The 72,089-nt window shown below is 46.0% G+C and overlaps 1 protein-coding gene across 2 annotated transcripts; it reads right to left on the bottom strand.

Moving 5' to 3' along the window:
• Positions 1-12,576: 12,576 nt before the first annotated feature.
• On the bottom strand, positions 12,577-57,155 carry LOC134983595 (zinc finger protein 271-like). Of its 2 annotated transcripts, none has more exons than XM_063949261.1 (4): positions 56,948-57,155; positions 39,125-39,310; positions 38,404-38,483; positions 12,577-17,369 (listed from the first exon to the last, which is right to left on the bottom strand). In XM_063949261.1, exons 3-4 carry the CDS (start codon positions 38,435-38,437, stop codon positions 14,317-14,319), a joined length of 3,087 nt encoding a protein of 1,028 aa, XP_063805331.1. In that variant the 5' UTR covers positions 38,438-38,483; positions 39,125-39,310; positions 56,948-57,155; the 3' UTR covers positions 12,577-14,316. The 2 variants fall into 2 exon arrangements, with proteins under 2 accessions (XP_063805331.1, XP_063805332.1); XM_063949262.1 differs by having other exon boundaries at positions 39,125-39,304.
• Between the last annotated feature and the right edge of the window lie 14,934 nt (positions 57,156-72,089).

Here is a 72,089-nt window from a genome sequence, read left to right as displayed (position 1 = left end):
AAGAAAGACATTCTGCGACATTCAAAGGCAGCATCACATTGCATGGGTTCTTACGTGACTGGGCAATTGGCAATAACATGACCTGGCACACCACACCTAAAACATTTAACCACACGATTATCAACCCGCTTGGGCAGCATAGACCGTTCTAGCCCCATTGGCCTGTCTCCAGGGCCAGTGTTTACAGTCTCTCCAGCCTTGCGTTCTCTTATCCGCCCAGCAACATTTTCCCAAGGAACAGTCTTACCAGTCTTTACTGAAGGGCGCTGTCGAGGATCTATGGGTTGCTGGGTGGCCATCAGTAGTTCCTCTGCTGCCAAATACCTCTCTACCATGTCCACTAATTGGTCAGCAGTACCCGGGTTTCCATGGTTCACCCACTTGCGCAGGACCATGGGCAAAGATCTCAAGTAGCGGTCCATGACAACTCTTTCAACCATCTGGGAACCAGTTAATGTCTCTGGCTGTAACCATTTTTTTGTTAGCTGAATAAGGTCGTGCATCTGGGAGCGAGGAGGCTTCTCCATGGCGTACACCCAACGGTGTACCCGTTGTGCTCGTACTGACAGCGTGACTCCCAGGCGGGTCAGGATCTCGGTCTTTAGTTTATCATAGTCCCGAGCCTCAGCAGGGCTTAAATCAAAGTACGCTTTTTGGGGCTCACCTGACAAAAAAAGTGCCAGCAGACTGGCCCACTGTGCTTTCGGCCAGTTCTCACGCTCGGCAGTCCTTTCAAACGTGGTCAAGTAGGCCTCCACATCATCAGCCTCTGTCATTTTCTGCAGGAAGTGACTGGCCCGTATAGAACTAGAGCTGGTCGGAGCACTGACGGCCATATCTCCAATCCGGGCTGCAAGGCTCTGCATCACTTCTGTTAAGGCCTCTCGCTGTAGTCTCCAATTTTCCTCCATTGCCACCTGCTGCTGTCTGTTGGCCTCCTGCTGAGCCGCTGTAGCTTGCAGCAAGGCTTTGAGCAGTTCCTCCATGTCGACAGACTTTTCAGGCAGCTTTATAGCTGCTTTCACCCAGGACATATATCAAATCCTCAGGGCGAGTCTCAGTAACTTCACACTGGTCTGTATCTGCATAAACCACCGTTTTCTGCAGGCCTCACAAAGCTGCTGCTTTCTCTTATGCGCAGAACGGCATGCTCGCATTCTCCACCAAGTTGTAACACTGTAGGGGTGCAAGGTGCAGTTTCCTGGGGTATATGGCAGCACACAGCAGCTGAGGAACAACACAAGTCCAGTTTCTGGTACAACTGGCCGCAGCCAGTTTTATTTACAGAAAATAAAACAAACACCAAAAGAAAATACCTTGCCTGTCCGGCACTAACTAAACACAAGATATTCCTAACTGTCACTAAACAAAAACACAGAGTTCTCCAGTAAATACTGTATAGCTCACTTGTATCAGGAAGTGTGTTTCTCTCACACAGATCCTGCAGTCTTCCCAGGCAGTCTGCTCACATAATCAGGCTAGAAGCCCTATAACACTCTTGCACAGCTGAAAGCTCTGATTAGCCCTCTGTGAGGCCAAAAACCCGAACTGGGCCCAATGTCTGGAACTCGCCTTATCTCTCTCTCAGAGCCCTTATCCAGCTTTTCCAGCAAACTGAAAAGGTTCTGACAAAACAAAAGCATTTTCCTAGAAGTTTTCATTTTCTAAAACATGTAAGACAAGAACCTGGGACAAACATACCTGCCCTCAAACACTATCCCAGTGTTCTTGTCACAATATTTATATATGCATGGTTAGGATATGTGTGTTTTATTGTGTAATACATTATGTATATCCATGAATGCTAAGATAATGGTATTCTTCTCGTGCTGATCGCTCTGTTGATTAAGCTCTAGATTGGCCGTGACGAGTTGGTTTTCGATCCTCTCAAGGAGTCCGAATATTATTCTCTTCACGACGTGGCGAGAACATTACGGCAGTCAACTCCTGGTCGACGCAGAGCCCGGTCGCAAAGGATCATACACAGGAAGCTAAGTGATATTTTATTTCTATACTTTGGCCTTATTTGCATTGCATGCACATGAGGGAGGGTTGTATTCGGTTGGGTAAGCTTGCTTATGTTGATTCTACTTATAACATTGCAGCAGGCTGCCGCGTGACAGCAGGAGGTGTGGCCGGGAAAATGCTGAGGTTGTCTCCGAGAGATACCTCGGGGGAGGTATACAGCTGTTTGGTGAGCCCTCTGTTCAGTCACTCTCGACGGATACACCTGGTAAGTCTACCTTCGGGAGTTAGCCTTCTTCACAACAGTTGGTGATGCATTCTTTTGTGGGGTGCAGTCGTTTTAACCAGTTCAATACCGTTCTTTTTTCCTTTTCTGTGCAGACAAAGGAAGGTTGGAAGGTAAGAGTTCTGCAGCCTTGGTAGGTTCGCAGAATTGGATGTCGTTTTCTGTTTCCAACACATCCATCACTTGTCGCTGAGTCTATCTGGCTAGTTCCCACTCCGGTGAGCGCTAGTCTAATAATTTCAGTTAGTCCAGGAATGGACTAAGACTTGGGAGTTATTTATAGAATCAAAAGGGGGAGCTTTCTGAGTTACGGTTGTCCCCTTACTGTTTTTTTTAATGGATCTTGCCGTTCCCCTCTGGTTGGGGAGGTAGTACGCTACGTCATACAGAGGTGCGTCAGGTTCAGGACATTGTCTGGTTGTCCCTGTATAAAGGTGCAAATCGTTGTTTCTCTCTGACTGTTCTTTGACACATGGATTGGCTGTTGTTCCCACCGACACAGTTGTCGGAGGGGGGTTTCAGAGTAGACACTGCCCGGTTAATGTTCTGGGTCTGAGGATACATAGTTGGATCAGCTTTGCTGGGACACTTCATCAATATGTTCGGTTACTAAAACAGATGGGTGCGGCCTACGAGGCCTGTTTTGGTGAGCACGTCTACTGCCAGAGTGGCTTTCAAGGGGCCAGTTTAAATTGTGGTCCGCATTTCACCTGCACATGCACCGGAATATAATCCTAAAGGCCAGGACATCACTCCTGTGGTGTCTGCTCGGTTCTCTCCTTCTAGTGGGATGAAGGTTCGGGATCCAAGTTTAGATCCTGGTATCCGTGCATAACGATCTCCAAGGCTGGAGAGCAGGCCTTGCAAGGGACGTATTTCCAGAGGTTAAGGTTAAGTTGGAAAGCTTGTCTGCAATAAGCTTTCTAGATTTAAAAGATATTTTCGACGAACGTATTCTTCGTGTTCGGCTCATGTTAGTTCTGTCAGACCACGTATCAGCAATGGCGTGAGTAAGCCGCTATGACGGAACAAGGAGCAAAGCGGCAATGGCAGAAGATGCACAGTTTTGCCGTGGGGCAAAAAGTCTGGTAGTATTCGTTCCGGTGGTTGGTGAAGGAGAAATAGATTTCCTCTGCTGACGCGATCTCCATCCGGGGAAAAATTCAGTCATCGTCGAGAAGTTTTCACAGACGTGACAACTTCTGTGGAGGGTCGCAATTGCTCATGTTGGTGTCTCGCTTCAACGAGAGGCCTCAGGCAAGGGACACCCTCGTGACACCGTGGGTGTTTTTAGTCGGTCTATGTGGCCTCTCCTATTTCATTTTTTCGGAAGGTGATAAACGTAAGAAGAACATAGGTTCAGGCGATCCTCTCGGATCTGATTTAGCCAAGGAGGTTTTGCTATCCAGTTCATGATTTGCTCATGGGAGTTTCCTGCCCTCTTCCTTTACGTGAGGAACTGTTACAACTAGATCAGGGCGTGTATCAAGACTTACTGCGACTGCGTCTGACGGCGTGGCGGTTGAATGCCATATTCTAAGCCGGAAGGATGTTCTCAGTGAAGCCGTTTCCTCAATGTTTCAGGCTAGGACAGAAGTAACGGCAAAGCCTTTCCGCCGTGGTTGGCGTATTTCTGTGTCTTGGTGTGAATCCAGGATGGTTCCTACGGAAGACTTTCTGCTAGGTCGTACTTATCCATACTTACAAGCCATTGTGGATGCAGGCCTACAGTTAGGCTCCATTTCGGGGCAGTATGGCCTTATTATTTTCTAAAAAAAAAAAAAATGTCTCTCTTGGAAAGTGGTCATGCTATTGGCTTTGGCGTCCGTAAGGTGGGTGTCGGACGTGGTGGGTTTGTCTCACAAGAGCCTTGTTTGATCTTCCAGGTAGACAGAGAGGACTTGTGAACTCGGACTGTAGTTCTACCAAAGAGTGGTTTCTGGGTTTCGCAGAAAACAGTAAATTTTTGATGCCGGTGGTTCCTTCGGCATTAGCTGATTCAAAGTCTTTCGGTGTTACCGGGGATTTGAATATTTAGGTTGCCAATTTGGCTCAGTTTGGAGAAATAGAGGCTCTGTTTCTCCGGTATGCTCCCGACATGCTTGGGGCGACTGCAGTATGTTGTCTGTTACACGCTGAATCTGTGATACGATTTGGCATGTTGTTTGATGGTTGGATTGCCGTGACCGAAGTCGGTGGAAGCACATTCTAATGGAAAGATGGCCTCTTCTTGGGCGGATGCCAGAGGGGTCTAGGCGGTTCAACTTTGCCGAGCGGATTATTGGTCGGGATCAAATGCTTTTGCTATGCTCTACGAGTTTGATACCATGATTGTTGGGGGACCTTTTTGTTTGCTCATTCGGTGCTGCAGAGTCGTCCGCACTCTCTTGCCCGTTTTGGAGCTTTGGGATAAACCCCATGGTCCTTTTGGAGTCCCCAGCATCCTCTATGACGTATGAGAAAATAGGATTTTGGGAACTTTGCGGTCAGCGGTTGACCGAAAGTAACCTCACCACTGAGCGCAAAGTTCCCACCATTGGTTACAATGGAGCGCATAGGCGCTACATTGTATCACTGCTGTGTGCTGCCTGACAGATACTACAGGAGCACACAGCCAATCAGGAGGGTGCCACGACGTGGCGCTCCCTGATTGGATGAAGGGACCCTCTTAGAAAGGAGTCAGGGGGAGTCCGTGCAGACGGGGAAAGGGGTCCCATGTGAAAACATGGGTCCCCTTTCAGTGCGTGGTCGGGTGTCCGTTTTTTTTTTTTTTTGCCAAGTACGTGGATTATACAAAGAACAGAAGAGGACCGATCTACACTGGATTATGTGAGTATAATTTTTTTAACAGGTACCCCATGGATTCTACATGGAGAAGAGGACCGACCCTTGTGTGAACATAGGTAAGTATGTATGTACGGTGGTGTGCATGTATGTAATAAAATTTTACTTTCACGGTGTGTGTGTCCTGTGTTTTTTTTTTGTAGTAGTACTACAGGTACCAGCGGGCCCGGTTTTACTCCGCTTCCTGGTACTTGTGGTTCTCCAAGTACCAGCTTGTGGGGTAGGCTTGCTGGGACATGTAGTACTGCTACTAAAAACAATATTCTAATTTTTACAAAAGACTATCAGCCCACCATCCGCCGCCCTTGGATGGGGGGGACAGCCTCGGGCTTCACCCCTGGCCCTTAGGTGGCTGGAGGGGGGGGACCCCTTGATATAAGGGGTTCCCACTCCTCCAGGGTACCCCGGCCAGGGGTGACTAGTTGGGTATGTAATGTCAGGGCCGCAGGGACCAATATAAAAGTGTCCCCCAGCTGTGGCATTATGTAGCTGACTAGTGGAGCCCGGTGCTGGTTTCAAAAATACGGGGGACCCCTACGCTTTTTGTCCCCCCGTATTTTTGGAACCAGGACCAGGCGCAGAGCCCAGTGCTGGTTTATGAAATATGGGGGAACCCCTGACATTTTTCCCCCCATATTTTGTGAACCAGGACCGGCTCAAAGAGCCCGAGGCTGGTTTTGCGTAAGGAAGGGGGACCCCACGCATTTTTTTTTCTTCAAAAAATTTAACACTTTCCCACCCCTTCCCACTGATAGGCATGCACGGATCCATGAGATCCGTGCATGTTTATCAGAACACGGTAAAAAAAAGCAGGTCTGTTTTTTTTTAGCTTTTTTTTACACTTTGTATTTTTTCACGGCAGTGTTTGCCTATTGCCGGCAGTGTTTGTGAATTACACTTTTTAGTAAATTACAGAGTTCTAGCAAATAACAGGCGTATTTGACCGATGGTGTATTCATTCGTATTTTTTTCCTTTGACTTCCAAAAAAAATAAGAATTTACTCATCGGTAATTCTATTTCTCGTAGTCCGTAGTGGATGCTGGGGACTCCGTAAGGACCATGGGGAATAGACGGGCTCCGCAGGAGACTGGGCACTGTAAGAAAGATTTAGGCTACCTGGTGTGCACTGGCTCCTCCCCCTATGACCCTCCTCCAAGCCTCAGGACACTGTGCCCGGAAGAGCTGACACAATAAGGAAGGATTTTGAATCCCGGGTAAGACTCATACCAGCCACACCAATCACACCATATAACTCGTGATAGGAACCCCGGTTAACAGTATGATAACAATGGAGCCTCTGAACAGATGGCTCGCAATAACAACACGATTTTTGTAACAATAACTATTTACAAGTATTGCAGACAATCCGCACTTGGGATGGGCGCCCAGCATCCACTACGGACTACGAGAAATAGAATTACCGGTGAGTAAATTCTTATTTTCTCTGACGTCCTAGTGGATGCTGGGGACTCCGTAAGGACCATGGGGATTATACCAAAGCTCCCAAACGGGCGGGAGAGTGCGGATGACTCTGCAGCACCGAATGAGAGAACTCCAGGTCCTCCTCAGCCAGGGTATCAAATTTATAGAATTTTGCAAACGTGTTTGCCCCTGACCAAGTAGCAGCTCGGCAAAGTTGTAAAGCCGAGACCCCTCGGGCAGCCGCCCAAGATGAGCCCACCTTCCTTGTGGAATGGGCTTTTACAGATTTAGGCTGCGGTAATCCCACCGCAGAATGCGCCAGCTGAATAGTGCTACAAATCCAGCGCGCGATAGTCTGCTTAGAAGCAGGTGCACCTAACTTGTTGGGTGCATATAGAATAAACAGCGAGTCAGTTTTTCTGACTCCAGCTGTCCTGGAAACATACATTTTCAGAGCCCTGACTACGTCCAGCAACTTGGAATCCTCCAAGTCCCTAGTAGTCCTCAACTCCGCCCTATCCATATGGAAAATCAGATAGGGGCTTTTACAGGACAAAGCCGCCAATTCTGACACACGTCTGGCCGAAGCCAGAGCCAACAACATAACCACTTTCCACGTGAGATATTTTAAATCCACAGTCTTAAGTGGCTCAAACCAATGTGATTTTAGAAACTCCAAAACCACATTGAGATCCCAAGGTGCCACTGGGGGCACAAAAGGAGGCTGAATATGCAGAACTCCCTTGACAAAGGTCTGAACTTCAGGCAGTGAAGCCAGTTCTTTCTGGAAGAAAATCGACAGGGCCGAGATCTAGACTTTAATGGACCCCAATTTGAGGCCCAAAGTCACACCTGCTTGCAGGAAATGTAGGAATCGACCCAGTTGAAATTCCTCCGTAGGGGCCTTCTTGGCCTCACACCAAGCAACATATTTCCGCCAAATGCGGTGATAATGTTTTGCGGTGACATCCTTCCTGGCCTTGATCAGGGTAGGGATGACTTCCTCCGGAATGCCTTTTTTCTTTAGGATCCGGCGTTCAACCGCCATGCAGTCAAACACAGCCGTGGTAAGTCTTGGAACAGACAGGGTCCCTGCTGCAGCAGGTCTTGTCTGATCGGCAGAGGCCAAGGGTCCTCTGCAAGCATCTCTTGAAGTTCCGGGTACCAAGCTCTTCTTGGCCAATCCGGAGCCACGAGAATAGTTCTCACTCCTCGCCTTCTTATTATTCTCAGTACCTTGGGTATGAGAGGCAGAGGAGGAAACACATAAACCGACTGGTACACCCACGGTGTCACTAGAGCGTCCACAGCGATCGCCTGAGGGTCCCTTGACCTGGCGCAATACCGTTTTAGCTTTTTGTTGAGGCGGGACGCCATCATGTCCACCTGTGGTTTTTCCCAACGGTTTACCAGCATTCGGAAAACTTCTGGATGAAGTCCCCATTCTCCCGGGTGGAGGTCGTGCCTGCTGAGGAAGTCTGCTTCCCAGTTGTCCACTCCCGGAATGTAAACTGCTGTCAGTGCTAACACATGATTCTCTGCCCATCGGAGAATCCTTGTGGCTTCTGCCATTGCCCTCCTGCTTCTTGTGCCTCCCTGTCTGTTTACATGGGCGACCGCCGTGATGTTGTCTGCCTGGATCAGCTCCGGCCTGTTCTGAAGCAGGGGTCTTGCTTGGCTTAGGGCATTGTAAATGGCCCTTAGCTCCAGAATATTTATGTGAAGCGAAATCTCCTGATTTGACCACAGTCCTTGGAAATTTCTTCCCTGTGTGACTGCCCCCCAGCCCCGAAGGCTGGCATCCGTGGTCACCAGGACCCAGTCCTGTATTCCGAATCTGCAGCCCTCTAGTAGATGAGCCCTCTGCAGCCACCACAGCAGCGACACCCTTGTTCTTGCCGACAGGGTTATCCGCTGTGGCATCTGGAGATGGGACCCGGACCATTTGTCCAACAGGTCCCACTGGAACGTCCTTGCGTGGAACCTTCCGAATGGAATTGCCTCGTACGAAGCTACCATTTTTCCCAGGACTCGTGTGCATTGATGTACCGACACCTGACCCGGTTTTAGGATGTCTCTGACTAGAGATGACAACTCCTCGGCTTTTTCCACTGGAAGAAACACTCTTTTCTGGTCTGTGTCCAGAATCATTCCCAGGAACAGAAGACGTGTCGTCGGGACCAGCTGTGACTTTGGAATGTTGAGAATCCAGCCGTGCTGTTGTAGTACTTCCCGAGAAAGTGCTACCCCCACTACCAACTGTTCCCTGGACCTCGCCTTTATCAGGAGATCGTCCAAGTACGGGATAATTGAAACTCCTCTCTTGCGAAGGAGAATCATCATTTCGGCCATTACCTTGGTAAAGACCCTCGGTGCGGTGGCCAACCCAAACGGCAGCGTCTGGAACTGATAGTGACAGTCCTGTACCACAAATCTGAGGTACTCCTGGTGAGGAGGGTAAATGGGTACATGCAGGTACGCATCCTTGATGTCCAGGGAGACCATGTAATCCCCCTCGTCCAGGCTCACAATAACCGCCCTGAGCGATTCCATCTTGAACTTGAACCTTTTGATATAAGTGTTCAAGGATTTTAAATTTAAGATGGGTCTCACCGAACCGTCTGGTTTCGGTACCACAAACATTGTGGAATAGTAACCCTTTCCTTGCTGAAGGAGGGGTACCTTGACAATCACTTGTTGTGAATACAGTTTTTGAATAGCCACCAACACTGCCTCCCTGGCAGAGGGAGTTGCCGGTAAGGCAGATTTTAGGAAACGGCGGGGGGGAGACGTCTCGAATTCCAGCCTGTACCCCTGAAGTACTACCTGAAGGACCCAGGGATCCACCTGTGAGAGAGCCCACTGTGCGCTGAAATTTCTGAGACGGGCCCCCACCGTACCCGGGTCCGCCTGAGCAGCCCCAGCGTCATGCTGTGGACTTACCGGACGCAGGGGAGGACTTCTGCTCTTGGGAACTAGCTGTGTGTTGTAGCTTTTTTCCTCTACCTCTGCCTCTCGGCAGAAAGGATGAGCCTCTAGCCCTCTTTCTTTTTTGGGGGGGCCGAAAGGACTGTATCTGATAATACGGTGCTTTCTTTTGCTGTGGGGCAGCCTGTGGCAAAAAGGTCGATTTCCCAGCAGTAGCTGTGGACACAAGGTCCGAAAGACCATCCCCAAACAGTTCTACCCCCTTATAGGGTAAAACCTCCATGTGCCGCTTTGAGTCGGCATCGCCAGACCATTGCCGAGTCCATAACCCCCTTCTGGCGGCAATGGACATAGCGCTTATTCTTGATGCCAGACGGCAAATATCCCTCTGTGCATCACGCATGTATAAGACTGCATCTTTTATATGCTCAATCGTCAGCAAAATAATGTCCCTATCCATGGTATCAATATTATCCGACAGGGAATCTGACCACGCAGCAGCAGCACTGCACATCCAAGCTGATGCAATCGCTGGTCGCAATATAATGCCCGTGTGTGTGTAAATAGCTTTTAGGGTAGCTTCCTGCTTTCTATCAGCAGGTTCCTTCAGGGTGGCCGTATCCGGAGACGGTAGTGCCACCTTCTTTGATAAGCGTGTCAGCGCTTTATCTACCCTAGGGGGTGTTTCCCAACGTGACCTATCCTCTAGCGGGAAAGGGTACGCTGCCAATAACCGTTTTGAAATTATCAATTTCTTATCGGGGGAAGTCCACGCTTCCTCACACACCTAATTTAATTCATCAGATGCAGGAAAAACTACAGGTAGTTTTTTCTCACCAAACATAATACCCTTTTTTTTGTGGTACCTGGGGTATTATCAGAAATGTGTAAAACATTTTTCATTGCCTCAATCATGTAACGGGTGGACCTATTGAAGGGTACACTAGTCTCATCATCGTCGACACTGTAGTCGGTATCCGTGTCGACGTCTGTATCTGTCACCTGAGGTAGCGGGCGTTTTAAAGCCCCTGATGACATTTGAGACGCTGGAACAGGCACAAGCTGTGTAGCCGGCTGTCCTATGTCGTCAAACCTTTTGTGCAAGGAGTTGACACTTTCACGCAATTCCTTCCATAAGTCCAACCACACAGGTGTCGATCCCTCAGGGGGTGACATCACATTCACAGGCATTTGCTCCGCCTCCACATCATTTTCCTCCTCATACATGCCGACACAGCAGTACCGACACCCAGCAGACACACAGGGAATGCTCTTACAGAGGACAGGACCCCACAAAGCCCTTTGGGGAGACAGAGGGAGAGTATGCCAGCACACACCAGAGCGCTATATATCACAGGGATATCACCTATAGAAACGTGTTTCCCCTTATAGCTGCATAAATATAGTTATACTGCGCCTAATTAGTGCCCCCCCTCTCTTTTTTACCCTTTCTGTAGTGCAGGACTACAGGGGAGAGCCAGGGAGCTTCCTTCCAGCGGAGCTGTGAGGGAAAAATGGCGCCAGTGTGCTGAGGGAGATAGCCCCGTCCCTTTTTCGGCGGGCTTTCTCCCGCTATTTTAAAAGTTCTGGCAGGGGTTAAAAAGCACCTATATAGCCTCTGGGGCTATATATGGTGCCAGTTTGCCAGCCAAGGTGTCAGTATTGCTGCTCAGGGCGCCCCCCCCCCCAGCGCCCTGCACCCATCAGTGACTGCAGTGTGTGGTGTGCATGAGGAGCAATGGCGCACAGCTGCAGTGCTGTGCGTTACCTTGGAGAAGACAGAAGTCTTCAGCCGCCGATTTTCCGGACCACCTTCTTGCTTCTGGCTCTGTAAGGGGGACGGCGGCGCGGCTCCGGGAACGGACGACGAGGTCAGGTCCTGTGTTCGATCCCTCTGGAGCTAATGGTGTCCAGTAGCCTAAGAAGCCCAAGCTACCACCACTTAGGTAGGTTCGCTTCTTCTCCCCTTAGTCCCTTGATGCAGTGAGCCTGTTGCCAGCAGGTCTCACTGAAAATAAAAAACCTAACAAACACTTTCTTCCTAGGAGCTCAGGAGAGCCCCTAGTGTGCATCCAGCTCGGCCGGGCACAGAAATCTAACTGAGGCTTGGAGGAGGGTCATAGGGGGAGGAGCCAGTGCACACCAGGTAGTCCTAAATCTTTCTTAGAGTGCCCAGTCTCCTGCGGAGCCCGTCTATTCCCCATGGTCCTTACGGAGTCCCCAGCATCCACTAGGACGTCAGAGAAATAGTAAATTCCCGAGATGACACTTTGAAGAAAAAACACCATCTCGGTCAAAATCGGGAGCTTAGTAAATATACCCCAGTATCTGCATTCACCTCATCATTCCCTTGTACTCGCTGGGATGCTCAGACCGGAAAATGGAGGAAAGAGGGCATTCACCAGGCTTGATGCAAAAACACGTTTATTACTTTAGAGTCATGAGAGGAACAGGACTTGTGAACAAGTCTGGCGAGCACCCTCTTCGCTCCATTTCTCCCTCACTACCTCTTTATATAATCATGTAAACATTCAGATAGGAGTCTACAATTAGAGCAGTTTGGCCTACGAGAACCAGGTACTATTTTTTTATCCTTGCAGTTTGGCTCACTTCATACATTTGGCTCTTTTTTATTATCATTATTATCACAGCCAAAACGGCCGATTGACCTTGGACAGTTTATAATAATGCAGTTTGATGATTACTTTTGGATTTTATGTACGGTACGCGGTGCAAATCGCACATCAATCTGCATGAGGAATGCAAGCTGCACTTTGATACATTTCTTCATATGGGGGAGATGTATCAAGCCTCGGAGCTAAAGTGGACAAGTTGCCCAAAGCAGTCAATCAGCTTCTGACATTTCAAAGACTGTGCTGGATAAATATCAGGAGCTGATTGGCTGCTTTGGGCAACTGCTCCACTTTATCTCTCTCCAAGGCTTGATTCATCTCCCCCATGCGTGTCCACTACTCAGATTGTACAGACTCATAAGGTATGCTTATTAACACTGTGTCTCTTGTCCTATCCTGAGACAAGAGAGTCAAAGTTATATCATATATATACTGGTGTGTTTGTAAGTTGTTGTATTTTAACACAAGTACATTAAGAAATAAAACAGGTGAACCAATTTCAATGTAAAGTTATTTTATTCATCAGTATATGACAGACAGCAAGCTACACATCTACATTAGCTAACAAACTTTCTACTTGTGTATTTTCTCATGCATATTGCTTTTTGCTGACATCTTACAAGAGCTGTACAAGCCAAACATTTGCCATATTCTGCAAAAGAATTTGGTCTCACTCCTGTGTGAACTACATGATACCCTAAAAGATGTCGATTGCTTCGGAAACACGTGACATTAATTACAATATTAATGCTCCCCTCTATGAATTATTGGGTGCAGCGATGGGCACCAGGCAGTTCCCCTGAACCTCACTTGAAGTCCCCAGCTTCATCCTGCTTTGCTGTCACGTTTGTTTGTCAGCGCTTGTAACACTTTTTCAAATGCCTGCTGATAGGTTATCGCTTTCATTGATCGAATGTATTCATTTAACTTCCTACTGAGGTTTAGAGCAACGTGTGGCCCTTTGGAAGATTAGGAGATCACCCTATGTGGCCCCAAAATTGAATCATGTTGCCTATGACTGATCTTGTGTGCAGCAAAATGTGTGTGTAGACAAAGACCGTGGGTGGGATGTAATGAAGTTCCTAGTTCGGCGGCTGAACTCTGACTTTTTTTTAAAGGGACAATGATGTACAAGCCATGATTGCCCCTTTAAAAAAAAAAAAAAGTCAGAGTTTGGTCGGCATCCCGTGCAGCCACCGAACTTGGCCTTAGTTTCTCTCCATTGTGACTTTTCTGGTGTTCAAGTTCTGAATGATGAAATCGCACATTCCCCACAATGTAAACAAAAATTAACAGTACAAAAGGTTTTATTTTTATCGGATATAAAAAAAAAATGACAAAAAAAAAGGTGGTATGGTTCATTAGGTCGACAGTAAAAAAGGTCAACAGTGTCTAGGTCAACAGCAAAAGATTGACATGAGAAAAAGGCTGACAGGAGCAAAAGGTCGACGTGAAAATTGTCGACATATGAAAAGGTCGACGTTAGTTTTTTAAAGTTTCTGGGGTGTCAATTTTTAACTCATAACACATGGTGGCTCACTCCGCTAGGTGCCTCATTCCGCTACGGGTGCGCTTGGCACCATTCAATTTCATAGTCCATGTGGATGATAAAGGATGAAAAAGTTATACAAATGAATGACAATTTTGAAATACTCATGTCAACCATATGATGTGTCGGCCATTTGACCATGTCGACAGACCGTGCTTGACCTTTTTACTGTCAACCTAAAGACCGGATACCGGACAAGGCTATATACTCTTTTGTTCTGTGTCGCATTGAGATTTTGACAATGCCAAATTTATGCATCTGCACAGTATTCATTTTTGCGAATGCCCATCCTATTTCGAGTCGGACACAACTTGGCTGGATTTCCTTCCATAGAATAGGGCAATTTGGGGTGGAAACTGGGATAGGTGTGTGTGTGGTGGTGGTGGTGGTGGGGGGGGGGGGGGGGGTGATTCTGAGTCGTGGTACGGGGAAGGGCAGCCTGGTTCTCATGGATCTCTTGCACTGGTGTGTGGCTGGTGCAAGTGCAGGTACTAATGAAGATTATTGTTGCAGCCGGCACTTGTTTCCGCTTGCACGCACACGATCCTGCTCATTATCCAAAAGGAATCTTGCATTAGCATAAGGAAGTAGCTGTCCACGACTAAGAATTAGCCCCATAGTCTGTCTCCCATTTGAATTCTCTGATGCATAATAAAGAAATGTTTTCCTAATAAAAGTATTTCCACATTCAGAGAATGAATTTTAGTATCTCCCCAGTGTGACTTCTTTCGTGTCTGACACGTCGCAAGTTGCTCCTAAAACGTTTCCCACACTCAGAGCAAGGATACATGACTTCCCCGTGACTTCTCCGATGTGCATTAAGCTGTGATTTCTGCTTGAAGCGCTTCCCACACTTGGAGCATGAATACAACTTCTCTCCTTTGTGGATCCTCCGATGCATGAGAAATATTGATTTTCTAGCGAAACGTTTCCCACACTCTGAGCAGAGGAATGGTTTCTCCCCTGTGTGAGCTCTTTGATGCATTATATAAATCACCTTCCTTGTGAAGCATTTCCCACACTCAGCACAGGAATATGGCCTCTCTCCCATGTGACTTCTCTGGTGACTAAAGAGTTCAGAGCTACTACTAAGGCGTCTCCCACACTCTATGCACCGGTATGGCTTCTCTCCCGTGTGACTTCTCTGGTGTCCAACAAGTTCTGAGTTACTTCTGAAGCATCTCCCACACTCTAGGCACCGGTGTGGCCTCCCTCCCAAGTGACTTCTCTGGTGTCTAACAAGTTCTGAGCTACTGCTAAAGCATTTCGCACACTCTAGGCACCGGTATGGCCTCTCCCCTGTGTGAGTTCTCTGGTGACTAACAAGTTGCGAGTTACTGCTGAAGCATCTCCCACACTCTAGGCACCGGTGTGGACTCTCTCCCGTGTGACTTCTCTGGTGTCTAACAAGTTGCGCGTTACTGCTAAAGCATCTCGCACACTCTAGGCACCGGTAAGGCCTCTCTCCCGTGTGAGTTCTCTGGTGACTAACAAGTTCCCAGTTACTGCTGAAGCATCTCCCACACTCTAGGCACGGGTACGGCCTCTCTCCCGTGTGACTTCTCTGGTGCACAGTAAGCTGTGACTTATGCCTAAAGCACCTACCGCATTCAGCGCACGGATGTGGCTTCTCACCCGTGTGTCTTCTCTGATGTGAAAGTAAATTTGCCCGACTGGTAAAACATTTCTCACAATCGGGACAAGAAAACGGTTTCTCGCCAGCGTGAATTCTCTGGTGTGTAATGAAATTAGTTCTCCTAGTAAAGCTCTTCCCGCACTCAGAGCAGGAATATGGCTTCACTCCCGTGTGGGATCTCTGGTGCGTGGAAAGGTTGGCCTTCCTGGTAAAATACTTGCCACACTCTTCGCAACCGTAGAGCTTCTCTCCGGTGTGAGTCCTTTGATGCATAAGCACATTGGCTCGGCTAGTAAAACATTTCCCGCATTCGGAGCAGGAATACGGTCGATCTCCCCTGTGCATTCTGAGGTGCGTATTAAGCTGCGATTTTTGGTAAAAACACTTGCCGCATTCGGGGCAGGAGTACGTCTTCTCTCCAGTGTGAATTCTCCGGTGTATAAGAAGGTTTCCACTGCTAGTAAAAGTCTTCCCGCACTCGGAGCAGGAATACGGCCTCTCCCCCGTGTGGCTTCTAATGTGCCTGTTGAGTTGCGATTTCTGTTTGAAACATTTCCCACACTCAGTACAAGGATACGGCCTCTCTCCGGTGTGGATTTTCTGATGGGCAACGAAGACTGACTTTTTGGCAAAACATTTCCCACATTCAGAACAAGCATAAGGACTTTCTACTGCATGGACTTTCCGATGTCTAGCAAGCTCTGAATTACTGCTGAAACACTTCCCACACTCTGGGCAGGGATACGGCCTCTCTCCCGTGTGACGTCTCTGGTGTAAGTCAAGCTGAGATTTGCGGCCAAAACCTTTGCCACATTCAGAGCAAGAAAAGGGTCTGTCTCCGGTGTGAGTCCTCTGGTGAGAAACAAAGTTTGCTCTGCTGGTAAAACATTTCCCACATTCAGCGCAAAAAAAGGGCTTTTCTCCTGCGTGAATTCTCTGATGTATAAGAAAGTTTGCTTTTCTGGTAAAGCCTTTCCCACATTCTAAGCAGGTAAAGGGTTTATCTCCTGTGTGAGTTTTCTGGTGTGAATGGAAGTTTGATTTCCGGGAAAAACTTTTCCCACAGTCGGGGCACAAATACGGCTTCTCTCCTGTGTGAGTTCTCTGATGTGTAAGAAAGTCTGGTTTTCTAGCAAAACATTTCCCGCAATCTGAGCAAGAATATGGCTTCTCTGCTTTATGGGTTCTCTGGTGTACAAGATATGATTTAAAGTTAAAATACTCCCCACATACGGAGCAGCACCAACATTTGTCTTCAGTGCGATTGCTCGTTTTCTTACTTTGGGGACTAACACAGCTGAAGAGGTTCTCACCATTGGAACAAGATCCCATTTCCTCCTCATAATGACTAATTGTATATTGTGCGTAATCTGTGGGCATATAAATGTTAGTGTGTGCCAGTTGTCCTTCTCCACATGAAACTGATCCTTCTCTAATTTGATGAGCTGTATACTGTGTATGATCTGTGGGAGAATAATTGTCAGTCTCTGTGTGGTCTTCTCCATCACATGAGACCAGAACCACCTTAATATCAGTAGATGTAAACCGTGTATGATCTGGGGGTGTATACATGTCAGTGTGCGTGAGGTCTCCTCTATCACATGGGACTGACTCCTCCTTAATATGAGTAGCTCTATACTGTGTATGTTCTGTGGGTGTACAGTTGTCAGGGTCTGCGAGGTCTTCCCCATCACATGAGACCAGCACCACTTTAATATCAGTAGATGTACCCAGTGTATGATCTGGGGATGTATAATTATCAGTCTGTGTGAGGTCTTCTCCACCACATGAGGCCGGTTCCTCCTTAATATGAGTAGATGTATTCTGTGTATGATCTGTGGGTTTATAATTATCAGTGTGTGTGAGGTCTTCTCCATCACATGAGACTGATTCCTCCTTAATATCAGTAGATGTATACTGTGCATGATCTGGGGGTGTACAAATGTCAGTGCCTGAGAGGTCTCCTCCATCACAGGAGACTGATTCCCCCTTAATATGAGTAGATGTACTATCTGTAGCTGTAGAACTGTCAATTTGCGGCAAAATCTCCTCTTCACAGGACACCAATTCTTCTGTAATATGAGCAGGTGGATCTTTAGATAGTTCTGTTGGGAAAAACATACCGTAGTTAGACTTCTTACATTTTATTTTATTTTATCGCTACTGCCCTGAAAACGCACATGTTCAGTAAAACTTACCAACCCTTCCATACCCTTAATACATATCTGCTGTCCTTCCTCTACGCCTCCTCCCAGTTCACCTACAAGTTAACCCCCCAATCCTTAAGGCTGTAAACTCTAACGAGCAAGGCCCTCCACCCTTTTGGGTCTCATCTTGGACTTTCCTGGTCTCCTCTGCGACCCCACTTAGAGTTACTGTTAGCTTCATCCCTTGTAACGTCTGCTTGATCTTCTTTATATTTATTTAGCATTTCTATTTATTATTTTATGTTACTATGGACGCTTAGTAGCACCCTATACACAGATTATAATAATAAATACAGTTGAATTAGTGCATTAGGAGAGAGAGAATCCCAGGAAAATCCCAAGGGATTCCACTAGCAAGCTGTCACTCTCAGACTCTAATATCACTGCAATCAGCGGTGAAAATGAAACACTAAAGGCACGTAGTCAATTAGATGGGGTAATGTTAGCGCAGGGAGGCGTGCGTCCTGGCCGTTGCTTAGGAGCCAGAACGCCACGTGTCCCGCTGACCCCCAGCCGGTGAAAGGTCCCCGCCCGGCGCCTAGCAACAGGTTGACGCCGGATGCTTGGGGCCGCCATACTCCTTGGCAACGGGGACGCTGGAAGCAGAAGGCGTTCCCCGTTGCTTAAGCTGTTTTGTACGTGCAGCAGGGCAGCTGCACTTAGTGATTAAGGTGCTTAGTAGTGATTGGTGCAGTACCATTTATATTCACTTCCTGGTCACTTTCAAGACGCTGGTGATAGTTCCTGCTTCAGTGTGAACCTGTCAGCTCGTAGGTTATCCTGTCAGCCTGTGTTGTGCCCGTGACCAGGAGACCGTGCTCGATTGATTACCTGACCAGATCCAGCCAACCTTGTGCTCAGGTTTTTGTGGAGTTTCCACACAAACATTGCTTTGCCTGCATTTCTGTATATGACATCTCTGAGCATTGTTGCTCATGCTGTTTATTTAGTTGCTTATTACATCTTAATGCATTGTTGCCTTCCCAATCACTCGTCTATTTAGGGTCATTGCTTTCAGCATTCTGTGCAATTTGATACATGTATTTGTTTGTATATTTCACTCTTTCCGCAGTCCGTGCCTTGATTCCTACGTTGAGATTTCGGCGGCCACGCCACACATAATCTGCTCCTTGTCCTTCTGTATTCTCTCCCGTTGTAGTCTCGCAGGTTTTAGTTAGCTTTCCCCTTACTCACTCGCAGTCTAGGTTGGTGCCTTGTTACCACGTAAGACCTGGGGGCATTGGAGTCTGGACGGACCTAATTCGCCCATTCAAACGTAGCTGCTAAAGGAGAAGACTAGCTCTGCAGGCACCAACCAACTGCTGGGAGGAAAAACGGAGTCAGGGGTAGAGTAGGAGTTGCTGCGGTCATTCATACTAGCAGCAGCCTCACCCGTGAGTACTGGAACTCCCCGGTTGCTACCCACTCCCTTGAGTTCCAGGTACTCCGTTCATAGCAGTATCACCAGCCACAAACCGTAGCTCTGTGGGTCGTTTGTCTCCGGATGGATCCAGCACAAAATTCAGGCCAGATTCTGGCGGGCCAGATCCAGGGTTTGACCCAGCAGCTACAGGATCTTACTTTTCATGTGGACACTCAAGAGGAAACTTGTGGGACCCAGACTGTCTTGTTATCCGCTCCCAGGGAGCCTAAGCTAAACCTCACAGATAGGTTCTCTGGGGACCGTAAACAGATTGTGAACTTCTGGGAAAGTTGCAAGCTGTATTTCAAGCTGAGGTCTTAATTTTCAGGTACAGAGACCCAACAAATAGGGATCATAATTTCCCTGTTACAAGGTGACCCACAGTCCAGGGCCTTTGGCCTTTCAGCAGATCATGCTAGTCTGCTTTCCGTGGATTCCTTCTTCAAAGACTTGGGTGTTCTCTATGATGATCCAGATCGGACAGCATCCGCAGAGGCCCATTTTCGTTCTCTTATACAAGGGAGAAACTCTGCCGAGTTATATTGCACCGAATTTTGCAGATGGGCCAATGACTGTGGCTGGTATGACCCAGCACTTCGGAGTCAGTTCTGGTTGGGATTAACAGAACAAATTAAGAATTTTCTCGTCTAATATCCCTCCCCGGTCACTCTGGATGCACTCATGGAGTTAGCCATCAAAGAAGATAGGCGGATTTGGGAACGAAGAATGGAGAAAGAGGTACCCACACCTACGTCTCATTGGAAGGTGCCAGTGGTGGAAGGGAATACGGAGGAATCCATGCAAATGGGCGAGATGTCACACTCTTGGACTGTCTCTCTATTGCCGGACTAAAGGACATCTAGCGAACACTTGTCCACAGAAGGAGGGAAACTAGTAGACCCTAGATATATTGGGAGAGTTTTTGGGGTATCTGTTCAATCTCCTCAAATAATTCTTTATTGTTACATGTTAGGATAACCACCCCTTCTGGTCCAAGTGACTGCTTTTGTTGACACCGGATCTGTCGGAAATTTTATGGACTTGGAATTTGCTCTTGCCAGAGGAATTCCTATAGAGACTCTTTGCTCAGCAATTTCAGTTTGTGATGGCAGTCCTCTCCACGGTCGGGTGAGTTCCTGGACTCCAGCCCTCCAGTTTTTGTCGGAATGTTCCATTGTGTAAAGTTGTCTTTTTTTCCTGGTACATTATCCCCTGACTCCAATAATTCTGGGCCTGCCTTGGTTAAAGACTCATAATCCAGTATTCAACTGGAGTACAGGAGATCTTGTTTCCTAGGGCACGAAATGTGCAACCAAATGCCCGACCATGTTGATCCGCTCAGCACTTACAGTTCCTGGAGGGTTGCCAACCCAGTACATATCTTTTATGGATGTTTTTTCCAAGCAACAAGGTGAATCTCTGCCTCCTCACCGTCCTGATTATGCAATCAATCTCATACCTGGTGCCAGAATCCCAAAAGGTCGCCTCTTCGCTCTGTCTTTGCCCGAAACTAAAGCTATGGAGGAATATATCCGGTAGATTTTAGAAAAAGGCTTCATCAGGCCTTCTAAGTCATCGGTGGGAGCTGGGTTTTTCTTTGTCGGTAAAAAGGATGGCTCATTACAGCCATGCATAAACTACAGGGGATAACAATCAAAAATTCATACCCATTGCCTCTGATCTCCGTCTTATTTGATCAGCTCAAAAGTGTTACAATTTTTTTTAAGATTGATTTACGAGGAGCATACAATCTCATTTGGATCCGGCAGGGGGATGAATGGAAAACCGCATTCAATACCCACTCGGGCCACTATGAGTACTTGGTTATGCCTTTTGGACTCTCCAACGCCCCTGCCGTCTTCCAGGATCTCATAAATTATATTCTTCAGGAATTCCTGGGAAGACTCATGGTCGTCTATCTCGATTATATTTTGATCTACTCCGCCTCACTTAAAGAACACCGAGCTCATGTAAAAGCGGTCCTCACCAAGCTCAGGGAAAATCATCTGTATGCAAAATTGGAAAAATTTGAATTTGAGGTTGAGAAGGTGGCATTCCTAGGATACATCATCACCTCCAAGGGGTTTTCCATGGATCCTAAGAAACTTCAGGCAATTGTGGAATGGGTCCGTCCCTCTAATCTAAAAGCTACTCAACGTTTCCTTGGTTTTGCAAACTACTACAGAAGATTTATTGTTTCATTCTTTTCAATTGCTGCTCCAATAGTGATCCTGACCAAGAAAGGTGTAGATCCTGCTCATTGGCCACCACAGGCGATAAAGGCCTTTGATGACCTTAAAAAAGAATTAATTTTAGTTCATGATCTCCGGCATCCCGATCCAGATCTACCTTTCATTGTAAAAGTGGATGCCTCTGAAGTAGGCGTTGGAGCTATTCTATCACTCTATCACAAGAGGATCCAGTCAGTCATAAGCTCCATCCCTGTGCCTTTTTTCTCTCGAAAATTTTCTCCTGCTGAAGTCAACTATGATGTAGGGCATCGAAAACTCCTTGCAGTCGAATGTGCTTTGGAAGAATGGAGGCACTGGCTGGAGGGAGCAAGGCATACAATAACCGTGTTCATGGACCACAAAAATTTAGTCTACCTTAAATCTGCTAAAAGATTGAACTCTTGGCAAGCCAGATGGGCACTGTTCTTTGCTAGGTTCAATTTTGTAATTACCTATAGGCCCGGCTCTAAAAACATCAAAGCTGATGCTTTATCCGGAAGTTTTCTGTCTAGTCATGAAGTCTCAAAGCATCCGGAGCAGATTCTTACCCCAGAATGTATTCTTGCTGGACTAACCATGAATCTTGCCTCTAAAGTCCAGTCAGCACAGACGCAGTTCTGAGTTCCATGACAACAAGACTTCAGGACATCCAGGGGGTAATAAGACCTTACATCTTCTCTCACGCTCTGTATGGTGGCCAACTATTAAGGCAGACGTTCAAGAGTTTGTTAGGGCCTGTCATGTCTGTGCCAAAAACAAGTCTCATTGTGTCCTGGACAATTATTTCCTCTGTCTGTACCCTCCAAGCCATGGACCCATTTGTCAATGGATTTTATTGTAGATTTAACAAGATCTTCCAAATGCTCGGTCATCTGGGTAGTAGTTGACCGTTTCAGTAAAATGGCTAATTTCATTCCCGTCTAAACTGCCTAATGCTAAGGATCTTGCTTCACTGTTCATTCAACACATATTCCGTATTCATGGCCTACCACAAGACTTTGTGTCAGATAGAGGCTCTCAATTCATAGCCCGTTTCTGGAGATCCTTCTGTGCGGAACTAGGGATCAATATCAGTCTCTCGTCAGGATATCACCCACAGTCCAATGGCCAGACAGAGAGGGTTAATCAATCATTGGAGCAATATCTACAATGTTATATCTCTAAATGCCAGGATAATTGGGTTGACCATCTACCCTTTGCAGAATTTGCGTATAATAATTCTGAACATTCTTCAACTTCCATGTCTCCTTTCTTCTGTGTTTCCGTTATTCATCCTAAATTAAATACTTTCACTCCATCACGACAGTCTAGTTCTTCTTTTTCTCCCGTGTCTCGTCTTAGGAGGATTTGGAAGGAAGTACATCGACCCTTAGAGGATGCGGCAGTCCGGTCTAAGAGACTTGCTGACAGATTACAAAAACCTTGTTCTTTCAAAGTAGGCGATACGGTATGGTTATCTGCCCGAAACTTCAAGCTCCGCCAGACATCTCAGAAACTGGGTCCCCTTTACAGTGGACCATTTCAAATCATCCAGCAAGTCAATTTTGTTACTTTCCATCTCCAATTACCCAGATATTTGAGAATCAATAATACCTTCCACTGCTCTCTGTTTAAATCAGCATTTGTTTATCAAAAAAAGTAAGATGTTTCAGGAAACCTTCTCCAGTCATGACTCGGGGACAAGAGTTTGTGGTTGTGGGAATCCTGGACTCCAAGTTTGTGCGGGGTCAAGTACATTATTTCGTTCATTGGAAAGGCTACGGTCCTGAGGAGAGAGACTGGGTGCCTGGGAAGTTCCTCCACGCTCCTGAATTAAAGAAAGTGTTCTTTAAGAAATATCTCTAGAAACCTGGATCTGGGGGGTTACCTCTTCAAGGGGGGGGGGGGGTTTACTGTTAGCGCTGGGAGGCGCACGTCCCGGCTGTTGCTTAGGAGCCGGGATGCCGCGCCTACCACTGACCTCCGTCCGGTGCTAAGCAACAAGCGGATCTCGGGCGCAAGATCTCCTGGTCCCCGTCTGGCACCTAGCAACAGGCTGACGCCGGGGGCCACCGTACTCCTTGGCAACGAGGACGCTGGAAACAGGAGGCGTTTCCCTGTTGCCTAAGCTGTTTTGTACATGCAGCAGGACAGCTGCACTTAGTGATTAATTAAGGTGCTTAGTAGTGATTGGTGCAGTACCGTTTATATTCCCTTCCTGGTCACTTCCAAGATGCTGGTGATAGTTCCTGCTTCAGTGTGAATCTGTGAGCTCGTAGGTTATCCTGTCAGCCTGTGTTCTGCCCGTGACCCAGAGACCGTGCTCGATTGCTTACCTGACCAGATCCAGCCAACCTTGTGTTCAGGTTTTTGTGGCGTTTCCACACAAACATTGCTTTGCCTGCATTTCTGTATATGACATCTTTGAGTATTGTTGCTCTCACTGTTTATTTAGTTGTTTATTACATCTTAGCACATTGTTGCCTTCCCAATCACTTGTATATTTAGTGTCATTGCTTTCAACATTCTGTGCAACTTGATATGTGTATTTGTATATTTTACTCTCTCCTCAGTCTGTGCCTTGATTCCTATGTTGGGATTTCGGCGGTCACGCCGCACATAGGGGGCCCTTCCAAGTTGATCGTTCGCTGCCGATTTTCGCAGTGCAGCGATCAGGTGAAAAAAACTGCAAAACTGCGCATGCTTATGCACCGCAATGCGCAGGTGCATCGTACAGGTACAAAAAGAGGATCGGTGCTGAGCCGTGGATTTAGCGAAGATTCCATTCGCACAGCCAAACGCGAGGCGATTGACAGAAAGAGGGTTTTTATGGGTGTCAACTGACCGTTTTCTGGGAGTGTTTGGGAAACGGCAGGCATGTCCAGGCGTTTGCAGGGCGGGTGTCTGACATCAATTCCGGCACCAAAAAGACTGAAGTGATCGCAAGGGCTAAGTCCAGAGCTACTCTGAAACTGCACAAAATGTTTTTGCTGCGCTCGGCTGCAAAGGCATTCGCACACTTGCAAAGCAAAAATACACTCCCCCGTGGGCGGAGACTATGCGTTTGCACGGCTGCTAAAGGTAGCTAGCGAGTTATCAAATCGAAATGACCCCCATAATCTGCTCCTTGTCATTCTGTATTCTCTCCCGTTGGTAGTCTCGCAGGTTTTAGTTAGCTTTCCCCTTACTCACTTGCAGTCTCGGTTGGTACCTGGAGGCATCGGAGTCTGGGCGGACCTAATTCGCCCATTCAAACACGGCTGCTAAAGGAGAAGACTAGCTCTGCAGGCACCAACCGACTACTGGGAGGAGTAACGGAGTCAAGGATAGAGTAGGAGTTGCTGCGATCATTCAAACTAGCCGCAGCCTCACCCGTGAGTACTGGAACTCCCCGGTTGCTACCCACTGCCTTGAGTTCCAGGTACTCAGTTCATAACAGGTAACTTACCACAAGGGGAAAGGGTGGTACCCCCAGGTGTTATTCAATTACAGCCACCTTTTCTCGCACTGTAAATTACCTGATACTATGGGCTAACCCACAGAATCCGGTAGAAGTTCCTGGACCTATGTGTACAACAGGTTCGCAGCACCTGCGATCAGGACATTTAACGCAGATTCCTGTTCGAAATCCGTATTAACTGCAACCTGCAGTCAGATTGCAGGATCTAATTAATTAAATAGCCCTGTGGGATCAATTAGACCACAGCAATTAACTGCAACTAATTGAATCTGGCCCTAACTTGGATGACACTACGGCAGTCTGCCATTGTACAGTCACCACTGATCAGGGTACTTTATATTCTATCCATATCAAGTAGATTGCTGGTGTATTTCATTGGATTCGCCATTCAGCCACTCATTCCTCCATGTGGGTAATTCCTCAGTACTCTGACACATCTGATGTAAGTGCAGACATACTTAAGCATTTCCTGATGAGTTTGTATTAGTTACAGTGTCTTGCTAAAGTATTCACCCCCCTTTGCATTTTTCATGTTTTGTTGCCTCACAACCTGGCATTAAAATGGATTGTTTGAAGGTTTGTATCATTTCATTCACAGAACATGCCTACAACTTTGAAGATTTTTTTTTTTTATTGTGAAGCAAAGAACAAATAGGACAAAATAACAGAAAACTTCAGCGTACATAACTATTCACCCCCCTAAATTCAGGACTTTGTAGAGCCACAAGTCGCTTTGGATAAGTCTCTATGAGCTTGCCACATCTTGCCACTGGGATTTTTGCCTATTCCTCAAGGCAAAACTGCTCCAGCTCCTTCAGGTTTGATGGTTTCCGCTTGTGAACAATCTTCAAGTCTGACCACAGATTCTCAGTTGGATTGAGATCTGGGTTTTGACTAGGCCATTCCAACACATTTAAATGTTTCCCCTTAAACCACGCGAGTGTTGCTTTAGCAGCATGCTTCGGGTCATTGTCCTGCTGGAAGGTGAACCTCTGTCCCAGTATCAAATCACAGGCAGACTGAAACAGGTTTTGCTCAAGAATATCCCTGTATTTAGCACCATCCATCTTTCCCTCGACTCGAAACAGTTTCCCAGTCCCTGCTGCTGAAAAACATCCCCACAGCATGATGCTGCCACCACCATGTTTCACTGTGGGGATGGTGTTCTTGGGGTGATGGAATGTGTTAGGATGCGCCAGACAATAAGTCCGTAGAGGATGCTGGGGACTTCGTAAGGACCATGGGGTGTAGACGGTCTCCGCAGGAGACATGGACACTCTAAAGACTTTAGATGGGTGTGCACTGGCTCCTCCCTCTATGCCCCTCCTCCAGACCTCAGTTAGAGAAACTGTGCCCAGAGGAGATGGACAGTACGAGGAAAGAATTTTTGTTAATCCAAGGGCAAGATTCATACCAGCCCACACCATCCACACCGTATAACATGGAATATACGAACCAGTTAACAGTATGAAACAAAACAGCATCAGCCCGAGACTGATCAAAACTGTAACATAACCCTTATGTAAGGTAAAAACTATATACAAGTCTTGCAGAATGTTGTCCGCACTGGGACGGGCGCCCAGCATCCTCTACGGACTAGGAGAAAAAGATTTACCGGTAGGTTTAAAATCTTATTTTCTCTTACGTCCTAGAAGATGCTGGGGACTACGTAAGGACCATGGGGATTATACCAAAGCTCCAGACCGGGCGGGAGAGTGCGGATGACTCTGCAGCACCTATTGAGCAAACATGAGGTCCTCATCAGCCAGGGTATCAAACTTGTAGAATTTAGCAAAAGTGTTTGAACCCGACCAAGTAGCCGCTCGGCAAAGTTGCAATGCCGAGACACCTCCGGCAGCCGCCCAAGAAGAGCCCACCTTCCTAGTGGAATGGGTTTTTACCGAATTTGGGTGGTCATTCCGAGTTGTTCGCTCGGTAAATTTCATCGCATCGCGACTGCGACTGCGCCAAGTAAATGTGCTATGAAGTTAGGATTTTTACTCACGACTTTTTCATCGCTCAGGCGATCGTAGTGTCATTGACAGGAAATGGGTGTTTCTGGGCGGAAACAGGCCGTTTTATGGGCGTGTGGGAAAAAACGCTACCGTTTCCGGAAAAAACGCAGGAGTGGCTGGAGAAACGGGGGAGTGTCTGGGCGAACGCTGGGTGTGTTTGTGACGTCAAACCAGGAACGACAAGCAGTGAACTGATCGCAGATGCCGAGTAAGTCTGGAGCTACTCTGAAACTGCTAAGAAGTTTGTAATCGCAATATTGCGAATACTTCGTTCGCAATTTTAAGATGCTAAGATTCACTCCCAGTAGGTGGCGGCTTAGCGTGAGCAACTCTGCTAAAATCGCCTTGCGAGCGAACAACTCGGAATGACCACCTTGGTACCGGCAATCCAGCCGTAGAATGAGCCTGCTGAATCGTGTTACAGATCCAGCGAGCAATAGTCTGCTTAGATGCAGGAGCACCAACCTTGTTGGTTGCATATAGAACAAACAGCGCATCTGTTTTCCTAATCCGAGTCGTCCTGGCTACATAAACTTTTAAGGCCCTAACTACATCAAGAGACTTGGAATCCTCCAAGTCCCCCGTAGCCACAGGCACCACAATAGGTTGGTTCATATGAAATGATGAAACCACCTTAGGCAGAAATTGAGGACGAGTCCTCAACTCTGCTTTATCCACATGGAAAATCAGATAGGGGCTTTTGTGAGACAAAGCCACCAATTCGGACACCCGCCTCGCAGATGCCAAGGCCAACAACATGACTACTTCCCAAGTGAGAAATTTCAACTCCACTGTTTGAAGAGGTTCAAACCAGTGTGACTTAAGGAACTGTAACACAACATTAGGGTCCCATGGTGCCACTGGGGGCACAAAAGGAGGCTGGATGTGCAGAACTCCCTTTACAAAAGTCTGGACTTCTGGGAGAGAAGCCAATTCCTTCTGAAAGAATACAGATCGGGCCGAAATCTGTACCTTAATGGAGCCTAACTTCAGGCCCATATCCACTCCTGTCTGTAAAAAGTGGAGAAAACGGCCCAGGTGGAAATCTTCCGTAGGAGCATTCCTAGCTTTACACCAAGAAACATACTTCCTCCAGATACGATGATAATGTTTCGCCGTCACCTCCTTCCTAGCCCTTATCAGAGTAGGGATGACTTCTGCCGGAATACCTTTTTCCAGCTAAGATTCGGTGTTCAACCGCCATGCCGTCAAACGTAACCGCGGTAAGTCTTGGAACACACAGGGCCCCTGCTGCAACAGGTCTCCCTGAGAGGAAGAGGCCATGGATCTTCTGTGAGCATCTCCTGAAGATCTGAATACCAGGCCCTTCTAGGCCAATCTGGAACAATGAGTATTGTCTGTACTCTTTTTCTTCTTAGGATTCTTAATATTTTGGAGATAAGAGGAAGAGGAGGGAATACATAGACCGACTGAAACACCCATGGTGCCACCATGGCGTCTACAGCTACTGCCTGAGGCTCCCTTGACCTGGCACAATACCTCCGAAGCTTCTTGTTGAGGCGTGACGCCATCATGTCTATTTGAAGAAGTCCCCAAAGACTTGTTATCTCTGCAAAAACTTCTTGATGAAGTCCCCACTCTCCTGGATGGAGATCGTGTCTGCTGAAGAAGTCTGCTTCCCAGTTGTTCACTCCCGGAATGAAGACCGCTGCCAAAGCGCCTATGTGATTTTTCCGCCCAGCGAAGAATCCTGGTGGCTTCCTCCATTGCCGCTCTGCTCCTTGTCCCGCCTTGGCGGTTTACATGAGCCACGGCTGTGACGTTGTCTGATTAAATCAGAACCGGTAGTTCGCGAAGAAGATTCTCCGCTTGTCGTAGGCCGTTGTATATGGCCGTTAATTCCAGTATGTTGATGTGCAGACAAGCCTCCTGGCTTGACCATGTTCCCTGAAAATTTCTTCCTTGTGTGACTGCTCCCCATCCTCGGAGGCTCGCGTCCTTGGTCACCAGAACCCAGTCCTGAATGCCGAACCTGCGACCCTCTAGAAGATGAGCACTCTGCAGTCACCACAGGAGAGACACCCTGGCCCTGGGGGACAGGCTTACTTTCTGATGAATTTGAAGATGGGACCCGGACCACTTGTCCAGAAGGTCCCACTGAAATGTCCTCGCATGAAACCTGCCGAAGGGGGTGGCCTCGTAGGTTGCCACCATTTTTCCCAGTACACGAGTGCATTGATGGGCTGACACTCTTTTCGGTTTTAACAGGTCTCTGACCATGTTCTGGAGTTCCTGGGCTTTTTCCATCGAGAGAAAAACCCTCTTTTGTTCCGTGTCCAGAATCATGCCTAAGAAAGATAGCCGAGTCGTTGGAACCAACCGCGACTTTGGTAGATTTAGAATCAAGGCATGGTGCTACAGCACCCTCAGGGAGAGCGACACGCTTTTCAGCAACTGATCTCTCGATCTCGCTTTTATCAGGAGATCGTCCAAGTATGGGATAATTGTGACTCCCTGCCTGCGCAGGAGCACCATCATTTCCGCCATTACCTTGGTGAAAATCCTCGGGGCAGTGGAAAGCCCAAACGGCAACGTCTGAAACTGGTAATGACAGTCCTGTACAGCAAATCTCAGGTACGCCTGATGAGGGGGATATATGGGGACATGAAGGTATGCATCCTTTATGTCTAGTGACACCATAAAATCCCCCCTTCCAGGCTGAAGATAACTGCCCGGAGCGATTCCATCTTGAATTTGAACTTTTTCAAGTACAGGTTTAGTGATTTTAAATTTAGAATGGGCTGACCGAGCCATCCGGTTTCGGGACCACAAATAGGGTTGAATAGTACCCCTTCCCCTGTTGAACTAGGGGAACCTCGACAACCACTTATTGTTGACACAGTTTTTGGATTGCAGCTAAAACTATCTCCCTTTCTGGGGAAGAAGCTGGTAAAGCCGATTTGAAAAACCGGCAAGGAGGCATGTCTTCGAATTCCAGCTTGTAGCCTTGGGATACAATTTCCATTGCCCATGGATCCACGTCTGACTGAACCCAGATGTGGCTGAAGAGTCGAAGACGTGCCACCACCGGCGCGGACTCCCTCAGAGGAGCCCCAGCGTCATGCGGTGGATTTAGTAGAAGCCGGGGAGGACTTCTGCTCCTGTGAACTAGCCGTAGCAGGCATTCTTTTCCCTCTACCCTTACCTCTGGCGAGGAAGGAAGAGCCCCGACCTCTTCTAGACTTATGCGACCGAAAGGACTGCATCTGATATTGTGGTGTTTTCTTTTGCTGTGGGGGAACATAAGGTAAAAAAGTCGATTTACCCGCGGTAGCTGTGGAGACTAGGTCCGCGAGACCTTCCCCAAATAAAACCTCACCCTTGTAAGGTAAAAGTTCCATATGCCTCTTTGAATCGGCATCACCCGTCCATTGGCGGGTCCACAGGGCTCGCCTAGCAGAAATCACCATGGCGTTGGCTCTCGAGCCCAGCAGCCCAACGTCTCTCTGAGCGCCTCTCATATATAAGACTGCGTCTCTAATGTGAGCTAAGGTCAATAAAATGGTATCCCTATCTAGGGTATCAATGTCAGCTGACAAGGTATCCACCCAAGCTGCTACGGCACTACAAACCCAAGCCGACGCTATTGCTGGTCTGAGCAAGGCACCCGTATGTGTATAAATTGATTTTAAGGTAGTCTCCTGCCTGCGATCAGCAGGATCCTTGAGGGCTGCCGTGTCTGGGGATGGTAGCGCCACCTTTTTGGACAAGCGCGTTAAAGCTTTGTCCACCTTGGGTGAGGATTCCCACCGTAACCTGTCCTGTGCTGGGAAAGGATACGCCATAAGAATTCTCTTGGGAATCTGCAGTTTCTTGACTGGAGTTTCCCAAGCTTTTTCAAATAACTCATTCAGGTCATGAGATGGGGGAAAAGTTACCTCAGGTTTCTTTTCCTTAAACATGCATACCCTCGTGTCAGGGACAAGGGGGTCATCTGTGATATGCAAAACATCTTTTATTGCAATAATCATATAATGAATACTTTTGGCCACCCTTGGGTGTAACCTCGCATCATTGTAGTCGACACTGGAGTCAGAATCCGTGTCGGTATCAGTGTCTGCTACTTGGGACAGTGGACGTTTCTGAGACCCAGAAGGGCCCTGTGACACAGTCAAAGCCATGGATGGACTCCCTGTTTTATCCCTGGACTCTGCTTTGTCCAATCTCTAATGTAATAAAGACACATTTGCATTTAAAACATTCCACATATCCAACCAATCAGGTCTCAGCATTGCCGACGGAGACACCACAATCATCTGCTCCACTTCCTCCCTAGATGAGCTTTCCGCTTCAGACATGCCGACACATGCGTACCGACACCCCCACACACTCAGGGATATATCTATATGGAGATAGTCCCCCAATAAGGCCATTTGTAGAGACAGAGAGAGAGTATGCCAGCACACACCCAGCGCCACCGGACACTGGAATAAAATCCCAGCTAGTACAGCGCTTTTATAGAAATATATATCCAATTACACTCACTGCGCCAATTAACGTGCCCCCCCATTTCTCTGACGTCCTAGTGGATGCTGGGAACTCCGTAAGGACCATGGGGAATAGCGGGCTCCGAAGGAGGCTGGGCACTCTAGAAAGATCTTAGACTACCTGGTGTGCACTGGCTCCTCCCACTATGACCCTCCTCCAAGCCTCAGTTAGATTTCGTGCCCGGCCGAGGTTGGATGCACACTAGGGGCTCTCCTGAGCTCTTAGAAAGTTATAGTCTTAGATTTTTTTATTTTCAGTGAGACCTGCTGGCAACAGGCTCACTGCAGCGAGGGACTAAGGGGAGAAGAAGCGAACTCGCCTGCTTGCAGCCGGATTGGGCTTCTTAGGCTACTGGACACCATTAGCTCCAGAGGGACCGACCGCAGGCCCAGTCCTTGGTGTTCGGTCCCGGAGCCGCGCCGCCGTCCCCCTTACAGAGCCAGAAGTAAGAAGATGGTCCGGAAAATCGGCGGCAGAAGACATCAGTCTTCACCAAGGTAGCGCACAGCACTGCAGCTGTGCGCCATTGCTCCTCATACACACTTCACACTGCGGTCACTGAGGGTGCAGGGCGCTGGGGGGGGGGCGCCCTGAGGCAGCAATAAAAACACCTTGGCTGGCTAAAATACCTCAATATATAGCCCCAGGGGCTATATATGAGGTAAATACCCCTGCCAGAAGTCCATAAAAAGCGGGAGAATAGGCCGCGAAAAAGGGGCGGAGCCTATCTCCTCAGCACACTGGCGCCATTTTTCCCTCACAGCTCCGCTGGAAGGAAGCTCCCTGGCTCTTCCCTGCAGTTTACAGTCACAGTAAGAGGGAAAAAAAGAGGGGGGGCATTAAATTTGGCTAGATATATATATATATTATTGAAAAGCAGCTATTAGGGACATAACTCAGTTAGTCCCTGTACATATATAGCGCTCTGGTGTGTGCTGGCATACTCTCACTCTGTCCCCCCAAAGGGCTTTTTGTGGGTCCTGTCCTCTGTTTGAGCATTCCCTGTGTGTGTGGGGTGTGTCGGTACGGCTGTGTCGACATGTTTGAGGAGGATAATGAGGTGGAGGCGGAGCAGATGCATTTAGAAGGGATGTCACCCCCTGCGGGGCAGACACCCGAGTGGATGAGCTTATGGAAAGAGATGAGTGCACGTATAGACTCCTTACATAAGAAATTTGACGACATGCCAAATGTGGGACAGCCGGGATCTCAGCTTGTGCCTGTCCAGGCGTCTCAGGGGTCGTCAGGGGCTCTAAAACGCCCGCTACCTCAGGTTGCAGACCCAGATGTCGACACGGATACTGACACCAGTGTCGACGACGATGAGTCAAATCTAATGCCTGTCAAGGCCATTCACTGCATGATTGAGGCAATGAAGGAGGTGTTAAACATTTCTGATTTACATCCAGGTACCACTAAAAAGGGTATTATGTTTGGGGAGAAAAAACTACCCGTAGTTTTTCCCCCATCAGATGAATTAAATGAGGTGTGTGAAGAAGCGTGGCTTTTCCCTGATAAAAAATTGGTAATTCCTAAGAAGGTACTAATGGCGTTCCCTTTCCCGCCAGAGGATAGGTCATGTTGGGAAACACCCCCTAGGGTGGATAAAGCGCTCACACGTTTGTCAAAAAAGGTGGCACTACCGTCTCAGGATACGGCCGCCCTTAAGGAGCCTGCTGATAGAAAGCAGGAGGCAGTCCTGAAGTCTGTATACACACACTCAGGCATTATACTTAGACCAGCTATTGCGTCAGCATGGATGTGCAGTGCTGCCGCGGCGTGGTCAGATAAACTGTCAGAAAATATTGACACACTAGACAGAGACACTAGTCTCCTAACAATTGACCATATAAAAGATTCAGTCTTATATATGAGAGATGCACAGAGGGAAATTTGCCGGCTGGCATCTAAAGTAAGTGCATTGTCCATCTCTGCTAGGAGAGGCTTATGGACTCGTCAGTGGACGGGAGATGCAGATTCCAAGAGGCACATGGAAGTTTTGCCGTATAAAGGGGAGGAATTATTTGGGGATGGTCTCTCCGACCTAGTTTCCACAGCAACGTCTGGGAAGTCAGCATTTTTACCCCATGTCCCCTCGCAGCCTAAGAAGGCGCCATTTTATCAGGTTCAGTCCTTTCGGACCCAGAAAAACAAGCGTGGAAAAGGAGGGTCTTTTCTGTCTAGGGGCAGAGGTAGGGGAAAAAGGCTGCAACAGATAGCAGGTTCCCAGGAACAAAAGTCCTCCCCCGCTTCCTCTTCCAAGTCCGCCGCATGACGGTGGGGCTCCCCAGGTGGAGCCAGGGACGGTGGGGGCCCGCCTCAGAAGTTTCAGCGATCAGTGGGCTCGCTCACAGGTGGATCCCTGGATCCTTCAAGTAGTATCACAGGGATACATGCTGGAATTCGAGACGGCTCCACCCCACCGGTTCCTAAAATCTGCCTTGCCGATTGCTCCCTCAGACAGGGAGGCGGTGCTAGCGGCAATTCACAAGCTGTATTCTCAGCAGGTGATAATCAAGGTACCCCTACTTCAACAAGGCCGAAGTTACTATTCCACACTATTTGTGGTGCCGAAACCGGACGGTTCGGTGAGACCCATTTTAAATTTGAAATCCTTGAACATGTACATAAAAAAATTCAAGTTCAAGATGGAATCGCTCAGGGCGGTTATTGCAAGCCTGGACGAAGGGGATTACATGGTTTCTCTGGACATCAAGGATGCTTACCTGCATGTCCCTATTTACCATCCTCACCAGGAGTACCTCAGATTTGTGGTACAAGATTGTCATTACCAATTCCAGACGCTGCCGTTTGGACTCTCCACGGCACCAAGGATATTTACCAAGGTTATGGCGGAAATGATGATACTCCTTCGAAAAAAGGGAGTTTTAATTATCCCGTACTTGGACGATCTCCTAATAAAGGCACGGTCCAAGGAACAGTTGTTGGTGGGAGTGGCACTATCTCAGGAAGTGCTGCACCAGCACGGCTGGATTCTGAATATCCCAAAGTCACAGCTGATGCCGACGACACGTCTAATGTTCCTGGGGATGATTCTGGACACGGTCCAGAAAAAAGTGTTTCTCCCGGAGGAGAAAGCCAGGGAGTTGTCTTCTCTAGTCAGGGACCTCCTGAAACCGAAACAGGTATCGGTGCATCACTGTACGCGAGTCCTGGGAAAAATGGTAGCTTCTTACGAAGCAATTCCATTCGGCAGGTTCCATGCCAGAATTTTTCAATGGGACCTGTTAGACAAGTGGTCCGGATCGCATCTTCAGATGCATCGCTTGATAACCCTGTCTCCCAGAACCAGGGTGTCTCTTCTGTGGTGGCTGCAGAGTGCTCATCTCCTGGAGGGCCGCAGGTTTGGCATACAGGACTGGGTCCTGGTGACCACGGATGCCAGCCTTCGAGGCTGGGGAGCAGTCACCAGGGGAAGAAATTTCCAAGGACTATGGTCAAGTCAGGAGACTTCCCTTCACATAAATATTCTGGAACTAAGGGCCATCTACAATGCCCTCAGTCAAGCAAAATCCTTGCTTCTACACCAGCCGGTGCTGATCCAGTCAGACAGCATCACGGCAGTCGCCCATGTGAATCGTCAGGGCGGCACAAGAAGCAGGATGGCAATGGCGGAAGCCACAAGGATTCTCCGATGGGCGGAAAATCATGTACTAGCACTGTCAGCAGTGTTCATTCCGGGAGTGGACAACTGGGAAGCAGACTTTCTCAGCAGACACGACCTCCACCCGGGAGAGTGGGGACTTCATCCAGAAGTCTTCCAAATGATTGTTCATCAGTGGGGTCGTCCACAGGTGGACATGATGGCGTCTCGTCTAAACAAAAAGCTAGACAGGTATTGCGCCAGGTCAAGGGACCCTCAAGCAATAGCCGTGGACGCTCTGGTAACGCCGTGGGTGTACCAGTCGGTGTATGTGTTTCCTCCGCTGCCTCTCATACCAAAGGTATTGAGAATAATAAGAAGACGAAGGGTAAACACAATTCTCGTGGTTCCGGATTGGCCAAGAAGAACATGGTACCCGGAACTTCAAGAGATGATCTCAGAGGACCCGTGGCCTCTGCCACTAAGACAAGACCTGCTCCAGCAGGGGCCCTGTCTGTTCCAAGACTTACCGCGGCTGCGTTTGACGGCATGGCGGTTGAACGCCGGATCCTGAAGGAAAAGGGTATTCCGGAGGCAGTCATTCCTACGCTTATTAAAGCCAGGAAAGAGGTTACAGCAAATCATTATCACCACATATGGCGGAAGTATGTTGCATGGTGTGAGGCCGAAAAGGCCCCAACAGAGGAATTTCAACTAGGTCGATTTCTGCATTTCCTGCAAGCAGGAGTGGATATGGGCCTAAAACTAGGCTCCATTAAGGTACAGATCTCGGCTCTGTCGATTTTCTTTCAAAAAGAACTAGCTTCAGTACCTGAAGTTCAGACATTTGTAAAAGGAGTGCTGCATATTCAGCCCCCGTTTGTGCCCCCGGTGGCACCTTGGGATCTCAATGTGGTGTTGAGTTTCTTAAAATCACATTGGTTTGAACCACTAAAAACCGTGGATCTGAAATATCTCACGTGGAAGGTGGTCATGTTGTTGGCCTTGGCTTCTGCCAGGCGTGTATCAGAATTGGCGGCTTTGTCTTGTAAAAGCCCTTATCTGATTTTCCATATGGATAGGGCAGAATTGAGGACTCGTCCCCAGTTTCTTCCTAAGGTGGTGTCAGCGTTTCACCTGAACCAACCTATTGTGGTGCCTGCGGCTACTAAAGACTTGGAGGACTCCAAGTTGTTAGACGTGGTCAGGGCCCTGAAAATATATGTTTCCAGGACGGCTAGAGTCAGAAAATCTGACTCGCTGTTTATCCTATATGCACCCAACAAGCTGGGTGCTCCTGCTTCTAAGCAGACTATTGCTCGTTGGATTTCCAGTACAATTCAACTTGCGCATTCTGTGGCAGGCCTGCCACAGCCAAAATCTGTCAATGCCCATTCCACAAGGAAGGTGGGCTCATCTTGGGCGGCTGCCCGAGGGGTCTCGGCTTTACAACTTTGCCGAGCTGCTACTTGGTCAGGGGCAAACACGTTTGCAAAATTCTATAAATTTGATACCCTGGCTGAGGAGGACCTGGAGTTCTCTCATTCGGTGCTGCAGAGTCATCCGCACTCTCCCGCCCGTTTGGGAGCTTTGGTATAATCCCCATGGTCCTTACGGAGTTCCCAGCATCCACTAGGACGTCAGAGAAAATAAGAATTTACTCACCGGTAATTCTATTTCTCGTAGTCCGTAGTGGATGCTGGGCGCCCATCCCAAGTGCGGTTTATCTGCAATACTTGTACATAGTTATTGTTAACTAAATCGGGTTATTGTTGAGCCATCTGTTGAGAGGCTCAGTTGTTTCATACTGGATATATTATCACGAGTTGTACGGTGTGATTGGTGTGACTGGTATGAGTCTTACCCGGGATTCAAAATCCTTCCTTATTGTATACGCTCGTCCGGGCACAGTACCTAACTGAGGCTTGGAGGAGGGTCATAGTGGGAGGAGCCAGTGCACACCAGGTAGTCTAAGATCTTTCTAGAGTGCCCAGCCTCCTTCGGAGCCCGCTATTCCCCATGGTACTTACGGAGTTCCCAGCATCCACTACGGACTACGAGAAATAGAATTACCGGTGAGTAAATTCTTATTTTTGCCCTCTGTAACCATGTTCAGCAAGGGAGAGTCCGGGGAGCCAGCTTCTCTGCCATGTGCTGTGGAGAAAAGGGCGCTGGTTAGTGCTGGAGGATCAAGCCCCGCCCCCTCAGCGGCGGGCTTCGGTCCCGCTCAAATGATTTATCCTGGCGGGTTTTTTTTTTTATATACCACCTCCACAGTATATAATCCAAATCCCTTGAGTTTTATATTGCTGCCCAGGGTGCCCCCCCCCCCATGCGCCCTGTACCCTTACAGTGCCTGCTGTGTGTGTATGTGTGGGAGCAATGGCGTGCAGCGTTACCTCAGTGAAGATCTGACGTCTTCTGCCGCCTTTGAAGTCTTCTTTTCTTCTCACTACTCACCCGGCTTCAATCTTCTGGCTCTGTGAGGAGGACGGCAGCGCGGCTCCGGGACGAACGGCGAGGGTGAGACCTGCGTTCTGACCCTCTGGAGCTAAAGGTGTCCAGTAGTCTAAGAAGCAGAGCCTATCATTTAAGTAGGTCTGCTTCTCTACCCTCAGTCCCACGATGCAGGGAGCCTGTTGCCAGCAGTGCTCCCTGAAAATAAAAAACCTAACAAAAAGTATTTTTCAGAGAAACTCAGGAGAGCTCCCCTGCAGTGCACCCAGTCTCCTCTGGGCACATAATCTAACTGAGGTCTGGAGGAGGGGCATAGAGGGAGGAGCCAGTGCACACCCATTCTAAAGTCTTTGAAGTGCCCATGTCTCCTGCGGAGCCCGTCTATACCCCATGGTCCTTACAGAGTCCCCAGCATCCTCTAGGACGTAAGAGAAATAGTGAGGTTTGGTGGCCGGCCATCTCTTAGCAGGTTTTGTTGTGGTACCATGGTCTTTCCATTTGAAGATGATGGAGTTGATAGTGCTCTGGGGGATCATCAAAGATTTGGAAATTTTCTTTTAACCCAACCCTGACTTTACTTCTCAACAACTTTGTCCCTGACTTGTTTGGAGAGCTTCTTGGTCTTCACAGTGTGATGCCTCTTGCTTAGTGGTGTTGCAACCTCTGGGGCCTTTCCCAAAAGGTGTGTTTATACTGACAGATCATGTGACACTTAGATTGCACACAGGTGGACTTCATTTCACTAATTATGTGACTTCTGAAGGTAATGTGTTGCACCAGAACTTTTGAGGGACTCAATAAGAAAGGGGGTGAATAAATATGCACATGCCAATTTTCAGATTTTTATTTCTAAAAATTATTTTTATATAAAAAATTTCTCATTTCACTTCACCAACTTAGATTATTTTGTGCAGACCCATCACATAAAATTCAGATAAAATATAAATTAAAAAAATGACAAGTTGTAATGTAACAAAATAGGTAAAAAGCCAAGGGGGGTGAATACTTTAGCTAGGCACTGTATATGCGTTTGCTAGCATAGGAGATTTCCCAGTGTTTATTTGACTATAATAAACACATATTTTAAAAAGCATTAAACAGTGAAAATCAGAATCCCTAATTATAATCCTATATATTATATTGCACTGATAGCTGTGCATATTTTATCTTTAGTTAATATATAAACCTCACACTGTACATATGTATGACATCATGGATATACACAGACAGGCCTATGATTAAACCTCCTCTTACCTGGTGATGTGAGGGGCCGGTGATTTTCCATCATCACGTCCTTTGTACAGACCCCTCTTTCCTTCTATACACTCCCCCTCCTGCATGGAGAGATAAGACAGTGACATACTCATACTTTATAGGAACCAGACACACACAATGATACAGTCATCACCCAGACACATCCCCTGGTGTTACTGTATAATGTCCCATTCCCAGCAGTCACCTCTCCAGTCATCACCCAGACACATCCCCCGGTGTTACTGTATAATGTCCCATTCCCAGCAGTCACCTCTCCAGTCATCACCCAGACACATCCCCTGGTGTTACTGTATAATGTCCCATTCCCAGCAGTCACTTCTCCAGTCATCACCCAGACACATCCCCTGGTGTTACTGTGTAATGTCCCATCCCCAGCAGTCACCTCTCCAGTCATCACCCAGACACGTCCCCCGGTGTTACTGTATAATTCCCCATTCCCAGCAGTCATCACCCAGACACATCCCCTGGTGTTACTGTGTAATGTCCTATTCCCAGCAGTCACCTCTCCAGTCATCACCCAGATACATCCCCTGGTGTTACTGTATAATGTCCCATTCCCAGCAGTCACCTCTCCAGTCATCACCCAGACACATCCCCTGGTGTTACTGTATAATGTCCCATTCCCAGCAGTCACTTCTCCAGTCATCACCCAGATACATCTCCTGATGTTACTGTATAATGTCCTATTCCCAGCAGTTACCTCTCCAGTCAGCAGCTGAATGATCTTGTTGGTGAGTTCCAGGATCTTCTGGTCAGTGTGTCTCTCATGTATCAGTGAATGAGGATAAAGCAGCGTAATGGGGCACAGAGTAATATATTTGACTGACACACAGGCATCGGATGTCACATGTTCCACAGATGTCTTTACTACTGGTTAGTCCTGTAACTGAAAAACAGCCCATTATATAAATAGAGTTAAAAGGGATGTCACTGTGACACTCCCAGACTCCCTCACCTTCCAAGTCACGTCATTGTGTTAGTAATAGAGATAAGAATGATGTCACTCTGACACTCCCTTATCAGGTCCCTGTGTTAGTAATAGAGATAATACAGATGCCACTGTAACACTTCCAGACTCCCTCACCTCCCCAGTCAGGTCCCTGTGTTAGTGATAGACATAAGAGTGACGTCACTGTGACACTCCCAGGCTCGCTCACCTCCCCAGTCATGTCATTGTGTTAGTAATAGATATAAGAATTATGTCACTGTGACACTCCCTCACCTTCCTAATCAGGTCCCTGCGTTAGTAAAAGAGCTAATACAGATGCAACTGTAACACTCCCAGACTCCCTCACTTCCCCAGTCAGGTCCCTGTGTTAGTGATAGAGATACAAGTAATATCACTGTGACACTCCCATACTCCCTCACCTCCCTATGTTAGTAACAGAGATAAGAGTGACATCACTGTGACACTCCCAGACTCACTTACCTCACCAGCCAGGTCCCTGTGTTAGTAATATAGATTAGAGTGATGTCACTGTGACACTCCCAGACTCCCTCACCTCCCCAGTCAGGTACCTGCATTAGTAAATAGGATTTTGGTACTTACAGATAAATCCTTTTCTCCTAGTCCGTAGAGGATGCTGGGGATTCCAAAAAGACCATGGGGTATAGACGGGATCCGCAGGAGCTTGGGCACACTAAAAAGACTTAAGACTGGGTGTGAACTGGCTCCTCCAGACCTCAGTTATAAGAACTGTGCCCAGGAGAGACGGACATTTCAAGGAAAGATTTTTGTTTAAACTAAGGGCTACAAAACTACCAACCCACACAAACATACCGTACAACCGGAGTAACTTTAAACCAGATAACAGTATGCATTAACACCAGCAACAAGCTGCAATAAACAGTACAAACCCTTGTATAAACCAATTTAACCAGCAAGAAAAACACTGCAAGTAATAGTCCGCACCGGGACGGGCGCCCAGCATCCTCTACGGACTAGGAGAAAAGGATTTATCGGTAAGTACCAAAATCCTATTTTCTCTTACGTCCTAGAGGATGCTGATGACTCCAAAAGGACCATGGGGATTATACCAAAGCTCCAGAACGAGTGGGAGAGTGCGGACGACTCTGCAGCACCGACTGAGCAAACGCAAGGTCCTCATCGGCCAGGGTATCAAACTTATAGAACTTAGCAAATATGTTAGACCCCGACCAAGTAGCCACTCGGCAAAGTTGTAACGCAGAAACGCCTCAGGCAGCAGCCCAAGATGAGCCCACCTTCCTGGTAGAATGGGCTTTTACTGACTTTGGCACCGGTAGTCCGACCGAAGAGTGAGCCTGCTGGATCGTACTACAAATCCAGCGTGCAATAGTCTGTTTTGAAGCGGGATGACCAATCTTGTTGGCAGCATACAAGACAAACAACGTCTCAGTCTTCCTAGCAACAGCTGTCCTAGAAACGTAGATCTTCAACACTCTTACAACATCCAGAGATTTTGGAATCGCCACCACTTCCGTAGCCACCGGAACCACAATAGGTTGGTTAATGTGAAATGAAGAAACCACCTTCGGTAGAAATTGTTGACGAGTCCTCAATTACGCCCTATCCGAATGAAAAATTAAGTACGGGCTCTTATGAGATAAAGCCGCCAACTCTGAAACCCACCTGGCAGATACCAGTGCCAAAAGCATAACCACCTTCCAAGTGAGAAACTTCAACTCAACCTTACGCAAAGGTTCAAACCAGGAAGACATGAGAAACCGTAAGACCACATCAAGGTCCCATGGAGCTACAGGAGGTACAAACGGAGGATTGATATGCATTACTCCTTTCACAAAGGTCTGAACCTCTGGGAGGGCAGCTAATTCTTTTTGAAAGAAAATAGACAAAGCCGAAATCTGCACTTTGATGGAACCCAATTTCAGGCCTGCATCTACGCCCGCCTGTAAAAAGTGGAAAAAGTGACCCAAGTGAAAATCTTCCGCAGGAGCCATTTTAGAATCACACCAGGAAACATACTTCCTCCAAATACGGTGATGATGTTTCACCGTAACCTCCTTCCTAGCCTTAATGAGAGTTGGAATGACCTCCCTGGGAATACCCTTACGAGCTAAGATCTGGCGCTCAACCTCCATGCTGTCAAACGCAGCCGCGGTAAGTCTGGAAACACGCAAGGACCCTGCAACAACATATCCTCTCTTAGAGGAAACGGCCAAGGATCTTCCACCAGTAAGTCCCGAAGATCCGGATACCAGGCCCTTCTTGGCCAGTCTGGAACGACGAGAATCGCCTGAAGCCTTGCACGGCGAATGATCCCCAGTACCTTTGGAATGAGAGGAAGTGGAGGGAACACATACACCGACTGGAACACCCACGGAGACACCAGGGCGTCCACTGCACTGGCTTGGGGGTCCCTTGACCTGGAACAATACCTCGGCAGCTTCTTGTTGAGACGAGACGGCATCATGTCGATCAACGGAATTCCCCAGCGTTCTGTCCCCTCTGCAAATACCTCTTGGTGAAGAGCCCACTCTCCCGGATGGAGATCGTGTCTGCTGAGGAAATCTGCTTTCCAGTTGTCCACCCCCGGTAGGAAGACCGCTGACAGTGCGCTCACGTGTTGTTCCGCCCAGCGAAGGATTTTTGTGGCCTCCGCCATTGCCGCTCTGCTCCTTGTTCCGCCTTGACGGTTTATATGTGCCACCACTGTGATGTTGTCTGACTGTACCAGGACAGGACGACCCTGAAGAAGGCTTCTTGCTTGTAGCAGGCCATTGTAAATGGCTCTTAACTCGAGAATATTTATGTGGAGACAACAGGCTTCCTGGAGCGACCATTTTCCCTGGAAGTTTCTTCCTTGGATGACTGCGCCTCAGCCTCGGAGACTTGCATCTGTTGTCAGAAGTACCCAATCCTGGATACCGAATCGGCGTCCCCCTAGGAGGTGATGACCTTGTAGCCACCACAGGAGAGAAATTCTGGCTCTGGGAGATAAACTTCTGGTGAATGTGCCGGTGAGACCCGGACCATTTGCTCAGCAAGTCCCACTGAAACACCCGGGCGTGAAACTTGCCAAATGGTATGGCTTCGTACGCCGCAACCATCTTCCCCAGAACCCGAGTACAATGATGGATTGACACACTCGTCAGCCTCAGAAGTTCCCTGACCATCGTCTGCAGTTCCAGATCCTTTTCTTCTGGAAGAAATACCTTCTGTAAATCAGTGTCCAGAATCATGCCCAGAAAAGGAAGCCAAGTGGTCGGAATCAACTGGGATTTTGGCAAATTGAGCACCCAACCGTGCTGTCGAAGAACCGACAGTGACAACTCTACACTTCTCAGCAACCGTTCCTTGGACCTCGCCTTTATCAGGAGATCGTCCAAGTACGGGATAATTGAAACCCCTTGTTTGCGAAGAAGAACCATCATTTCCGTCATGACTTTGGTGAAAATACTCGGAGCCGTGGAAAGCCCAAACGGCAATGTCTGAAATTGGTAATGAGAATCCTGTATCGCAAACCTGAGAAAAGCCTGATGAGGAGGATATATCGGCACATGTAAGTAGGCATCCTTTATGTTGACTGACGCCATAAAATCCCCCCCCCCTCCAGGCTGGCAATCACCGCTCGAAGGTATTCCATCTTGAACTTGAACACTTTAAAGTATGGAATGAGGGATTTTAGATTTAGAATTGGTCTGACCGAACCGTCCGGCTCGAGTAGAACCCCTCCCCCCGCTGGGACGAGGGAATGGGAATAATGACCCTCTGTAGACACAATTTTTGAATTGCTGCTAGCACCACCTCCCTGTCCGGAAGAACTACTGGTAATGCCGAAATGAAGAACCGGTGAGGGGGCATCTCCTGAAACTCCAGTTTGTATCCTTGAGACACGATCTCTAACACCCAAGGATCCAGGTCTGATTGAATCCAGACCTGACTGAATATCCGAAGACGGCCTCCCACCGGTCCGGACTCCCCCAGGGAAGTCCCAGCGTCATGCGGTGGACTTGGTAGCAGCAGGGGAGGACTTTTGGTCCTGTGCGCCTGAGCCTGCAGGAGGTTTCCTTCCCCTTCCTCTACCCTTTGAAGCGAGGAAGGACAAACCTTTTCCACGCTTGTATTTATTGTGACGAAAGAACTGCATTTGCTGATGTGGTGCCTTTTTCTGTTGTGTGGGCACATAAAGAAGAAAAGAGGACAAGACCAGGTCTGCCAAGCCGTCCCCAAACAAGACAGTACCTTTGAAGGGTAGTGCTTCCATAGAACTCTTGGAGTCGGCATCAGCGTTCCATTGATGGATCCACAGGGCCCTCCTGGCAGATATCGACATGACATTGGTTCTTGAACCCAAGAGACAGACATCCTTCGCCGCGTGCTTTAGGTAATCTGCAGCGTCCTTAATATAACCGAGAGTTAAAAGGACATTATCTTTGTCAAGGGTATCCATATCACTAGCTAAATTCTCAGCCCATTTAGCAATAGCACTACTCACCCATACCGACGCCACAGCGGGTCTGAGCAAAGCCCCCGAATTAGCGAAAATGGACTTCAGACACGTCTCCAACTTGTGATCCGCCGGATCTTTGAGAGCTGCCGTGTCAGGAGACGGAAGTGCCACCTTCTTAGACAAACGGGATAGAGCTTTATCAACATTTGGAGATGTCTCCCATTTTTCCCTGTCATCAGAGGGGAAAGGATACGCCATGTAAATCCTCTTGGGAATCTGCCATTTCTTATCCGGAGACTCCCAAGCCTTTTCACAAAGAGTATTCATTTCATGAGAGGGGGGAAACTTCACCTCAGGTTTTTTCTCCTTGAACAAGCAAATCCTTGTTTCCTGTACCGCAGGTTTATCAGAAATGTGTAAAACATCTTTTATAGCCACAATCATGTACTGAATACTCCTAACTAACCATGGATGTAAAACTGCCTCAGTGAAATCGACCTCGGAATCAGAGTCCGTGTCGGTATCAGTATCTACCACTTGAGTAAATGGCCTCTTATGAGACCCGGATGGGGTCTGTACCTGAGACAAAGCCTCTTCCATGGACTTTATCCACACCTGCGTCTGTGACTCAGACTTATCTAACCTCTTTGATGTCACAACTGAGGGCCTGAGCTGACGGGAGGCAGCCTCAGTTGTAGGGGCTGAGATGTACCGGAACCTGGGAGGTTGTATCAGACCCCTGGACATGTAAGTAACATGGATAATAACTGCCCGAAGGCGTGACCACGACAACTTGGATAAAAGTCAAGGATGTTTATTATAACTCCGCAACACAGCAGCAGTAAAAGAAAACGTAAAAGTCAGCAAAGAATAAATACAGTTCCTGGGTACTACAGGATGGCAGGAGCCACAGGGCACTGGTAGTGTGAGATAGTTCTTATGATCTTCTAGATGGAAAGTCCTTACCAGGCCCGACTGTAGCAATGGAGATAACCCAGGATTGTGCCAGCTGGTGTTCCAGGAAAAGCTGGGTTGCTGAAGATAAAACAGCTGCTGTGGATACTGGCTGGAACCAGACTGTTGTTAGCACGGAGTGGATACTGGCTGGAACCAGTTAAATAATAAATGAACTTGGGAGCGATGAAATATGAACTGAAATGTAGAACTTGAGAGCAGAGAAATAATAATACCGGTGGAGAGTGGTAAAGTGTAGAAAGGACACCGGCCCTTTAAGGGAAGCTGTACTCTGCTGGAAGCTGAGCTGGAAGCAGGTAATGTTGTAGCTGGAAACAGATGAATCCACAATGGATTGGAGAGTCAGGCTACACCGCAGGTGGAATGCTGGTGCGGGTCTCTATGGTGGAAGTCTTGAGACAGGAGCTGGAACCTGGAAGACAATCACAGGAGAGAGACAAACAGGAACTAGGTTTGACAACCAAAGCACTGACGCCTTCCTTGCTCAGGCACAGTGTATTTATACCTGCAGCAAGGAAGGGATTGGCTTGGCAATTATGCAGATTAAAAATACTGACAACAGATTGGAGGAAATGATCAGCTGACAGAATCCAAGATGGCTGCGCCCATGCAGACACTTGGAGGGAAGTTTGGTTTGTAATCCATGTGGTAATGAAAACAGTAATGGCGGCGCCGGCCACTGGAGACAGGAGACGCCAGGCTGACAAGTGCACATCCAACCACGCGGACACAGCGGAGGCCGCGGCTGACGTAATCGCCACTCTGACACTCTGCATGCAGAAGCTCAGGGACGGCGGCGGAGGCCGCGGGAGACGCCATGCCAGATGTAATAAGGCGTTACTGTGACAGCGTCTCAGAGAGACAGGAGAGGATGCAGGAATGTGAACATTAGGATAACAGATGGGATCCGGTCCTGGAGCGCTGAGCCAGCCTTAGGAGGCATCTGATGGGTAAGAAATGGCGTCCAGATACCCGGATCGTGACAGCACCCCCCCCTTTAGGAGTGGCCCCAGGACACTTCTTTAGCTTTTGAGGAAACTTGGAATGGAATCTCCGGACCAAGGCAGGAGCATGGACATCAGAAGCATTGGTCCATGAACGTTCCTCAGGACCATAACCCTTCCAGTCAATAAGATATTGTAGTTGACCGTAACGGTGACGTGAGTCCAGGATCTTGGCCACTTCATACTCAACGCCTCGTTGAGTTTGGACTTTCGGAGTTGGAGGAAGTGAGGAATGAAACCGATTCAAGATCAGCGGTTTCAACAGGGAAACATGGAATGTCCTGGGTATTTTTAAGAAGGGAGGCAACTGGAGTCTGTAAGCAACAGGATTGATGACTTGTTCAATCTTGAAAGGACCGATATAGCGAGGTGCAAACTTCATACTGGGAACTCTTAACCTCAAATTCTTCGTGGATAACCATACCCGATCACCCACCTTGAGAGCAGGAACTGCTCGACGCTTCTTATCCGCAAACTTCTTGCACCTGAACGATGCCTTGAGCAGAGCTGATCGTACGCTCTTCCAGATATTGGCAAACTGATGCAAGGTGATATCCACTGCGGGAACAGAAGTTGCTGGAAGCGGTTGGAACTCAGGGACTTTAGGATGGAATCCAAAGTTAGTGAAGAATGGTGTTGAAGCAGATGAAGAATGATACTGGTTGTTATGACAGAACTCGGCACAGGGAAGTAATTGAACCCAGTCATCTTGAGAGGAGGACACATAGATGCGGAGGAAGGCCTCCAAGTCCTGATTCACCCTCTCGGTTTGACCATTGGTCTGAGGATGGTAAGCCGTGGAAAACTTTAGCTTGACTTGGAGGACTTGACATAAACTTCGCCAGAATTTGGCTGTGAATTGAACTCCTCGATCTGATATAATTTCTTCAGGAAGACCGTGGAGTCGGAAGATCTCTTGTATGAATACTTGAGCCAACTTGGAAGCTGACGGAAGACCGGTGAGAGGAATGAAGTGTGCCATCTTGGTGAACCGGTCAACTACCACCCAGATGGTATTGAACTTGTTGCACATGGGTAAGTCTGTAATGAAATCCATCGACAAGTGGGTCCATGGTCGACGGGGAACGGATAGTGGAACCAGTTGCCCCGCAGGCGACTGGCGGGATACTTTATGTTGGGCACACTTTGGGCAAGATGCAATAAACTCCAAGACGTCCTTTTTCAGAGTTGGCCACCAATAGGACCTAGAGATAAACTCCAGGGTTTTTTGGATACCTGTATGTCCGGCAAAACGGGAAGCATGGGCCCAATGCATGAGCTTCTTCCTTAGCATCGGCTTCACAAAACTTTTCCCTGATGGGGGCGTAGAGTCCATCCCTACCGTGGAGAATGCCAACGGATTTATAATAGGATGCTTGTCTGAAGACTCTGACTCATTTTCTTGCTCCCATGAGCGGGAAAGGGCATCGGCCTTGCGATTCTGAGAGCCCGGACAGAACTGGAGTTTAAAGTCGAACCTGGAAAAGAAAAGTGCCCATCTGGCCTGACGAGGGTTGAGACATTGTGCGCCCTTCAGGTATAAAAGGTTCTTGTGGTCTGTAAGTATGGTGATTGAATGAGAAGCTCCCTCCAACAGATACCTCCACTCTTCTAGAGCGAGCTTGATGGCTAGCAACTCCTGGTCGCCAATGGCATAGTTGCGCTCAGCTGGGGAGAACTTCCGGGAGAAGAAACTGCAAGGGTGTAAATGGCCATCTTTAGCCCTCTGAGATAACACCGCTCCTACTCCAACGGAGGAGGCATCCACCTCTAAGATGAAAGGAGAGTCGATGTCAGGCTGTTTCAGAACAGGCGCAGAGATGAACCTTTGTTTTAAAAGATGAAATGCTTGCATGGCTTCTTCAGACCACTTGGACGGGTTAGCACCCTTCTTAGTGAAAGCAGTAATAGGCGCCACAATGGTGGAAAAGTCTCGTATAAACTTTCGGTAATAGTTGGCGAACCCTAAGAACCTCTGGACCCCTTTGAGGGTTAAGGGTACCGGCCAATTTTGGATTGCTTGTAGTTTCTCAGGATCCATCTCTAGTCCGGAACCGGACACAATGTACCCTAGAAACGGAATGGACTTGACTTCAAAGACGCATTTTTCTAATTTGCAATAGAGATGATTGACACGGAGACGGGACAGAACCTCTTTAACCCAACAACGATGTTCCTCTAAATCGTTGGCAAAAATGAGGATATCGTCTAGATAGACCACGACATGACGGTATAGAATGTCTCTGAAGATCTCATTGACAAAATGCTGGAAGACAGCTGGAGCATTGCTCAATCCGAAGGGCATGACGAGGTACTCATAATGTCCGTCACGGGTGTTAAAGGCGGTCTTCCACTCGTCACCCTCACGGATCCGGATGAGATTGTATGCACCTCGCAAGTCCAGCTTTGTAAAGATGGTAGCTCCGCTAACTCTGTCAAAGAGCTCAGTAATCAGGGGTAAAGGATAACGGTTCTTGATGGTAATGTCGTTCAAACCTCTGTAGTCGATGCACGGCCGCAGACCACCATCTTTCTTTTTTACAAAAAAGAAGCCTGCGCCGGCTGGAGAAGAAGAAGGTCGAATGAACCCCTTTGCTAGGTTCTCTTTAATATATTCCTCCATAGAATGCGTCTCAGGCAGAGACAACGGATAAGTTCGGCCTCGAGGTGGAACCTTCCCTGGAACGAGATCAATCGGACAGTCCCATTCTCTATGAGGAGGAAGGATATCAGCAGAAGCTTTACTGAACACATCCGTGAAATCTTGATATGGAGGAGGTGGAACATCAGACGACCTGGGGGAGGAAGAACAGACAGGCAATACTTTAAACAAACATGTCTCAGCACAGGAGGAACCCCATGCCAGGATTTGCGTAGTCGTCCAATCAATTGTAGGATTGTGAAGACGGAGCCATGGAAGGCCCAGGACCACAGGATGTGTGGCTCTTGGAATCACTAAAAAAGAAATAAGTTCGGAATGAAGAACTCCCACTCTCAGACGAACTGGTAGAGTCCTTAAAGAAATAACTGCATCAAAAATTTTGCTGCCATCCACGGCAGTTAAAGAAATGGACGAAGGAAGTCTCTCGGTGGGTAGGGACCACCGTTTAACATAGGCTTCGGTAATAAAGTTCCCAGCTGCTCCGGAATCAAGGAGGGCAATGACGTTCCGATAACGTTGAGCAACTTGAAGCGAGACTGGGAGATTACAATCTTGAGGAGATGGAGAGGAGATCATTACTCCTAGCCGGCCCTCTCCTTGGCGAGCTAGGATTTGGAGTTTCCCGGACGTTGGGACAGGCATTAATGGTGTGAGACGGAGCTGCACAATAGAGACAGAGAAACTCGGAGAGACGTCTTCGGCGCTCAGCAGGAGTTAAACGGGAACGGCCAAGTTGCATGGGCTCATCTTTAGATGGTGACAGTTGACGAGGAGGAGGAGCAGAAGATTTTGGAGCAGATGATCTTCCACGCTCAGTTGCTCTCTCTCTGAAACGTAAATCCACTTTCGTGCAGAGTGAGATTAGCTCATCTAACTTAGAAGGTAAGTCTCTGGTAGCTAACTCATCTTTAATACGCTCAGATAAGCCATGCCAGAATGCAGCATACAGGGCCTCGTCGTTCCATGCCAGTTCGGATGCCAGGATCTGGAACTGTATCAGATATTGTCCTACAGTACGTGACCCCTGGCGTAAACTGAGAATCTCGGATGAAGCTGAGGTTACCCGGCCTGGCTCGTCGAAGATGCGCCTGAATGTTGACACGAAGGCAGTGTAGGAAGATAGCAGGGTGTCGGACCTCTCCCATAACGGTGATGCCCAATCAAGGGCTGAGCCACTGAGAAGAGAAATAATGTAGGCAATTTTTGTACGGTCACTGGGAAAATTGCCAGGTTGTAGCTCAAACTGAATCTCACACTGGTTGAGAAATCCCCTGCAGAATCTTGGAGATCCGTCAAATTTTGCTGGCGTTGGAAGATGAAGACGTGGAGCAGAAATGGGTAAGGTGGGTGGGGTTATAGCTGGAGTCACTGTGGTTGACGCACCAGACGCGCCTGATCCACGGAGAGTTGTCTGAATCCCATCCAGCCGAGTAGAGAGATCCTGGAGACAGCGGATGATGTGGCCCTGTGCAGCCTCCTGATGTTCTAGTCGGGCTGCCAGTTCTTGCATCGGCCTGGCCGCTTGATCCTGGTCTCCGGCTGGATTCATTAGGTCAGTGCTTACTGTCACAACTGAGGGCCTGAGCTGACGGGAGGCAGCCTCAGTTGTAGGGGCTGAGATGTACCGGAACCTGGGAGGTTGTATCAGACCCCTGGACATGTAAGTAACATGGATAATAACTGCCCGAAGGCGTGACCACGACAACTTGGATAAAAGTCAAGGATGTTTATTATGACAACTCCGCAACACAGCAGCAGTAAAAGAAAACGTAAAAGTCAGCAAAGAATAAATACAGTTCCTGGGTACTACAGGATGGCAGGAGCCACAGGGCACTGGTAGTGTGAGATAGTTCTTATGATCTTCTAGATGGAAAGTCCTTACCAGGCCCGACTGTAGCAATGGAGATAACCCAGGATTGTGCCAGCTGGTGTTCCAGGAAAAGCTGGGTTGCTGAAGATAAAACAGCTGCTGTGGATACTGGCTGGAACCAGACTGTTGTTAGCACGGAGTGGATACTGGCTGGAACCAGTTAAATAATAAATGAACTTGGGAGCGATGAAATATGAACTGAAATGTAGAACTTGAGAGCGGAGAAATAATAATACCGGTGGAGAGTGGTAAAGTGTAGAAAGGACACCGGCCCTTTAAGGGAAGCTGTACTCTGCTGGAAGCTGAGCTGGAAGCAGGTAATGTTGTAGCTGGAAACAGATGAATCCACAATGGATTGGAGAGTCAGGCTACACCGCAGGTGGAATGCTGGTGCGGGTCTCTATGGTGGAAGTCTTGAGACAGGAGCTGGAACCTGGAAGACAATCACAGGAGAGAGACAAACAGGAACTAGGTTTGACAACCAAAGCACTGACGCCTTCCTTGCTCAGGCACAGTGTATTTATACCTGCAGCAAGGAAGGGATTGGCTTGGCAATTATGCAGATTAAAAATACTGACAACAGATTGGAGGAAATGATCAGCTGACAGAATCCAAGATGGCTGCGCCCATGCAGACACTTGGAGGGAAGTTTGGTTTGTAATCCATGTGGTAATGAAAACAGTAATGGCGGCGCCGGCCACTGGAGACAGGAGACGCCAGGCTGACAAGTGCACATCCAACCACGCGGACACAGCGGAGGCCGCGGCTGACGTAATCGCCACTCTGACACTCTGCATGCAGAAGCTCAGGGACGGCGGCGGAGGCCGCGGGAGACGCCATGCCAGATGTAATAAGGCGTTACTGTGACAGCGTCCCAGAGAGACAGGAGAGGATACAGGAATGTACACATCAGGATAACAGATGGGATCCGGTCCTGGAGCGCTGAGCCAGCCTTAGGAGGCATCTGATGGGTAAGAAATGGCGTCCAGATACCCGGATCGTGACAGCTGATAAGGAAGCTACATTGGAATTTATCGTATTGAGCAGTGCTAGCAAATCAGGTGTCGGCGGTGTCGACAGTCCCAATTCTAGCCCCGCATGCACACCCCCAATAACCTCCTCTGGTGAATAACATTCAGCCTCAGACATGCCGATACGTAGTACCGACACACCCCAACCCACAGAACGTCCCAGCTAGGTGACAAGCCCACAATGAAGCCCAGAGAGAGGACACAGAGGGAGTATGCCAGCTCACACCCCAGCGCTCATATATCGACACAAACGATATATGTACCCAGCGCTGCCTTTGTTAAATTCAAGCCCCACATTGCGGCCCCCCTTTGGAAATGCCCCCCGTTACTTTGTAGAGAAGCGTGGAGGTCCTGGCAGTGTCTATCCCTCAGCCGCGTGTAGGGAGAAAATGGCGCCAGTGAGCTGGCGGGACGAAGCTCCGCCCCCTTCCCAACACGCTTCGGTCCGCCAATTTCAAAATTGAAAGAAAATGCCGTCGGGGGTCTGTAAAGGGTGCCGAGGCACCTACAATCTCTTTATGCCGCCCTCAACTCTAGTAACATGCCGCCCAGGGTGCCCCCTCCCAGCGCCCTGCACCCAGTGATATACCGTTGGTGATGTGTGTCGGAGCATGGAGCACAGCGTTGCCGCTGTGATGTACCTTTACTGAAGTATTCTTTCGTCCTGAAGTCTTCTGTTCTTCTCATACTCACCCAACTTCTGACTTCTGGCTTCTGTGAGGGGGCGACGGCGTGACTCCGGGAACAAGCAGCTAGGCGCACCAAGTGATCAATCCCTCTGGAGCTAATGGTGTCCAGTAGCCGAGAAGCAGAGACTTGAAACTCACAGAAGTAGGTCCTGCTTTTCTCTCCTCACTCCCACGCTGCAGGGAGCCTGTAGCCAGCAGGTCTTCCTGAAAATAAAAAACCTAACAAAAATCTTTTTCTAGAGAAATTCAGTAGAGCTCCCCTAGTATGCATCCAGTCACTCCTGGGCACAAAGTCTAACTGGGGTCTGGAGGAGGGGCATAGAAGGAGGAGCCAGTTCACACCCAGATTGTCTTTTTAGTGTGCGCAAGCTCCTGCGGATCCCGTCTATACCCCATGGTCCTTTTGGAGTCCCCAGCATCCTCTAGGACGTAAGAGAAATATAGATTAAAGTGATATCCCTGTGACACTCCCAGACTCCCTCACCTCCCCAGTCAGGTACCTGTGTTAGTAATATAGAGAAGAGTGACGTCACTGTGACACTCCCAGACTCCCTCACCTCCCCAGTCAGGTCCCTGTGTTAGTTATAGATATAAGAGTAATGTCCCTGTGACACTCCCAGACTCCCTCACCTCCCAGTCAGGTTCCTGTGTTAGTAATAGAGATAAAAGTGACGTCACTGTGACACTTCCAGACTCCCTCACCTCCCAGTCAGGTCCCTGTGTTAGTAATAGAGATAAAAGTCACATCACTGTGACACTTCCAGACTCCCTCACCTCCTCAGTCAGGTCTTGTACTTAATACAGAATAAGCTAGATACATTTTTGACGGAGCACTAGGGACTGACTATGTACATGTATTAAAATACCAATTATTTAATTTATTCAAATCTGTTAATTCAGAGGATTCTTTATTATCAAGTGAAATATTAGTGAAAATGTAAACCACAAGTTCGGACGACGTGCGGGATGCCGGCCGAACTCAGACTTTTTTTTTAAAGAGGTAATCACTTACAAGGCAAAACCATGCATTGTATGTGATTGCTCTTTTAAAAAACGTCCAAATTTGGACGGCATCCCGCACGTCGGCCAAACTCGGGCGGCACTACATCCCGCCCATTGTGCTCAAAAGATAGAAAAGTATTGTAATAAAAAAAAAGAAAACCCTGTGTCTAGTCCAAATGGAGGAACACAGTGCTGACACGACACAGTGTGATGCGCCCTGACAGGGCCATGACTAAGAATGTGCGAGCCCTGGGTGCGGCATTGCCGCTGCACCACGGCACCTGGAATGGTAACCTGCAGCCAGTTGCGCTACTGCAGAGCCATTCGGGGCGTCCAATGGATGTCTGGTGGATTGCTTGGGACGGGTGTGGTATGTTAGGTAGATTAGACTTAGGTCGACAGTGTCTAGGTTGACCACTATTGGCCAACAGTAAGTAGGTCGAAAATGTTTCTAGGTCGACAGAGACTCTAGGTCGACATAAGAAAAGGTCAACATGAGTTTTTTTTTACTTTTTTTGGTGTCGTTTTCTCCGTACAGTAACCGGGAATCCCAATTAGTGCACCGTGTCCCCTCGCATGCAAGGTTAAGGGCCCTACAGACTGGGCGACCCGCCGCCGAGCTGCCCGACCGCCGATACGGCAGAAGTTTCCTCATTCACCCCCCCCCCCCCCCCCCCGTCACCCGGCTCCCTAGCGATGCATGCTAATATGGACAATCTCGTCCATACTGGCCTGCATGCATAAGCGACGGGGCACCAACGATTAACGAGCGCGGGGGCGCGTATCGTTAATCGCTGGTGCCTACTCACTGCACGATATGAATGAGTTCTTGATCATTAACGAACGAGAACGTTCATGTCGTGCAGTGAGATCTGCCAGTGTGTAGGGCCCATTACCGTTCCTAATTGTAGTCCACGTGGATCGTAAAGTATGAAAAAGTAAAAAAAAATTAAGAATTTTTTTTTTTACAAATTCATGTCGACCTTTTGTCATGTCAACCTAGAACATGTCGAACTAAAGTCCATGTCGACCTACTTACTGTCGAGCAATAGTGGTCGACCTAGACAGTGTTGACCTACTTACTGTCGACCTAAAGACCGGATCCCCCTTAGGACATCCCAGGCAGTGGCTCTACTTCCCGCAGCTGCCTAGGCATGACATGACATCACAGTTTAGGGGGAGGGGCCTGGCACAGGGAGCACTGACACCCTGTTACAGCACTAATTAGCCAACCATACACGGGAACATATTCTTATGTGGAGATTACACAAAGGCTTGCTAATTTGTATATGAAAAATGGAAAACAGTATTATAGACAGGTCCTCTGTGACATTAAAGAATCGTTATATATTACGTGCTAGTAAGAGCGTCTATATATCTACGTACCAAAATCTATGAGTCCGTGGCTTGTTGCGGTGCCGTTGACGACGTTTCCATGCCGTTACAATGTCAACTGTCACCCCCTAGCATCTAATTGAATTGAGCCCAAAGGAGGAGATTGATAAAACCTTCTAACGAGCACAAGTGGTGGTTTTGCCCCAAACAGCCAATCAGATTCTAACTTTTCATTATATAGAATGTGCTGGATAAATTAGAACAAGAATCTGATAGGTTGCTATAGGCAACACCACCACTACATAAAGGGACAACCTACGTTACATAACATGTGGAAGAAATAATAAAGATTTTATGTTTTAACTCATATTCTACTTGACAATAAAGAATCCTCTGAACGAATAGGTTGTATTAAATTAATAAACTGGGTACTTCATATAGGTACATGTTCAGGGGTGATAAGGTACAAAAAGGTCGACAGTGGTTAAGCTCTATGGGTACAAAAAAGGTCGACACAAAAATGGTTGACATGTTTTTTGGGTCAATTGTTGTATATTTCATGTTATGAGAACACCATCAGTACAAACCTGTACCCTCGTCGGCTCACTTCGCTCGCAAAAGCTTACTCTTTCCATTAGATGTCCATATGGATAGTAAATCAAGAAAATGTTGGGAAAACGTGAAAAAAAAATGGTCCTTTTGTGTTGACCACTGTCACTTCGACCTTTTGAACCAGTCGACCTTAAACACTGTCGACTATTTGTATCGGTCTACCGATACATTGTGAATGTATCATCCAGATACCCGTTCTCATGGGCAGAGCCGCCATCAGGGGGGGACTGCATACAGATGGGGCCCGCTTGGTGGCCCTACCCGGTGGTGCCAATCACCTGCTGAAGCTGCACATGGACGGGATACACATGTCAGTGAGTGAAGTCACTCCGGCGGGGGTATACGCACACTTGCTGATGTATACTCACAAGGTGAGTTTTGAGTGAGCGCGCAGAATCTCCAAAGTAATATCACCCTGGACAGTGTACCTCTCTCAGCTGTGCACAAGTTTGGGAGGCAAGTTGCCCGGCTGTCGGCAGTCAGACGGCCTGTGTGGTAATGCAGCTCTTATGGACATGTTAAGTACAGACCCGCCGGCTGTGAGCTGCTCATCTGTGGCCACTGCGACTGGCTGCTGCTACTTGTGCATGGAAAAATGGGAGTTGTGATCAGGGACCATAGTGTGTATTGCCCTGGTGCCAGGACTGAGCTGTGCGATGTATGGGATGGGGAGGGTCTATATACTATACACTGGTATTATCCCCATGCATCACAGTGGTTGAAATGGGCTGGGTCAGGACAGTGACATCGATATACTTATCCATGTAGGGGCAATATTTACTAACTAAGGTCTGCCAGTCCATCTAATTATGGCAGGAGCCCAATGCTGGCTTAGAGGTGACAGGGAGTCCTGCTGTGTATGTGTAGGTTGGGGCTTGAACGCTGGCGGGGGGTGTAGCGCCACAGAGCACCTTGCGGGCTCAGTGGCTCGCCACGCTTGCCACAGGTTCTATTCCCGCACTATGGGTATTGTGGAGGGAAGAGCCCCTGTTGGCGTTTGATCACTCGGAATCCCGGCGTCGGCATAGTGACCGACAGGATCCCGTAGGTAGTACAACAACTTTACAGCCACAGTCCCAGGCCCCCACAATTTCTGATGGCAGCCCTGCTCAGGGGTAGATTTACTAATTATCACGTTCTGGACCTGATAATTAGTATTTATTACGGCAGCTGTAACTATGGTGTATTTTAAGCCTCTCTGGAAATGGGCTACACCCCCACTTGTGACTGATCACACCCCTAAGTATGGGCCCTTATCATGCCCGAGTCTGCCAGCACTGCAGACCCCACTGGAGACGAGTATGTTGGGAGATGTGTCAGATATCGGAGGGGACTGCTGCAATCCCTCCACAGTACATCTGGGGTTACCTAATATCATACTTGCCTACCTGACCCTCTCCATGAGGGAGAAAATGCTCTGTTCCTGGACTTTCCTGGTAATGTATGATTGCCATCACCTGTGGTGAAACACCTTTCTTATCAATTAACTAGCTCACCACAGGTGATGGCAATCATACATTGCCAGGAAAGTCCAGGAGCAGAGCATTTTCTCCCTCATGGAGAGGGTCAGGTAGGCAAGTATGCCTAATATTTGCAGCGATGCCAACATTTCGGTGGCATATCCCACAAATACTTAATGATAAATAGGCCCCTCTGGCCCTTGCACATGCTTCAACAATGTATGCCACTTTTCCTGAGATTAGTACATATATAAATGATGCATTAATAAGTCCTGGAAGGGCTTATGCTGAAACACGTTGGAATTAAATGAATGAGGATATAGGGATAATAAGAGAATCAGAGGAGACTTGTGGTGACCTGGATGGTGCAGGGACAATAGCTGGCTGGCTTTTGCTCATCCCTTCATGTTTGCTGGGAGCCTGTTACTACTCTTTATATCTCTCCTCTGCACAGAAACAATCACAACATAGCACAGAAAAGATACATTACCTCCGCCTCGCTGCCCGCAACGGCCTCACATTATAACACGTATGCAGTTGGTGGATATATGATATGAAAACCAGGGTTGTGCCTGACAGCCTACAAGAAAATGGCCGCCGCGGCCCTGCACTGAAGACACTATCGCTAAATAATGTGTTACTCTAGTAATTCCAGTGTGATATAAATTGTCGTATTTGTAGAACATAGTTTGTGTTTTAATATCTATTTGTGCTAAAGGGAGACGGAGATTTACATACTGTCCTCCTATCCATTGTAATCACACTACCTGCCCGCCCGGAGCGCAGCCGCTGGCACTGAGCATGCGCGTTGCTGTAGCAACCCCGGTGATGTCTCGGCGGCCATGTTGCATTGGGGCACTGGAAATAGCAGTCTTTACTAAAACTTAAGGCTGCACCAGAAAGGGGAGGTGCTGGGGGTTCTGCTGGTTATGTGAATATTGTACATGTCAAACTGTGTTGTGTGACATTGTTCATCATATGTATATAATCATGTGTTTGTGTGGTTACATATACATATGAATACTTAATTTTGTTTTCATATATTCTGTAACGTGCTGCTAAAAAAAACCCCTTCCAAATAATTACAATTCATAGATTTATTTTCATTTTAATAACCTATTGCAAAATAGGGATGTACTAAAAGGATGATCACAGAAAGGGATGATCGGGATGATTGCCTGTAGGGGATGTACTAAAAGGATGATCACAGAAAGGGATGATCGGGATGATTGCCTGTAGTTCCTATTCACACCTCTAGATGTCACTATATTTTTTTTACCTCAACTGAGAATTTACAAACTACAGCAAGCACATAAAGCTTTTAAATGATATACTCATAGTTAAAAAAAAATAGTTACAGCATTTATATTGTTTCTGCATCGGTTTATATCAACAAAGCCATATAATTAAATAAGGAAACCAGCATCCTAATATCAATATTGAGTCCTGGCACCCTCTACCATTTTCATACCTGGGACTGTTTTCTATGCGTTTCCAGTGGGATTATGGCTATATCTTTTTTATTTATGTGGGATGATCACGTTTTTAGCGCAAATATACATACCTGGGACTGTTTTCTATGCGTTTCCAGTGGGATTATGGCTATATCTTTTTTATTTATGTGGGATGATCACGTTTTTAGCGCAAATATACATACCTGGGACTGTTTTCAATGCATTTCCAGTGGGATAATGGCTATATCTTTTTGATTTATGTGGGATGATCACGTTTTTAGCGCAGATATACTTACCTGTCACTGTTTTCTATGCGTTTCCAGTGGGATTATGGCTTAATCTTTTTTATTTACGTGGGATGATCACGTTTTTAGCGCAGATATACATACCTGGGACTGTTTTCTATGCGTTTCCAGTGGGATGATGGCTATATCTTTTTTATTTATGTGGGATGATCACGTTTTTAGCGCAGATATACTTACCTGTCACTGTTTTCTATGCGTTTCCAGTGGGATTATGCCTTAATCTTTTTTATTTACGTGGGATGATCACGTTTTTAGCGCAGATATACATACCTGGGACTGTTTTCTATGCGTTTCCAGTGGGATGATGGCTATATCTTTTTTATTTACGTGGGATGATCACATTTTTAGCGCAAAAATACATACCTGGGACTGTTTTCTATGCGTTTCCAGTAGGATAATGGCTATATCTTTTTGATTTATGTGGGATGATCACGTTTTTAGCGCAGATATACTTACCTGTCACTGTTTTCTATGCGTTTCCAGTGGGATTATGGCTTAATCTTTTTTATTTACGTGGGATGATCACGTTTTTAGCGCAGATATACATACCTGGGACTGTTTTCTATGCGTTTACAGTGGGATGATGGCTATATCTTTTTTATTTATGTGGGATGATCACGTTTTTAGCGCAGATATACTTACCTGTCACTGTTTTCTATGCGTTTCCAGTGGGATTATGGCTTAATCTTGTTTATTTACGTGGGATGATCACGTTTTAAGCGCAGATATACATACCTGGGACTGTTTTCTATGCGTTTCCAGTGGGATGATGGCTATATCTTTTTTAATTTACGTGGGATGATCACGTTTTTAGCGCAAATATACATACCTGGGACTGTTTTCTATGCGTTTCCAGTGGGATGATGGCTATATCTTTTTTATTTATGTGGGATGATCACGTTTTTAGCGCAAATATACATACCTGGGACTGTTTTCTATGCGTTTCCAGTGGGATTATGGCTATATCTTTTTGATTTATGTGGGATGATCACGTTTTTAACGCAGATATACTTACCTGTCACTGTTTTCTATGTGTTTCCAGTGGGATTATGCCTTAATCTTTTTTATTTACGTTTGATGATCACGTTTTTAGCGCAAATATACATACCTGGGACTGTTTTCTATGCGTTTCCAGTAGGATAATGGCTATATCTTTTTTATTTATGTGGGATGATCACGTTTTTAGCGCAAATATACATACCTGGGACTGTTTTCTATGCGTTTCCAGTGGGAAGATGGCTATATCTTTTTGATTTACGTGGGATGATCACGTTTTTAGCGCAGATATACTTACCTGTCACTGTTTTCTATGCGTTTCCAGTGGGATTATGTCTTAATCTTTTTGATTTATGTGGGATGATCACGTTTTTAGCACAGATATACATACCTGGGACTGTTTTCTATGCGTTTCCAGTGGGATTATGGCTTAATCTTTTTTATTTACGTGGGATGATCACGTTTTTAGCGCAGATATACTTACCTGGGACTGTTTTCTATGTGTTTCCAGTGGGATGATGGCTATATCTTTTTGATTTACGTGGGATGATCACGTTTTTAGCGCAAATATACATACCTGGGACAGTTTTCTATGCGTTTCCAGTGGGATGATGGCTATATCTTTTTTATTTACGTGGGATGATCTCGTTTTTAGCGCAGATATACTTACCTGGGACTGTTTCTATGCGTTTCCAGTGGGAAGATGGCTATATCTTTTTTATTTACGTGGGATGATCACGTTTTTAGCGCAAATATACATACCTGGGACTGTTTTCTATGCGTTTCCAGTGGGATTATGGCTTAATCTTTTTTATTTACGTGGGATGATTACGTTTTTAGCGCAGATATACTTACCTGGGACTGTTTTCTATGTGTTTCCAGTGGGATGATGGCTATATCTTTTTGATTTACGTGGGATGATCACGTTTTTAGCGCAAATATACATACCTGGGACAGTTTTCTATGCGTTTCCAGTGGGATGATGGCTATATCTTTTTTATTTACGTGGGATGATCACGTTTCTAGCGCAGATATACTTACCTGGGACTGTTTTCTATGCGTTTCCAGTGGGAAGATGGCTATATCTTTTTTATTTACGTGGGATGATCACGTTTTTAGCGCAAATATACATACCTGGGACTGTTTTCTATGCGTTTCCAGTGGGATTATGGCTATATCTTTTTGATTTACGTGGGATGATCACGTTTTTAGCGCAAATATACATACCTGGGACTGTTTTCTATGCGTTTCCAGTGGGATTATGGCTATATCTTTTTGATTTATGTGGGATGATCAAGTTTTTAGCGCAAATATACATACCTGGGACTGTTTTCTATGCGTTTCCAGTAGGATAATGGCTATATCTTTTTGATTTATGTGGGATGATCACGTTTTTAGCGCAGATATACTTACCTGTCACTGTTTTCTATGCGTTTCCAGTGGGATTATGGTTTAATCTTTTTTATTTATGTGGGATGATCACGTTTTTAGCGCAAATATACATACCTGGGACTGTTTTCTATGCGTTTCCAGTAGGATAATGGCTTTATCTTTTTGATTTATGTGGGATGATCACGTTTTTAGCGCAAATATACATACCTGGGACTGTTTTCTATGCGTTTCCAGTGGGATTATGGCTATATCTTTTTGATTTATGTGGGATGATCACGTTTTTAGCGCAGATATACTTACCTGTCACTGTTTTCTATGCGTTTCCAGTGGGATTATGGCTTAATCTTTTTTATTTACGTGGGATGATCACGTTTTTAGCACAAATATACATACCTGGGACTGTTTTCTATGCGTTTCCAGTGGGATGATGGCTATATCTTTTTTATTTACGTGGGATGATCACGTTTTTAGCGCAGATATACATACCTGGGACTGTTTTCTATGCGTTTCCAGTGGGATGATGGCTATATCTTTTTTATTTATGTGGGATGATCACGTTTTTAGCGCAGATATACTTACCTGTCACTGTTTTCTATGCGTTTCCAGTGGGATTATGCCTTAATCTTTTTTATTTACGTGGGATGATCACGTTTTTAGCGCAGATATACATACCTGGGACTGTTTTCTATGCGTTTCCAGTGGGATGATGGCTAAATCTTTTTTATTTACGTGGGATGATCACATTTTTAGCGCAAAAATACATACCTGGGACTGTTTTCTATGCGTTTCCAGTGGGATAATGGCTATATCTTTTTGATTTATGTGGGATGATCACGTTTTTAGCGCAGATATACTTACCTGTCACTGTTTTCTATGCGTTTCCAGTGGGATTATGGCTTAATCTTTTTTATTTACGTGGGATGATCACGTTTTTAGCGCAGATATACATACCTGGGACTGTTTTCTATGCGTTTACAGTGGGATGATGGCTATATCTTTTTTATTTATGTGGGATGATCACGTTTTTAGCGCAGATATACTTACCTGTCACTGTTTTCTATGCGTTTCCAGTGGGATTATGGCTTAATCTTGTTTATTTACGTGGGATGATCACGTTTTAAGCGCAGATATACATACCTGGGACTGTTTTCTATGCGTTTCCAGTGGGATGATGGCTATATCTTTTTTAATTTACGTGGGATGATCACGTTTTTAGCGCAAATATACATACCTGGGACTGTTTTCTATGCGTTTCCAGTGGGATGATGGCTATATCTTTTTTATTTATGTGGGATGATCACGTTTTTAGCGCAAAAATACATACCTGGGACTGTTTTCTATGCGTTTCCAGTGGGATTATGGCTATATCTTTTTGATTTATGTGGGATGATCACGTTTTTAACGCAGATATACTTACCTGTCACTGTTTTCTATGTGTTTCCAGTGGGATTATGCCTTAATCTTTTTTATTTACGTTTGATGATCACGTTTTTAGCGCAAATATACATACCTGGGACTGTTTTCTATGCGTTTCCAGTAGGATAATGGCTATATCTTTTTTATTTATGTGGGATGATCACGTTTTTAGCGCAAATATACATACCTGGGACTGTTTTCTATGCGTTTCCAGTGGGAAGATGGCTATATCTTTTTGATTTACGTGGGATGATCACGTTTTTAGCGCAGATATACTTACCTGTCACTGTTTTCTATGCGTTTCCAGTGGGATTATGTCTTAATCTTTTTGATTTATGTGGGATGATCACGTTTTTAGCACAGATATACATACCTGGGACTGTTTTCTATGCGTTTCCAGTGGGATTATGGCTTAATCTTTTTTATTTACGTGGGATGATCACGTTTTTAGCGCAGATATACTTACCTGGGACTGTTTTCTATGTGTTTCCAGTGGGATGATGGCTATATCTTTTTGATTTACGTGGGATGATCACGTTTTTAGCGCAAATATACATACCTGGGACAGTTTTCTATGCGTTTCCAGTGGGATGATGGCTATATCTTTTTTATTTACGTGGGATGATCTCGTTTTTAGCGCAGATATACTTACCTGGGACTGTTTTCTATGCGTTTCCAGTGGGAAGATGGCTATATCTTTTTTATTTACGTGGGATGATCACGTTTTTAGCGCAAATATACATACCTGGGACTGTTTTCTATGCGTTTCCAGTGGGATTATGGCTTAATCTTTTTTATTTACGTGGGATGATCACGTTTTTAGCGCAGATATACTTACCTGGGACTGTTTTCTATGTGTTTCCAGTGGGATGATGGCTATATCTTTTTGATTTACGTGGGATGATCACGTTTTTAGCGCAAATATACATACCTGGGACAGTTTTCTATGCGTTTCCAGTGGGATGATGGCTATATCTTTTTTATTTACGTGGGATGATCACGTTTCTAGCGCAGATATACTTACCTGGGACTGTTTTCTATGCGTTTCCAGTGGGAAGATGGCTATATCTTTTTTATTTACGTGGGATGATCACGTTTTTAGCGCAAATATACATACCTGGGACTGTTTTCTATGCGTTTCCAGTGGGATTATGGCTATATCTTTTTGATTTACGTGGGATGATCACGTTTTTAGCGCAAATATACATACCTGGGACTGTTTTCTATGCGTTTCCAGTGGGATTATGGCTATATCTTTTTGATTTATGTGGGATGATCACGTTTTTAGCGCAAATATACATACCTGGGACTGTTTTCTATGCGTTTCCAGTAGGATAATGGCTATATCTTTTTGATTTATGTGGGATGATCACGTTTTTAGCGCAGATATACTTACCTGTCACTGTTTTCTATGCGTTTCCAGTGGGATTATGGCTTAATCTTTTTTATTTACGTGGGATGATCACGTTTTTAGCGCAGATATACATACCTGGGACTGTTTTCTATGCGTTTACAGTGGGATGATGGCTATATCTTTTTTATTTATGTGGGATGATCACGTTTTTAGCGCAGATATACTTACCTGTCACTGTTTTCTATGCGTTTCCAGTGGGATTATGGCTTAATCTTGTTTATTTACGTGGGATGATCACGTTTTAAGCGCAGATATACATACCTGGGACTGTTTTCTATGCGTTTCCAGTGGGATGATGGCTATATCTTTTTTAATTTACGTGGGATGATCACGTTTTTAGCGCAAATATACATACCTGGGACTGTTTTCTATGCGTTTCCAGTGGGATGATGGCTATATCTTTTTTATTTATGTGGGATGATCACGTTTTTAGCGCAAAAATACATACCTGGGACTGTTTTCTATGCGTTTCCAGTGGGATTATGGCTATATCTTTTTGATTTATGTGGGATGATCACGTTTTTAACGCAGATATACTTACCTGTCACTGTTTTCTATGTGTTTCCAGTGGGATTATGCCTTAATCTTTTTTATTTACGTTTGATGATCACGTTTTTAGCGCAAATATACATACCTGGGACTGTTTTCTATGCGTTTCCAGTAGGATAATGGCTATATCTTTTTTATTTATGTGGGATGATCACGTTTTTAGCGCAAATATACATACCTGGGACTGTTTTCTATGCGTTTCCAGTGGGAAGATGGCTATATCTTTTTGATTTACATGGGATGATCACGTTTTTAGCGCAGATATACTTACCTGTCACTGTTTTCTATGCGTTTCCAGTGGGATTATGTCTTAATCTTTTTGATTTATGTGGGATGATCACGTTTTTAGCACAGATATACATACCTGGGACTGTTTTCTATGCGTTTCCAGTGGGATTATGGCTTAATCTTTTTTATTTACGTGGGATGATCACGTTTTTAGCGCAGATATACTTACCTGGGACTGTTTTCTATGTGTTTCCAGTGGGATGATGGCTATATCTTTTTGATTTACGTGGGATGATCACGTTTTTAGCGCAAATATACATACCTGGGACAGTTTTCTATGCGTTTCCAGTGGGATGATGGCTATATCTTTTTTATTTACGTGGGATGATCTCGTTTTTAGCGCAGATATACTTACCTGGGACTGTTTTCTATGCGTTTCCAGTGGGAAGATGGCTATATCTTTTTTATTTACGTGGGATGATCACGTTTTTAGCGCAAATATACATACCTGGGACTGTTTTCTATGCGTTTCCAGTGGGATTATGGCTTAATCTTTTTTATTTACGTGGGATGATCACGTTTTTAGCGCAGATATACTTACCTGGGACTGTTTTCTATGTGTTTCCAGTGGGATGATGGCTATATCTTTTTGATTTACGTGGGATGATCACGTTTTTAGCGCAAATATACATACCTGGGACAGTTTTCTATGCGTTTCCAGTGGGATGATGGCTATATCTTTTTTATTTACGTGGGATGATCACGTTTCTAGCGCAGATATACTTACCTGGGACTGTTTTCTATGCGTTTCCAGTGGGAAGATGGCTATATCTTTTTTATTTACGTGGGATGATCACGTTTTTAGCGCAAATATACATACCTGGGACTGTTTTCTATGCGTTTCCAGTGGGATTATGGCTATATCTTTTTGATTTACGTGGGATGATCACGTTTTTAGCGCAAATATACATACCTGGGACTGTTTTCTATGCGTTTCCAGTGGGATTATGGCTATATCTTTTTGATTTATGTGGGATGATCACGTTTTTAGCGCAAATATACATACCTGGGACTGTTTTCTATGCGTTTCCAGTAGGATAATGGCTATATCTTTTTGATTTATGTGGGATGATCACGTTTTTAGCGCAGATATACTTACCTGTCACTGTTTTCTATGCGTTTCCAGTGGGATTATGGTTTAATCTTTTTTATTTATGTGGGATGATCACGTTTTTAGCGCAAATATACATACCTGGGACTGTTTTCTATGCGTTTCCAGTAGGATAATGGCTATATATTTTTGATTTATGTGGGATGATCACGTTTTTAGCGCAAATATACATACCTGGGACTGTTTTCTATGCGTTTCCAGTGGGATTATGGCTATATCTTTTTTATTTATGTGGGATGATCACGTTTTTAGCGCAGATATACTTACCTGTCACTGTTTTCTATGCGTTTCCAGTGGGATTATGGCTTAATCTTTTTTATTTACGTGGGATGATCACGTTTTTAGCGCAAATATACATACCTGGGACTGTTTTCTATGCGTTTCCAGTGGGATTATGGCTATATCTTTTTTATTTACGTGGGATGATCACGTTTTTAGCGCAAATATACATACCTGGGACTGTTTTCTATGCGTTTCCAGTAGGATAATGGCTATATCTTTTTGATTTACGTGGGATGATCACGTTTTTAGCGCAAATATACATACCTGGGACTGTTTTCTATGCGTTTCCAGTAGGATAATGGCTATATCTTTTTGATTTACGTGGGATGATCACGTTTTTAGCGCAAATATACATACCTGGGACTGTTTTCTATGCGTTTCCAGTGGGATGATGGCTATATCTTTTTTATTTATGTGGGATGATCACGTTTTTAGCGCAAATATACATACCTGGGACTGTTTTCTATGCGTTTCCAGTGGGATTATGGCTATATCTTTTTGATTTATGTGGGATGATCAAGTTTTTAGCGCAAATATACATACCTGGGACTGTTTTCTATGCGTTTCCAGTGGGAAGATGGCTATATCTTTTTAATTTACGTGGGATGATCACGTTTTTAGCGCAGATATACTTACCTGTCACTGTTTTCTATGCGTTTCCAGTGGGATTATGGCTTAATCTTTTTGATTTATGTGGGATGATCACGTTTTTAGCACAGATATACATACCTGGGACTGTTTTCTATGCGTTTCCAGTGGGATTATGCCTTAATCTTTTTTTATTTACGTGGAATGATCACGTTTTTAGCGCAGATATACTTACCTGGGACTGTTTTCTATGTGTTTCCAGTGGGATGATGGCTATATCTTTTTAATTTACGTGGGATGATCACGTTTTTAGCGCAGATATACATACCTGTGACTGTTTTCTATGCGTTTCCAGTGGAATTATGGCTATATCTTTTTGATTTGCGTGGGATGATCACGTTTTAAGCGCAGATATACTTACCTGGGACTGTTTTCTATGCGTTTCCAGTGGGAAGATGGCTATATCTTTTTTATTTACGTGGGATGATCACGTTTTTAGCGCAGATATACTTACCTGGGACAGTTTTCTATGCGTTTCCGGTGGTAAAATGGCTATATCTTTTTTATTTACGTGGGATGATCACGTTTTTACCGCAGATATACTTACCTGGGACAGTTTTCTATGCGTTTCCAGTGGGAATATGGCTATATCTTTTTGATTTACGTGGGATGATCACGTTTTAAGCGCAGATATACTTACCTGGGACTGCTTGCTATGCGTTTCCGGTGGGAAGATGGTTATATCTTTTTAATTTACTTGGGATGATCACGTTATAAGCGCAGATATACTTACCTGGGACAGTTTTCTATGCGTTTCCAGTGGGATAATGGCTATATCTTTTTGATTTACGTGGGATGATCACGTTTTAGCGTAAAACGTGATCATCCCACGTAAATCAAAAGGATATAGCCATTATCCTACTGGAAACGCATAGAAAACAGTCCCAGGTAAGTATATCTGCACTTAAAACGTGATCATCCCGCGTACATAAAAAAGATATAGCCATCATTCCACTGAAAACGCATAGAAAACAGTCCCAGGTATGTATATTTGCGCTTAAAACGTGATCATCCCACGTAAATCAAAAAGATATAGCCATAATCCCACTGGAAACGCATAGAAAACTGTCCCAGGTATGTATATCTGCACTTATAATGTGATCATCCCACGTAAATAAAATATATATACCCATCATCCCTCTGGAAACGCATAGAAAACAGTCCCAGGTAAGTATATCTGCGCTAAAAACGTGATCATCCCACGTAAATAAAAAAGATATAGCCATCTTCCCACTGGAAACGCATCGAAAACTGTCCCAGGTATGTATATCTGCGCTAAAAACGTGATCATCCCACGTAAATCAAAAAGATATAGCCATCATCCAACTGGAAACGCATAGAAAACAGTCCCAGGTATATATATTTGCACTAAAAACGTGATCATCCCACATAAATCAAAAAGATATAGCCATCATCCCACTGGAAACGCATAGAAAACAGTCCCAGGTATGTATATTTGCTCTAAAAATGTGATCATCCTACATAAATCAAAAAGATATAGCCATTATCCTACTGGAAACGCATAGAAAACTGTCCCAGGTAAGTATATCTGCGCTAAAAACGTGATCATCCCACGTAAATAAAAAAGATATAGCCATCTTCCCACTGGAAACGCATAGAAAACAGTCCCAGGTATGTATATCTGCGCTAAAAACGTGATCATCCCACGTAAATCAAAAAGATATAGCCATAATCCCACTGGAAACGCATAGAAAACAGTCCCAGGTATGTATATCTGCGCTAAAAACTTGATCATCCCACGTAAATAAAAAAGATATAGCCATCATCCCACTGGAAACGCATAGAAAACAGTCCCAGGTAAGTATATCTGCGCTAAAAACGTGATCATCCCACATAAATAAAAAAGATATAACCATCTTCCCACTGGAAACGCATAGAAAACAGTCCCAGGTATGTATATTTGCTCTAAAAACGTGATCATCCCACGTAAATAAAAAAGATATAGCCATCATCCCACTGGAAACGCATAGAAAACAGTCCCAGGTATGTAAATATGCGCTAAAAACGTGATCATCCCACATAAATAAAAAAGATATAGCCATCATCCCACTGGAAACACATAGAAAACTGTCCCAGGTATGTATATTTGCGCTAAAAACGCGATCATCCCACATAAATCAAAAAGATATACCCATCATCCCACTGGAAACGCATAGAAAACAGTCCCAGGTATGTATATTTGCGCTAAAAACGTGATCATCCCACATAAATCAAAAAGATATAGCCATCATCCAACTAGAAACGCATAGAAAACAGTCCCAGGTATGTATATCTGCGCTAAAAACGTGATCATCCCACGTAAATCAAAAAGATATAGCCATCATCCCACTGGAAACGCATAGAAAACAGTCCCAGGTATGTATATTTGCGCTAAAAATGTGATCATCGCACATAAATCAAAAAGATATAGCCATCATCCCACTGGAAACGCATAGAAAACAGTCCCAGGTAAGTATATCTGCGCTAAAAACGTGATCATCCCACGTAAATCAAAAAGATATAGCCATAATCCCACTGGAAACGCATAGAAAACAGTCCCAGGTATGTATACTTGCGCTAAAAACTTGATCATCCCACGTAAATCAAAAAGATATAGCCATAATCCCACTGGAAACGCATAGAAAACAGTCCCAGGTATGTATATTTGCGCTAAAAACGTGATCATCCCACATAAATAAAAAAGATATAGCCATCATCCCACTGGAAACGCATAGAAAACAGTCCCAGGTATGTATATTTGCTCTAAAAACGTGATCATCCCACGTAAATCAAAAAGATATAGCCATCATCCCACTGGAAACGCATAGAAAACAGTCCCAGGTATGTAAATTTGCGCTAAAAACGTGATCATCCCACATAAATAAAAAAGATATAGCCATCATCCCACTGGAAACGCATAGAAAACTGTCCCAGGTATGTATATCTGCGCTAAAAACGTGATCATCCCACATAAATAAAAAAGATATACCCATCATCCCTCTGGAAACGCATAGAAAACAGTCCCAGGTAAGTATATCTGCGCTAAAAACGTGATCATCCCACGTAAATAAAAAAGATATAGCCATCTTCCCACTGGAAACGCATCGAAAACTGTCCCAGGTATGTATATCTGCGCTAAAAACGTGATCATCCCACGTAAATCAAAAAGATATAGCCATCATCCAACTGGAAACGCATAGAAAACAGTCCCAGGTATATATATTTGCACTAAAAACGTGATCATCCCACATAAATCAAAAAGATATAGCCATCATCCCACTGGAAACGCATAGAAAACAGTCCCAGGTATGTATATTTGCGCTAAAAATGTGATCATCCTACATAAATCAAAAAGATATAGCCATTATCCTACTGGAAACGCATAGAAAACTGTCCCAGGTAAGTATATCTGCGCTAAAAACGTGATCATCCCACGTAAATAAAAAAGATATAGCCATCTTCCCACTGGAAACGCATAGAAAACAGTCCCAGGTATGTATATCTGCGCTAAAAACGTGATCATCCCACGTAAATCAAAAAGATATAGCCATAATCCCACTGGAAACGCATAGAAAACAGTCCCAGGTATGTATATCTGCGCTAAAAACTTGATCATCCCACGTAAATAAAAAAGATATAGCCATCATCCCACTGGAAACGCATAGAAAACAGTCCCAGGTAAGTATATCTGCGCTAAAAACCTGATCATCCCACATAAATAAAAAAGATATAACCATCTTCCCACTGGAAACGCATAGAAAACTGTCCCAGGTATGTATATTTGCGCTAAAAACGTGATCATCCCACATAAATCAAAAAGATATACCCATCATCCCACTGGAAACGCATAGAAAACAGTCCCAGGTATGTATATTTGCGCTAAAAACGTGATAATCCCACGTAAATCAAAAAGAAATAGCCATCATCCCACTGGAAACGCATAGAAAACAGTCCCAGGTATGTATATTTGCGCTAAAAACGTTATCATCCCACGTAAATAAAAAAGAAATAGCCATCATCCCACTGGAAACGCATAGAAAACAGTCCCAGGTATGTATATTTGCGCTAAAAATGTGATCATCCCACATACATCAAAAAGATATAGCCATCATCCCACTGGAAACGCATACAAAACAGTCCCAGGTATGTATATCTGCGCTAAAAACGTGATCATCCCACGTAAATCAAAAAGATATAGCCATAATCCCACTGGAAACGCATAGAAAACAGTCCCAGGTATGTATATTTGCTCTAAAAACTTGATCATCCCACGTAAATCAAAAAGATATAGCCATCATCCTACTGGAAACGCATAGAAAACAGTCCCAGGTATGTAAATTTGCGGTAAAAACGTGATCATCCCACATAAATAAAAAAGATATAGCCATCATCCCACTGGAAATGCATTGAAAACTGTCCCAGGTATGTAAATTTGCGCTAAAAACGTGATCATCCCACATAAATAAAAAAGATATAGCCATCATCCCACTGGAAACGCATAGAAAACTGTCCCAGGTAAGTATATCTAAGCTAAAAACGTGATCATCCCACGTAAATAAAAAAGATTAAGCCATAATCCCACTGGAAACGCATAGAAAACAGTCCCAGGTATGCATATTTGCGCTAAAAACGTGATCATCCCACGTAAATCAAAAAGATATAGCCATAATCCCACTGGAAACGCATAGAAAACAGTCCCAGGTATGTATATTTGCGCTAAAAACGTGATCATCCCACATAAATAAAAAAGATATAGCCATCATCCCACTGGAAACGCATAGAAAACAGTCCCAGGTATGTATATTTGCTCTAAAAACGTGATCATCCCACGTAAATCAAAAAGATATAGCCATCATCCCACTGGAAACGCATAGAAAACAGTCCCAGGTATGTATATTTGCGCTAAAAACGTGATCATCCCACGTAAATCAAAAAGATATAGCCATCATCCCACTGGAAACGCATAGAAAACAGTCCCAGGTATGTATATTTGCTCTAAAAACGTGATCATCCCACGTAAATCAAAAAGATATAGCCATCATCCCACTGGAAACGCATAGAAAACAGTCCCAGGTATGTATATTTGCGCTAAAAACGTGATCATCCCACATAAATCAAAAAGATATAGCCATCATCCCACTGGAAACGCATAGAAAACAGTCCCAGGTATGTATATCTGCGCTAAAAACGTGATCATCCCACGTAAATCAAAAAGATATAGCCATCATCCCACTGGAAACGCATAGAAAACAGTCCCAGGTATGTATATTTGCGCTAAAAATGTGATCATCGCACATAAATCAAAAAGATATAGCCATCATCCCACTGGGAACGCATAGAAAACTGTCCCAGGTAAGTATATCTGCGCTAAAAACGTGATCATCCCACGTAAATAAAAAAGATTAAGCCATAATCCCACTGGAAACGCATAGAAAACAGTGACAGGTATGTATATCTGCGCTAAAAACGTGATCATCCCACGTAAATCAAAAAGATATAGCCATCATCCCACTGGAAACGCATAGAAAACAGTCCCAGGTATGTATATTTGCGCTAAAAATGTGATCATCCCACATAAATCAAAAAGATATAGCCATCATCCCACTTGAAACGCATAGAAAACAGTCCCAGGTATGTATATCTGCGCTAAAAATGTGATCATCCCACGTAAATCAAAAAGATATAGCCATAATCCCACTGGAAACGCATAGAAAACAGTCCCAGGTATGTATATTTGCGCTAAAAACGTGATCATCCCACATAAATAAAAAAGATAT

The sequence above is a fragment of the Pseudophryne corroboree genome (assembly GCF_028390025.1).
Source record: "Pseudophryne corroboree isolate aPseCor3 chromosome 3 unlocalized genomic scaffold, aPseCor3.hap2 SUPER_3_unloc_2, whole genome shotgun sequence".
Classification (NCBI taxonomy): domain Eukaryota; kingdom Metazoa; phylum Chordata; class Amphibia; order Anura; family Myobatrachidae; genus Pseudophryne; species Pseudophryne corroboree.
This window is presented reverse-complemented; position numbering and strand designations above follow the sequence as displayed.

Coding starts and splice junctions, on each gene's coding strand:
- LOC134983595 (XM_063949261.1), bottom strand. CDS start 38,437: ATGATGGAAAATCACCGGCCCCTCACATCACCAG. Junction 17,370..38,403: donor CCGGCCCCTCACATCACCAG/GTAAGAGGAGGT, acceptor TTTTCCCAACAG/AACTATCTAAAGATCCACCT.